Here is a 72089-nt window from a genome sequence, read left to right on the forward strand (position 1 = left end):
TTTTTCTACAAGTAAGTGCAATCAAAATTCATAAAAATTCTTTGCAAAACAACATCTCCGAACTTGTTTTCATTTTTTTTTTGTTTTTAGGCTATTCGCCCAAATCACCAATCCCAATCAGATTCGAAGCTGTTAAACATTCAGATATGAAGATAAGTATTTTGTTTTATTCATCTTCTCAGTATTTTTTTAAATTAAGTTCTTACAGAAACTATCAGTTCTAGTTTGCAAACACAAGAGCTTCGTCATCCAAAGGGCACGGATGGGAATGGAACCCCAAAAGTATACATTTTCTGATGTGTGAAAAGCTTACCAAGAACACAATCGTTCCAAAGTCATGCATGAGGACTAAACTCAAATTTGTTTTGAAAAGGAATTGAATTATCTGAGAAGTTTTCAAAACTGAGAAAGTTGCTACGTAGACGAAGAGAATTTGTGTATTGGACCTGTTCTCCTTCTCCAGAAAGTTAATCGATCCCTCCAAGAAAACCCTTTTTTCCGGACAGCCCAGCAAGTGAACTCCCCTTTTAAGATCTAGATGATGTTGTCCAGAGAATGTATTTAGGTGATAGTTTTACTTATATTATTAGGCTCGAGGCTTCTCAAGACACAAATAAAGTATACAAAAATTAAACTTAAACACCAATTTCGTCATGATTATGACAAATATTCAATTGATAATTTATTGATCAGTGTAAGTAGATAATTCTGATTTACTTTTAAAATCCCTGTACGCCTAGAAACAACCCGAAATCTGAACTATGTGACTTAAATCCGAATCCGTCTACTACGTTACAATCATTTCGTGTAATTTTTGTGCATCTAAAGCGTGCAAAAGCTTGAACATCTTAATGATGTAATATTGGGTACCATTTGCGACTCAAGTCATGTGCACGTTTTTGATGTAATATCACAATACTTTTTTTGCTGCATAGCCTTTGGCTATTTAGCCAAAATAGCTTAATCGGGAATTTGATACATGGTAACACCTCCTATATATACACACCTTGCTCAGAACAGCTTTAAATTGATTTAAATTGTACGATTTCATGAATAAAGGCGAAATAAAATATTTATAACCCTTTCTTGAAGGATCTAAGCTGACCTGGTAGTCCGCATCGAAGCAACTTTTAAAATGTCCCCTTTAATGAAGATTCTTATAAATTAAATGAAACTATATTATGACCGATTTTTTTGACGTTCTCTTGAGTAAACTACAAATATTGAATATTGTTTTGATATGTATTACAAACCTAGTACCCATTCTTATAAATCAGTACATCTGGCACCACTGACCATCAACAAAGTTTACAAAAATAAACGCGGGAAACAATTTGTTTACAATTTTCGTAATCGATCCTCGGTCTAAAGCCTAGTCCACACTCGTCAACTTGAACTGCGATTCCGGTTGCTGAGACTTGTTTATGTTTACATCTTGGTTGCTGAATGTCTCCCATACTTGTCGGGAGATTTATGACGAGCATCTTATCAAATGTAAACAAAAACAAGTCTCAGCAACCAAAATCACAGTCCAAGTTGCCTAGTGTCCACTTCTTGTTTGCTCTTTACCATTAGATTAACAGCAGGTGAGTATAACTTAGAATTCGATTACCTTGGTGATGAACTAATCTGTTGATACATTATAGTAATTGTATTAGTTGAGTGCATCGCTGGCTGAAAGAGAACTCTTAGTGGCTCTGACGACATTCGAAAAGTTTCCACATTCAATATCCTGGAATCACACGGCAACGTCTATGGGCCCGAACAAGAAATTCCTGAAGTAGCTTGTTGAAATTTATTCAAAATTAGTCATTTAACACGTTTGTCGTCACGGCACCCATATTCGGGTGACAGGTGTATTTCCTGGGGGGGGGGGGCCGTCACATCAAAAGGCTGTGACGCTCTCTTATTTGAGTTTACCGCTCAGCCCACACGTTTCAAATTTGGGAGTTCTTCCTCTTTGCGATCTCTCTCTGAAAATTTCTTTGGGCCCGGCTAGTAAAACTACCAAAATGAGCGTGGCGACGAACGTGTTAGATACATTGCCGTATTCCGCACATTGTAACGTCTAAATGTATATAGTGCATATGACTTCCTAAGAATATGAAATTTAATTTTGATCTGTAGTATGTTTTTCAGGAAAAAGAAAAACTATTTAAATTTTTGTTTAGTTACATTTAGTATCACTTAGCTCAAAATAAGGTTATAAAATACCAATCACTACGGTTTCAGTGAAACCTCACAAAAGATTTTAATTTCAAATTAAAACTCTTGTGAAATTTTACCTTTTATGAATTTATCCATCACTATAGATGCTGACCTGAAGGTTTGAAAATCGCCTTAATTTATACAACCAAATTTTAGTTGATATTCATAACACATTGGAATAATTTTTCCTGGAGTTATGTTTAAAAAAAAAAGACAATATTCATATACCGCATATTTTTTACCCTGAGTGTTTACAGTACAACTTTCTTTGGTTTTGTTGGAGAAAATTATTCGATGGTTTATATTTCTTTTGCTATCATGCCTTTTTAGCTAAATTCGGTATAATTTCTCAGAGTAATGGTAGTGCAATGCAAAAATGTTATGCTCGTTTATTATATACAGACATGCTAAATTTTGGTTTCACTTAATGTATTTTAATACCCCGTTAAGCCATTCTTTATCAATGAAATTTTGAAAGCATGACGATGCCACATTTTGGCATAAAATAAACCTTAAAGTGGCATCATTATGCCCTCAAAACTCAATTTTAAACATTGGCTAATCCTCATCCGCATTAGATTTCATTACCCTAATCAGCACTAGGAGTGTCAATTTGACACCACAAGCTCAAATCGTTATAACTTTTGGCGTGTTAAACCGATTTCAACAAAACTTACATCAAAAGAAACCTTGTAATGTCAGTAAAATATGTTTAGAACATTATATACAGCTAAAGTTACAAGTTTTCTCGTTATTCAGCATGAAAGAAAAAAAATCCGAAAAAACACGCCTCACGAAAACTGCTGTAGTTCATATGTTACACGTCCAAAAAAATATTTGCCTTATGCATATGAAAGCTGAAGTTAATGCCTACATCATGAAGACAAGATTTTTTTTTTTAAATTTTTTTTTTATGAAATGGTCAGAAAAAGTTCAAAAAAGTGGTCTAAAAAACCTACTTTTCATTCGATTGCTAATAAATACTGTTTGAGCGATGGTAGAGTGTTTTAAAAAATATGACAACAAACTTTATTGAAATTTAAACATTTTGCTGTCTTTAGATTTTCGATGCAACAAAAATTGAATTTACTGGATTTTTTCAAAGTTGGCTACTTTGCGCGATTTTTTCACTTAATGAAATTTCATCTGTTTTTGTGGCCCTCCGTCAGGTTGTACCCGGATTTTCAGTGTTTTCTCGCCGTTTGACGCTATCAAAACTATATCCATTAAAAATGGAATTTAATCTACATTCTAGTGAGGTGCAACAAATCACGCTGTGAGATTTCACAAAATTATGAAAATTATAAACGTAAAATCATTCCTGAATTTCTAGAACTACAAGCAGCGCGTCCAGCAAAACGTGTTTGTTTGCTCTCCGAGTAGGTAAGGTGGGTGGTGATTTGGGCAGAGAGCGAAGCCGACAGACGAAATAATGATGCGTGTCGTATGTTTCTTGGTTGGAAATTTTCTATTGATAGTAGTTCACGTTTGCTTGTCACGACACGCATCATTATTTCGTCTGTCGGCTTCGCTCTCTGAAAACATCACCACCCACCGTACCTACTCGGAGAGCAAACAAACACGTTTTGCTGGACGCGCTGCTTGTGGTTCTAGAAATTCAGGAATGATTTTACGTTTATAATTTTCATATTTTTGTGAAATCTCACAGCGTAAATTGTTGCACCTCACTAGCATGTAGATTAAATTCCCTTTTTAATGGATACAGTTTTGATTGCTTCAAACGGCGAGAAAGCACTGAAAATCCGGGTACAACCTGACGGAGGACCACAAAAACAGATGAAATTTCAATTAGTGAAAAAATTGCGCAAAGTAGCCAACTTTGAAAAATTCTAGTAAATTCAATTTTTGTTGCATCGAAAATCTAAAGACTGAAAAATGTTTGAATTTCAATAAAGTTTGTTGTCATATTTTTTAAAACACTCTACCATCGCTCAAACAGTATTTACTAGCAATCGAATGAAAAGTAGGTTTTTTAGAACACTTTTTTGAACTTTTTGTGACCATTTCATTAAAACAAAAATTTAAAAAATATTTTTGTCTTCATGATGTAGGCATTAACTTCAGTTTTCATATGCATAAGGCAAATATATTTTTGGACGTGTAACATATGAACTACAGCAGTTTTCGTGAGGCATGATTTTTCGGATTTTTTTTTCTTTCATGCTGAATAACGAGAAAACTTGTAACTTTAGCTGTATATAATGTTCTAAACATATTTTACTGACATTACAAGGTTTCTATTGATATAAGTTTTATATGAAGTTCATAATAATTCAAACGACTTAAATAGATTTTACTTTTGTGGTGTCAAAATGACACCCAAAGTCGGAAAAGGGAGTTTTTTTGTCCAGGCTTCCAGGGTTCGTCAATAAAAAAAAGTAAAGATGCAATATTGAAGAACTTTTGAATTCATTTAGGGTCCCCGAAGAAATTTTCGTATTTTGAAGCTTCTGAAAAAAGTTACAAGCCTTCAAACTTGCAATGGTGTCAAAATGACACCCTAATGCGGATGAGGGCTAAACAAGGTATCATTAAGGTTTCAATGAAACCGACATTTGGTGTAATCGAGGTATCCGTATATGAAAAGTGAGACCCAAATTTAGGCATTGTACCACCTTTATTCGGGCTAAATGATACCAAATTTTAGTTTCAATGTATGATAGCAAAATTAGGTATTATTTTGCCATAAAAGTCTTCTTGGCAAATCATCAAAACTATTGGTTTATGTATACAGTGAAATCCCGATTTTGTCACGCACCGATTATGTCTGCCCCCGATTTTTTCTACCCCCGATTTTGTCACCTTTTTTGACCCGATTTTGTCACTATTTTTTATTTAATGCAAAAATACTCAGTTTCAAACCTTTTGCGTGCTTTTGCTTTTGGGATGATTATTAATTGATATCGCGTTAATTGACAACATTGTTATATCACATAAAAACATCGATAGCGACTATGAATGACACAAAGAAAAGATGTCAGATTTTCTACAAGTGTTTTTATTCACATTTGAACAATAAAAACGTTGGCAAATACAATCAAAATAATAAATATAACGACACAATGGACCCTTGAAGCTAAAGGGTTAAAATTGCGAAATAGCTTATTTAAAAAAAACACGCTTTCAAGGGGCTATGTTATTCCAATTTCCATATATTTTTAGAAAATTTTATTTTTCATTCGAACGCAAAAGTAGGTATGTTAATGTTATAAAATGATGTATTTCAGCAGGTGGATGTCGGATGTAGAAATATGGCTTTAGTAGAAGATCGAGTATACGGTTCCTCTTTCAAGATACTAATGAACGAGAATTTATTTTCTTATTTGAAATAGGGTATTCAAGTAATTTTTCCGTTTACTCTCGCTCTCTTGATCTATGAAAGCTTAGTTCATCTTACTCATTTTTAGGTTAAACACAACAGTAAATGAAACGCTAAAAATCTGAAATCTGAAAAATGAAAAATTGGTTGACATTAAAAACCTTAAATCGACCTTTTTTTTTTCTCTTATACCCCTTTGGCTTTGAGGGCCTCAATTGAGCTTTCTTCAAATCGATTTTCCTGATACGCCACAAGAAGATGACGTCATTTATCGAGAACTCTAAAACATCAGCTCAATCAACTTGTTATCCGTACAGCTTTATTCGGAATAAGCAGAAGGAATGCTTCCCCAGTTGTCAGTTTTGATTTTTTTATTGGAAGTTGTTTTGAACAATACATTTTTCAAACTTATTTTAACACCTAGATTTTTTTACATCATAGGGATTTTAATCACTGAGGATCTTTCATTCTTCTTGATTCCAAACAGAGTGTTTTAAGAAACATATCATGATCATTTTGTGATATTTCGATGAAAAAGAGACTTAACGCTTTAATTATCAACTAATAGAACGCAAAAAATACCCTACACTTTTTTTTAATGACGCAGTAATGATGTTTCTGATTAATTTGAACAGAATTATTAAAAAAAGGGTGCTTTTTGAAAATTTCCCGATTTTGTCACTGTCCCCAATTTGTCACGCTAAAATGCATCATGGGGGTGACAAAATCGGAGTTTCACTGTATTATATATAAATTTGTAAACCTGTTCAATGAAAAACTTTCTTACACGGAGAAAAATATATAGATTTATCAGTTATTTTACGCGTCCACATGAACATAAATATGGTTGTTTGGCTCTGACCCTAAAATACGATCAAGCCAACAACCAGATGATACTTTGCCACGAATGGATAAATGGTTGATTTAGCGATCGCATCGATTCATTCGTATGGCTGTTTCTACTTTAAATGCTGCTCCCCGTGAACATGGGACATCTAGATTCAAAATATTAATTACATTAATTTGAACAGATAAAATGCATTGTTTTTCTTTATTGTTTTTAATGAAACGCAGTTTTATTTATTTTTTATTCAATTATCAGTGGCATGAATTTTTATGTTAACCTCTGGATTGTTTGTATTTTTTCTGCTGGGGTAGCCGTCACCATGGCCCTGAAACGAAATGCTGTTAATTTTTTTCGGAGGGAGTTGAACAGTCGACTCGAGCAGACTTTGATGCTTAAATCGATAGCAAACAGTAACCAAAATGAGTTATCAATGCCAAAATGCCAGAGAACAGACAACGAGCCCCGAACAAAAATGTGTTGAAAACGTGTGTGACAATATTATAGCGCCAGCACTAAATTTTACTTCGGAAGTCCGGACTTCCGATCCCGAACTTATTTCCGAACTTTTGACAGTTGTGTTTAAAAAAATAACAGTGTATTATATGCAACGTTGCCACACATAAATTTGTATCCACCAGAGTATCTCTACATACATTAAGCGGGCCACAGACTACACAACATTGGTACAAATGCGATGAAATTAGATGAAATTTTGTGGCTGTGAACACGATTTGCATCGTGTATGGCACTGCTTGTATGAGCGCCCAAACGGTTTGAGTAACATCGGTTGGGATCGAAATATTTTGTACAAACCACCACCCTCTGCCGGGGTGGAAATGTTTTTTTTTTGTTGCTTTTGCTGTTTTCACCAGCAATCGTTTGTGTTCGCGTGAAATATACTCTTACGGGCAAGAATGAGATGTATAAACGATTCAAATGAATTTGTGGCAACGTTGATTTGAAAATTTCTTGGCGCACGCTTAAATAAAAGGACTCTATGTGTTTTGGTCGGAAGTCAGCCATGATGCCATTTCACCAACGACGTTTATAAATTTTTTTATCTAAACGCACAATACCAACCTAAGTTTCAAACCAAATTCGTAAGTGGACTAACATCCATAAGATGTCGCTACCAGTACACCTATTTTTTCATTTTTCCGACACGCTTAGAAATTGATACGCATCGCTAATCTCAAAGGAGACCAGTGCAATAGAACAGAAAATGTCATCATAAATGTTATAATTGTAAATTATAGGTCGATATTCGGGTTGATGTTACCTGAGATCGATACATGAGGACTTGTAACTCATGATTAATAATAACTTTATTCATTTCTACTGATTACTTATCCTGAGTTACAAGTCTTCATGTATCGGTCTCAGGTAACATCAGCCAGAATATCGACCCATAATTTACAATTATAAAATTTATGCTCACATTTTCTGTTCTAGAAAACTGTTTACTGATGGTGAAATCCCTGCCCATACTTTCAAACTTGGAATTCAACTTTCAATTCAATATGGAGCATATGCTGGGGCATTAAGGCAGCGATTGAAGTGTAATTGAAATATGATAGACATTTTTTTAAATCATGATGTTTTTATAATTTATTATACAAAAAATTGTGTTACTATCATATATTGTTTTGGCCTCTTTTGAGATAAGCGATGAGTATTAATTTCTAAGCGTGTCGAAAAAATGAAAAAAAATTAGTTGCACTGGTAGCGACATCTTATGTATGTTAGTCCACTTACGAATTTTTTTTGAAACTTAGGTGTATATTCTCACACACGTTTTGAGCTCCAGCCCGAACTCTGTTCTCTGTGGTAAAATTAAGTTCTGTGTTATAATTTAATTGAAAAAGTTGTGTTCACAATTTGTTTTAATGACAGCATTTTTAAAATAAAGTGAGAAATTACAAATAAAGTGCGCTTAGATGATGAGTGTAACTGATAAATTCCGATAAACTGATAAACATCATGATTTCAATGAAACTCTTATTTTTTAGCTTAGATGTTGAACATAACTGATAAATTCCGATAAACTGATAAACGCCCGTGATTTGTCAGAGAGCGAAGCCGACAGACGAAATCATGATGCGTGTCGTGACAAGCAAACGTGAACTACTATCAATAGAAAATTTCCAACCAAGAAACGTACGACACGCATCATTATTTCGTCTGTCGGCTTCGCTCTCTGCCCAAATCACCACCCACCGTACCTACTCGGAGAGCAAACAAACACATTTCGCTGGACGCGCTGCTTGTAGTTCTAGAAATTCAGGAATGATTTTACGTTTATAATTTCCATATTTTTGTGAAATCTCACAGCGTGATTTTTTGCACCTCACTAGAATGTAGATTAAATTCCATTTTTAATGGATATAGTTTTGATTGCGTCAAACGGCGAGAAAACACTGAAAATCCGGGTACAACCTGACGGAGGACCACAAAAACAGATGAAATTTCAATTAGTGAAAAAATTGCGCAAAGTAGCCAACTTTGAAAAATTCTAGTAAATTCAATTTTTGTTGCATCGAAAATCTAAAGACAGCAAAATGTTTGAATTTCAATAAAGTTTGTTGTCATATTTTTTAAAACACTCTACCATCGCTCAAACAGTATTTACTAGCAATCGAATGAAAAGTAGGTTTTTTAGACCACTTTTTTGAACTTTTTCTGACCATTTCATAAAAAAAAAATTAAAAAAAAAAATCTTGTCTTCATGATGTAGGCATTAACTTCAGCTTTCATATGCATAAGGCAAATATTTTTTTGGACGTGTAATATATGAACTACAGCAGTTTTCGTGAGGCGTGTTTTTTCGGATTTTTTTCTTTCATGCTGAATAACGAGAAAACTTGTAACTTTAGCTGTATATAATGTTCTAAACATATTTTACTGACATTACAAGGTTTCTTTTGATGTAAGTTTTGTTGAAATCGGTTTAACACGCCAAAAGTTATAACGATTTGAGCTTGGAGTGTCAAATTGACACTCCTAGTGCTGATTAGGGTAATGAAATCTAATGCGGATGAGGGTTAAGAAAACCCGTTTTTGAAAGAAATCGGTCGAAGGAGAACACTTTAAACACAAACGACGTTTGTGCACTTCCGAAAACCTTTCTGACATAGACCAATTCTTCAGTGTTCGACACTGCACAATGTTATACTGACGATCTTCACAAATGACACAACATTCTGGAGGCTGCGATTTAAAATATGTTGTTGGCGAATTTTTGGCGACAAAAGACTGAAGAACCAACGACTGATCTTGAAGGAAGTTCTGGCTGAAGTTGCAGTTTTATACGAGTAGCACTACGAGCACACCGCACCGAGCGAGCTACCTAAAGTGCGATGGCCGTGCACAAACCGCTTAATGATTGATCCGAATCCGATTTCTCTCGCACTGTCCGCACTGTGGCTTTACTGGCCACAGATCCGACTCGAAGGACCGAAAAATGTTCCGGATCATCCTAATAATTTTAAAGTTTCTTCAGTGGACTGTATACAATAATCGGAACGACTGGCGAATAATTCAAGGACAGCACTTAACTGCTAAGTCCACTATGGGTGCAATTAAGGCTCCCCAACTAAAGTCACCAACTAAACCTCTTTTGATCACACTAGAAGTGCTGATGCTGATTGATCATAAAGAGTAAAAATATTTATTTATCATAGTATAACTTTTCCTCATAGACTACTAGGACCTTGCGGCACCGTTATTGATAATTTTCAAAGTGAGAGCATGCATTCTGTGCAATGAAAATATGCTGCTAATCCCAAGCACCATTTTGTTGGCCTTTCTTAGTCGATAGTCTTTTTTTCAATCCCTGAGTAGCAACTATTGAACTTGCTGAACTTGAACACATAGAACTTGTTCTACTGAGCCACTTCTGCGATTGTGAGCTTCGATTTGCACACATTGAAACTTCATTAACACTTATAATGATTATTTTGAATTGACTAAAATTAATAAGGCACATTTCGGATTCAACATTTTAAAGTCGAGATGAGTAGTCAAACAATCTAACCTAAGATTAGCTAAGCTACAAGATTTAGGGCAGGCATGTCAAACTGGGGGTTTGCGGGCCGCATGCGGCCCGCGGCCTTGGTCAATGCGGCCCGCGAAGCCCTGTCTTAAATTGTCACAAAAAAATACCTCTGATTTTTATGTAAAATATTACTGCAAAAAACTAAAGTTGAATGTAAGGTTTTAAACTTAATGCAAAGGTTTTTTGATGCTGAAATTTGTTTCTCTGAACCACAGTTTGCTGTGATTCCCGCTTCCGTGGAGGATTGTGTGTAAACATTCATATCGTAAACAACATAAATATCTTCCAAGTATTTTGGTTCTATTATTTTTGTTTCACCGAAGGAACAACAGGCATATTGTGATATTTTTTTTAAATTGAAGATGTACGTAAGCGTGAATATAAACATTATTCATTTTCTGAGATTAAATTTGTGATTAAAATTGTAAAATGAAAAAAATTATTAATTTACCCGCAGTTTAAAAAAAATGAAAAAAATTATTGTGGTTTTGAAAAATATCTTCAGCTACTGTTCATAAAATTATCTTTTTCTATAATCTTACCAATAAACTGCTCTTCGCACATATTTTTTTGACTTCTATTCGGATTCAGAGGTCGATTTTAAATTTGAAACTTGACGTCGATAAATAAAGTTCGAGTTTTTGTAAACAATTGCTATCACAATATGAGGCCCTCAGAGCCAAAGGGGTATAAGTGCACAAAAGCTACTTTCGAGATAGCACGCTTCAAAGTTTCTTTGTTGTGCGGTTTTCCATATACTTTTTGGGAAGTTGTAGTGTTTTTCCGTTCAAAGAAGTATAAAGATAAAATTTAAAAAAATCTGAAATAAGTACTGAATAAGGATTTTAATACAATTAATGGTGCAAATCTGTTTGCGATAATAAGGACACCGATAGCAATTTCAAATTTGCTCATTTTCAATGTATTAGGTATTCACCAAGAGGCATTATGCGCAAAGCAATTAAAGTTTCAAAGTGTGCTAAATGACGCTGGCTTTTCTGCCTCAAAATATTTAAAAGATTTTGCTTTGCTACGAGAGGGAATAATACAGTGAGCGAAATAAGAATAGCACCACTATGTTTTTTGCTTGTTCAAATATGAATAATTGAAAATTACGAAAATTTTCTTCCACAGTTTGTTCTGAATTGTTTAACGGATAAATCAAGCATAAGTTTACCTTTTTTTAACGTAGCAATTGGCGTTGAGGACCAAAAATGTGAAAAAGGGTGCGAAATAAGAATAGAACCACTTGAGCTTTTCAACAAAAATAAGCTTATTTTTAAAAATTTACTGTGTAAAAATAAATAATAACGCTTCTATGAATTATTTGAATAAATAACTGCATTTTAAGGAGTTTTCCAGAATTCCAAAGGTTTTCATAGGTTTTAATTAGGGGGTTTTAAGAGATGCTCCTCTAGCGTTAAGGAATTTGATATTTGAGCTGTAATTGTTTACCAAACTACTTATTTTCTTCATTACACATTCATAAGTATGATGCAAAATGATGAAACATAGATTTGAGGCTGAGTTTGAATCCAAAAAGCAGGTTGGAATTCAAAAATACTAATGTTTTTTAATAGTCAAACACTATTTCTCTTGATTTAAGTTATATATGGCAGCACTATCTTGCCATTTAACCAAATTCATGCCCATTTTCGAATATCCGGGATTAATTAGGAAGTACTGGATGATTTTGATCAAGAAATAAATCAATGTACCGTGTGAACGCTTTGGAAATTCTAAGATCACTAAATCCAAAAAAAATTGAATTGCATCAAGGTTACTAAAAGTGAATGTTTTGGACCGATTATCAGAATAAAGTTATACTTTGCAATGGGGCTTGATGGACCAGACGGCTAGCAGTATTATTGGTATGATTTGCAATTGAATCGGAAGTTGAGATGAACAGGAATATTGGCGGTTGTACATTTTTGGAGTGGTAATGTTTTTGCAAATCCGGAAAAGCTTTCTGCAGCGTGAACTTCCACAAAACTGTGATGAGAAAATACCTCAAAATGATGAATAGGGGCCTAAATAAACCTGGAAAATCAATATTTAGACTAGATTTGGTTTTAACTGCAAGATAGTGCTGCCATCTACGACTTGAAACTGGAATAAAGTGTGGTTTACTGAACAAAATCAAAGTTTTTGATTTCCAACCTATTTTTTCTGATTCAAAATAATCCAGAATGTTTGTTTCATCATTTCACGTCATTTTTATGAAGAAAATAAGTAGTTTGGTAAAGAATTACAGCTCAAATATCAAATTCCTTAACGCCAGAGAAACATCTCTTAAAACCCCCCAATTAAAACCTATGAAAACCTTTGGAATTCTGAAAAACTCCTTAAAATGCAGTTATTTATTCAAATAATTCGTAAACGCATTATTATTCACTTTTACACAGTAAATTTTTAAAAATAAGCTTGTTTTTGTTGAAAAGCTCAAGTGGTTCTATTCTTATTTCGCACCCTTTTTCCAAATTTTTGGTCCTCAACGCCAATTGCTACGTCCAAAAAAAGTAAACTTATGCTTGATTTATCCGTTAAGCAATTCAGAACAAACTGTGGAAGAAAATTTTCGTAATTTTCAATCATTCATATTTTAACAAGCAAAACACATAGTGGTGCTATTCTTATTTCGCTCACTGTATTATTTTTGGAAATGAAAGATGAACCTGTTGAACATTTTCAAGCAGACGACTGGGTTCAGGATTTGACATTTGCCGTTGATCTCACTGGCCACCTGTAAGATTTGAACTTAAAACTTTAAGGAAAGGAAAAAAAAATCATAAGTGCTTGTGATGATGTAGAAAACTTTCAAGCGAAGTTACTGTTATGGATAAACCGAATTTCCAAAGAAAACCTTGTGCACTTCTCTACGTGTCAAGAACTGAAAAGATCAAATGAGGCTGCATCATTTGGTAAATACGTACTTCACCTAGAATCGTTACTAGATGCATTCAAAAGCCGTTTTCTTGACTTTAATTCATACGAGCAAGAATTTTCGTTGTTTGTATCTCCATTTTCGTTTGCTTCTGAAAATGCTGCTGATAATTTGCAACTAGAGTTGATAGAGCTGCAGTGCAATTCTTTATTAAAAGCAAAATACATTGAAGTGGCTGTACCGAATTTTTACAGCTATTTACCTGAACGCTGCGTTGAGTTACGGAAATTTGTTGCCAGAATTCTTGCTATGTTTGCAAGTACCTATCTATGTGAGGAGTTTTTTCCATTATGAAAGCAATAAAAACTTCTCATCGTTCAAGATTATCTGATACAAATTTATCATCAATAATGAATGTGTCAGTGGCAAATTAACTTCAACCTGATATTAATAAACAAGTATCTCAGAAAAGATATCAAGCATCAAGACAATAGATATAATGCATTATAATATAAGATGTAAAACATTAAATGCATTAATAAAAATTTAACGCAAAATTTCATTCCAAGTTTACTTTTAACTATATTCCATTGTATTGTATCTAATCTCCGCGAAACTAATATGTTATGTTTTCTAACTGATTTTGGCTGCGGCCCTCTACGTCTAGAAATTTTTTAAAGCGGCCCGCACACCTAAACGAGTTTGACATGCCTGATTTAGGGCGTGTTAAAATTTTATTTTTTCAAGCGCTACTAATGTTAAAACTGTTTTCGATAACGTGGAAGATTTCTTTCCATTTAAAGAATGATGGTGTTAAAACTCACACGAGAAATTGCTCCACCATAAGTGGATACTAAATACCGATAAATTGCAATTTTTTTTGACGTTATGCGTTTCTCTGAGAGTATCTGGATGTTTAATCTTTTTGTATAACATAAACTGGTAATAAATTTCACAACACTTTTTCCTTCGAGTAGCACAAAATGCAAAAGAAAATGCAAAGGTGTTTTCTTTTATGTCAATATTTGCCGAACAAGAATAATAACTTCAAAACATTGGTTTCACGCTGTGATTTATTGCGGAGTATCCCAACTTTATACGTTGAGGCTCAAGGTAAAAAGATAAAAGAGCGATAGTTGAGGCTTTGTCTATCTGACTGTCCTTTTCTTTTACCGATTCTTTCGCCCCATCCTGCTGGATCGACTTCGCCATAAGCTTCCACTTTTGAAAAGTTACCGATTGGAAAAGTTAAAAAATTCTTTTCCCTTGCCTTCTTTCGGTCGGCCTGCTACATACAGTTATCCGGGCGGCCAATTTTAGTTTCTTTCCATTCTGTCAACTTCGTTGAAAATGATACGCACAACAACTTGGAGGTCTTTTCGTATTCTTGCTGGGTAATATACCCCTACTCTACCTCTACTTAACTTAGCCTAGCTAGCCGATGATGGAAAGAATTAGGGATTGGGCAAAAATCATGCTGTTTTCCCGCCCAGTAGCATAAACGACATTAGCGAGTCAAGCATGAATTTATACACGTACTCAGAAACATACTGCTAGACTATTAGCTTGAGGTCTTGATTTTAGAGTTTGTAACTGGGATATGGCAATTAGAGTGTTTTTTTTTTAATTTTAGAAAACCCAATCAGGCAGCGTGGCGATGAGTATTTTCAAAGATAAATATTAGCTATCACATCCTCAACAAGGTATTTATTTCAGTTTATGTTATTTTCTATTTATTCTACATTCTTGTCGAAAATGTTTAATTTAGTTTAATGTTCCATCTTTTATCCTGAGCATGCAGTCAAATTACAAAATTCATTTATTTTCAATAGGTTTCAAATTTTCATTTTTGATAACAGCTACCATTTGGTTTCAAATTTCTTGTAAACCTACAATAGCGAGTTCCCAGAGCGAATTTGAGCTTGAAATCGCCGTTAATTTTTTTTTATTATTTAAACTTTTGTTTTGATAACTGATTGATATCCAGATAGAACTTTGTGGAAAGTATTAAACTTCTTAATATCACGAATAGTTCACATAAATCATTATATGATGATAGTAAAATCGAAACAAAAAATAGACTATGTATTGGAACTTATTGAACACACTGTATGTTGTTATTTGCACATTTCCATAAACCCTGTTGGATTCTGAATTCTGACCTATGAATCAGACTTCTGGTTCCAAATAAATCAGAAATTTTTACATCTAGATGACTTTAAAAATATGTTTTCTAAGCATAAAAACAATAAAAACTACTTGCTAGTCCATCGTACACTCTCGCGAATGAGTTCGTTTGCTTTTCGCTTATGAAAAGTTTTCTAACGAAGGTAAAGGAAAAGTCTTGGTGGAAACATCTAATGATTGTTTAGAGTCAAAGATAACAGAGTCGTCACAAAAAGCCGTGGACACAAAGGACAGATAACATATAGGTGGTCCGAAGGCTTCCTGTTGCTACCACCTATGATCCGATTCTTCCACCCGGGCCGAGTGTGTTGGTCCTGGGCTAAAGGCCAAAACGAAAGGTGAATGAGGCGGCCAGTAACTGTTATCATATTTTACGACCAACAAGACGTTGGTTGTATGACCTATCAGGTAACAATTGAACCTCCTAGCTGGATGTCGCTTCCTAAGGGTCATAAAAGAAGATCGAACAAGCTCGAAATCACACCTTTGCTGCGTCCAACTTCTATAATGTCTCAATAAACACACTGTCGGCCAGAATAAAACCAAGTCGAAAATTGTTAATTTTGCCGTTGATATTTGTTTCCATCCGTTTCCAACCCCGGCCTATCCATCCTAATTTTAACTTTATACCTGGCGAATCCCCTTGTGAGGCTACATCACACTGAGCGGAGAGCCATAGAGCCAAAAGAAGTAACATCAAAGTGAACATCATAATTTCAAGGTCTCTTGAATGGGTAGCGTTTACAGTGTTAATGTGTTTATTTGCTTTGATGCTACTTCTCTTAGCATGGAAAATTATAGGTTGTTGCCATCCAATCCAATTTTGTATACATACGTAGATGTTCAAAGTGAGTTTACCACTTCACCACGGCACGGTGGTGGCAAAACAAATTCATTAAACACGCCTTGTTTGACTAAATTTCTTTCTATTTACGTATGCTTTATACGTATGGTATAGTTGAGATGTGGAAAAAAATTGAGTGACTAGGGTATCAATAGGACAAAAAAACACTCCTGTCGCGAAATTAGAGTATAACAAAACAGAATCTGAAATCAAAAATTTTGAATCTTAATTCAGAATCAGAATAAGAAATAAATCAGAATCAGAATTCAGAATCAGAATCAGAATTCAGCATCAGGATTCAGAATCAGAATTCAGAATCAGAATTCAGAATAAGAATTCAGAATCAGAATTCAGAATCAGAATTCAGAATCAGAATTCAGAATCAGAATTCAGAATCAGAATTCAGAATCAGAATTCAGAATCAGAATTCAGAATCAGAATTCAGAATCAGAATTCAGAATCAGAATTCAGAATCAGAATTCAGAATCAGAATTCAGAATCAGAATTCAGAATCAGAATTCCGAGATGTGATTTTCGGCTTTCAGTCTTTTTAAATAGTGAAAACGACTATTTATTTATTGTTCCAACGTTTCAATCCATATAGGATCGTCATCAGGGACTGCAAAATTTATTGTGTGTAAACTAAATTATCAAAAAATTCTTCACGAGATTATCTGGTTCTTACCTAAAATGTGTCGTATTTCTTGTCAGGTTTGATTCGGCTGATCGGATAAAGCTGTCATTTGTTCTGTTACAATAATTTGTGTGATTAATTTTTGATTTTAGTGTTATGTAGTGCTATCTGACTTACTGTGTGAAAATTCGTACTTCCTCCTATATTTAGATTAAATTTTCACTGCTTTCGATTTTTCACAGTCACCACTTTTCACTGTTTGTTTTACTTTGATCTGGTTCAGCTAGTGTGTGCTATTGTTTACAGGTTGTTGTTGGATTCCTGTTTCTGTGTTGGTGTTTTCATGTTTTGAGTTTATTTTTCTTTTTGTGTGTTGAAGTGTTTTAAAAATGATTGCGTATGTTGAGTGTATGTTTTCGGTGTCTTTTTTTAGGTTTATTGCGTGCTTTGTTGTTTTTGTATGGCAGCTCTCCAGGATCAGCAATTTGTTCTCGTTGTCACATCTGTCGATGATATCCGCTTTGTTGATGTCGAACAGATGATCCATAGCTATTTCGTGCTCCAATAATGCTGTTTGTTGACAAAGTTGTTGTATTGCGTAGTCCTGTTTTGTGTATCCGATGTTCCATAGGCGTTTGAGTTCGTTAGTTTGAGTCCTGTGTTGTGAGATTCGTTGCTTTAATTTTCTCGTAGTACATCCTATGTAGCATGCTTCGCAGTTTTCTGCTTCCTGTGTTTCATCTGTTTTCCAATGTCCTTTGCATGTTATTTTGTATATTACGTTGGTTAGTTCATCGTGCGGCGTTTTGTCTTTTATGATCGGAAAAAGACACCCAATTGTTTTTACTTGCTTACTTGCAGTTCGTATATCAGTATATTCCAAGCGCAATGTTTTGGTTATGTTGGCGGTAAGACCATCTATATTTGTGAGCGAACGTGTAATTTTATTATCTTCCGCTACCATAGCTGTTTGGGTGTTGTCCTTTTCATTGAGACGGTTTATGATCCCATTGATCAATCCAATCGGATAATCGTTCAACCTCAGGTTTGTTCGAATGATTTGGTTGATTTCGTTCTTGGTTGCTCGGGATGAAAAGAGTGAAACACGTTTAGCAAAATTGGTTGCAACGTTCAGCTTCTGATGAAATGGATGGAAGGAACAGAAGTTCAAAAATCTACCAGACGCGATCGGTTTCATATACCAGTCGGTGGTGAACCCACCAGAGGAGAGGAATTTTCCTCTGTATCGCCATGAGGAAGCGGTCATCCGTGTTAAAACAGATGAGTCCATCTCCTGGGCGGAAGCTCGGAAGAGGGTTAGCATGCCAAACGCTAAACCCACCTATGCGTCGATCACCGACGCGGACAGTGCTCAAAAAGACAAACTCATTGAGACGTTGATAGCTAATGTTCAAAACCTAACAAAAAATATTGAAGTGCTGATGAAGGAAAATGAAAGATTTTCTAAAATTGAAAGTGAATTTTCTATGTATAAGGAAAGAGTAAAGAATTATCTTCGAGAGCATAACATTTCACCAGCAATGACACCGACGAAAAACCGCAGTCGAGCAACCACTCCTGCCAGCCAATCCGGTAGAACAACACCAGTCTCTAACCAACAAGATCAGTTCCATAAAACACTTCAACAACAGCTACAAAAACATCAAAGTCAAGAACAGCAACCGCAATTAGGTTTCCAAGTGCAAAAAACCGTTCCAAGAAAATCGACAAATTCGCAATCCACATTACCACCCCCGATGTCTACAAGACAAGCAAGTAAAGCAAGCCAACAACAAACCAAAACTTCGGAAAAGACAGGAAAACGAGGACCACAATCGCCACTTAATAACAAAAAGAAAAACAAAAACGCAAAACAAGAAGCTGAAGAGGAAGAGGAAGAAGAAGTTGAAATTTCCGAAAGTTCCGACGATGCAATGGAACATATTGAGCAGCAAAGTGAAAACGACGATAGAAACAAACAAAGTAAAGATAAATTTTTTCGGAAGTAAAGTGCTAGCAGAAAAAGTTACAACCAGATTCACTCCAACCATCCAGCAGACTACTATTGAAACATCTATCAGATACTTACCATCACAACAACCACACTACCAGTTTAAGGAGCTTCCAGACCATCTGTGGCACGGGATCTCCGAAAGTGTAGTACGGATCCCGGGTAATATATGGGATGGCAGGGGAACCCTCCGGAACGCAATCTTCATACCCGTCGAAGGTGAACCTCCTCCCACAGCCCAGATGAGTGCAACATTGTCCCAAAGCCTACGCCCCCCGTCGGCTGCCTGGCATGATCCTGGGACGCCAGATGTTCGTCGGGAGCGTGCCGTACGGGGGCACCCGGGACATTTGCGGGTAAGTTCCTTAACAAATTCCCACAGATAAGTCTCAAACTCGATCCACCTTCACAGATCATTGAACCACAACGCGTCGCAATTTGACCCCGGTGAAGGTACGAGCAGAGGACCTATTCGAACCGACCAAACATTCAATCCACCCACACAAACCACCGCCTCATCTCGATCTGCAACGCCTCGAGGTCGACCACTGGTTCTCCAATGGAACATCCGAGGATTCTGGAGAAACGAAGCAGAGTTGACGAGGATGATATCGAACAACTTACCGATAAGTATAATGTTTCAGGAAACCCTTACTGACTCATATAACTCTTTCTACCGTGGTTGAATTAAAAGGAATCTTTCGATTGCTTTGATTCAGCATCATCATACCCATCCCCAAACTCGATGACCCCTCAAGCTTCAGACCAATATCAGTGACTTCTTGTATGGCTAAAATATTCGAACGCATGGTTAATTATAGATTGCAATACTATTTGGAACAAAACAACATCTTTAACCAAAATCAACATGCTTTTCGAAGCGGAAAAAGCACCACCAGTTACTTTAGTAATCTGAAAGATATCCTGACAGGACATCGCCACGAAAATAAACATTCGGAACTGGTATCTCTTGATTTATCCAAAGCATTCGATCGAACATGGCGTCCTGGAATATTGCAAGCTTTAGAGAAAGCTAAAGTTGGAAACAGAACTTATAAAATAATTAGTACTTTTTTAAAAGAAAGAACATTTCGTGTGGGAGTTAGTGGAGCACTTTCCTCTGCTAGGCCACAAGAAACAGGTGTACCACAAGGATCAGTCATTTCACCCACTTTGTTTATACTTGTGGTAAATGGAGTGTTTGAATCCATCCCTAGAGGAATAACAGTTTTGATATATGCGGACGATATCTTATTGATCTTTGGTAGTAAATTCACAGCCATTTGTCAAAAAAACTTGCAAAAAGGTGTGAATGCAGTTATCAGGTGGGCTGATAAAAATGGATTCACCATAAACGCCAAAAAAAGCACACTCCTCCACACATGCTCTGGTACAAAAGGCAGACACCGTTTTTTCAACATAAAAAACTTGAAGCAAATGGAAACGAAATAGAACGAAAAAGAAACATTCGTATTTTGGGTGTCACGATCAATCAAAAAGGTAATGCTAATAACCATATACAAAACCTTAAAAAAGATTGCGAAATCAGAGTTCGGTTTCTTAAAACTATCAGTAGCCTTGGAAGCAGGGATACTCTTCTTCAAATTGGATTTGCTACCATAATGTCCAAACTGTTCTACGGGTGGGAAATCTTCGAGCCACAAGAAATTTTCAAGGTACAAACAACGTATCATAATATGTTAAGAACAGCGTCAGGCGCTTTCTATACGACACCAGTTAATGCTCTTTACGTTGAAAATGGTGTGCTGCCTTTTGAGGCACTTGTTGCCGAAAGCTGGGCCAGAAAAGCCATCTGGATTGAAGAAAGGGTTAACCACAGCGAAAATTATCTACTTAATAGAGCAAACATATTGTCAGATAGATATGCCAATTTTCGAGTACCGTAAACTGGGGAAACTTTGATCACTTTTTTCATTCATTTTAGAATATTTTGGAAGGGGTTGCTTTTTCGTAATACCTAAAAGCTTTAAAACCCTTACTGAGGTGAGGAGCTTTAATCATGATCATGGATTGCAGAAAATTCGAACGACATTTGTGGTCACAATTAAATGTTTGTTACAAAACCAGATTTCGAGTTTCGGGGTAGCTTTGATCACTGGGGTTTTTACGTATCTCAACATCTTCAAATTTATTGTTTTGATGTCATCAAGCACAGAAGGCTCAAAACATCGATAACAGTAATTTTTTGTTTGGACTCAATTGAAATTTTCTACGTTTTCTTTCAAAAACAAATATACTCGAAAGATGGACAATGTTGCTGCATACATTTAGGGGCAAAAATTATAAACATTTTTCAATATTTTTTGGCCTCGAAAACAAATGAAATTTTACCTTCATGCAATTCCCTAAGTCCTCCTATTGTTCCCACGTTCTTTTTTTTTTCTTCAAACTTTACCATTTGATAGAGTTTTTAGCCATTTTTCCAATACAGGGTTTTTCATGGAAAATGACCGTTTTTTTCAATATCCAAAAATTATTATCAAATGACCATAAAAATAACACTTAAACTTAACCTTAACCAAGAAAAATAGTTGAACTTTCACATTAAACAACCCATTTGCTCCTAAATGCTTAAATTTGATCAGGAGAGATGTTTGTTTGTGAGCCTTCAAAAAACCAGATATTTTAAGATTTTAAAATTATATTTTAAGTAATTTAAAAAATCTTCTAATAAAAACCAAATTTAGCTTATTTGTAACTCAATTTACAGGCTTTCAAACGTAGTAAACAGTTTTCAGAAATTTCAACTTTATACTTAGTAAATGATGATTATCTGCAAAAATTTCATGTTGATCAAAGTTACCCCGCTGATTAAAGTTCCCCCAGTTTACGGTACCTCGTGTATTGAAATTAACGTCAGAAAATCTAAATAATTGGTTCGAAAATAATTTGAAAATAGACTGGTCCATTAAAAGACACTTCAAAACTGGCAGCAACAAAAGAGTAGCCATCTCGTTATACTCTAACCTGAAAAACACCTCCTACTGTAATAGAAAAGAAATATTTACAGATGGTTTACTGTCTAACGGAAAAATAGGCTATGGAATATACAGTCCTACCGAAGAAAATGTCGCAAGCGGCTTACCATCAACTTTTTCGATATTTTCAGCTGAAGCAACTGCTATTCAGCAAGCAATGCATCTGGCAAACGTTCTTACTGTTATATACACAGACTCGGCTAGTGTACTGGCAAGTCTGGAAACAGGTTTAAAACATCCAATTATTCGAAAGATATTGAAACATAAAAACAGAGATAATGTTACGATGGTTTGGGTACCGAGTCACGTGGGTATTGTTGGAAATGAGAAGGCAGACAGATTAGCAAATTTGGGAAGAGACGCAAAAATTCACAATATCAATACACCCAAAGCGGACGCGCTTAAATGGGTCAGACATAAACTATGGAAAACACACGATCGGAACTGGCAGCTTGAACGGGACATGAAACTGAGGGAAATCAAAGCAACGACAGGAAAATGGAGTGATCGAGTTATAAGGAAAGAGCAGAAAATTCTCACTAGGCTGAGGAGCGGACACACTACAATCACACATCAATACATCCTGGAAAGAAAAGAAACACCAATATGCTCCACGTGTGGTGTTATAATAACCGTGAAGCATTTACTCATAGACTGCAGAAAATACTCGCTACAGAGAGAGGATTTACTACCATCAGAGGAACTAGCAACTATACTTAAAAACGAAAAACAAAGTGAAGACAAACTAGTGACATACCTAAAAAGATGTGCATTGTACGATGAAATCTAAGATAAGTATCATGTAATTTTTTAACACGCAGAGGGTGAAAGCTAAAGGTTAATCCCTCTTAAAATAAACAGTATACAAAAAAAAAAAAGAATTCAGAATCAGAATTCAGAATCAGAATTCAGAATCAGAATTCAGAATCAGAATTCAGAATCAGAATTCAGAATCAGAATTCAGAATCAGAATTCAGAATCAGAATTCAGAATCAGAATTCAGAATCAGAATTCAGAATCAGAATTCAGAATCAGAATTCAGAATCAGAATTCAGAATCAGAATTCAGAATCAGAATTCAGAATCAGAATTCAGAATCAGAATTCAGAATCAGAATTCAGAATCAGAATTCAGAATCAGAATTCAGAATCAGAATTCAGAATCAGAATTCAGAATCAGAATTCAGAATCAGAATTCAGAATCAGAATTCAGAATCAGAATTCAGAATCAGAATTCAGAATTCAGAATCAGAATTCAGAATCAGAATTCAGAATCAGAATTCAGAATCAAAATTCAGAATCAGAATTCAGAATCAGAATTCAGAATCAGAATTAAGAATCAGAATTCAGAATCAGAATTCAGAATCAGAATTCAGAATCAGAATTCAGAATCAGAATTCAGAATCAGAATTCAGAATCAGAATTCAGAATCAGAATTCAGAATCAGAATTCAGAATCAGAATTCAGAATCAGAATTCAGAATAAGAATTCGGAATCAGAATTCAGAATCAGAATTCTGAATCAGAATTCAGAATCAGAATTCAGAATCAGAATTCAGAATCAGAATTCAGAATCAGAATTCAGAATCAGAATTCAGAATCAGAATTCAGAATCAGAATTCAGAATCAGAATTCAGAATCAGAATTCAGAATCAGAATTCAGATTCAGAATTAAGAATCAGAATTCAGAATCAGAGTTCAGAATCAGAATTCAGAATCAGAATTCAGGATCAGAATTCAGAATCAGAATTCAGAATCAGAATTCAGAATCAGAATTCAGAATCAGAATTCAGAATCAGAATTCAGAATCAGAATTCAGAATCAGAATTCTGAATCAGAATCAGAATTCAGAATCAGAATTCAGAATCAGAATCAGAATTCAGAATCATAATTCAGAATCAGAATTCAGAATCAGAATTCAGAATCAGAATTCGGAATCAGAATTCAGAATCAGAATTCAGAATCAGAATTCAGAATCAGAATTCAGACATCAAATTTATCAATTTCTACTTCTGGTTTATCTCTGGAACATCCAGGCGATACTTTTTAGTTAAATGCTCGTTAAAGATCTCGTTTGGATGCCCTATTGGAAATTTTTCAAAATATTTCCCCGTTAGTGGTCCAAATATTTTGCGCACGATTTGACCACCGTATTTTGTTTATTTTACCGATGGGCAGCTTTTTTACCTTGTATAAATAAAGTCAGTCTTGTTTTTAAGTCAGCTGGACGAATTGGACAGAAAAAAAATGGATCGGTTTTTTTTTATTTCTCCTATTGAAATATTCAGATTGCGCTGAATAAATCTCTCACAGTCCTTAACTTCATGGAATTCATCATTTTCACTTTTATTGAAATTTTTGCTCACTGTCTGATTCTCTAATAACGTATTTTTTTTCACCTGGAGGCAATCTAGAGGCAACCTAGGTTCGCTCTAACTGCTGTCATCGTGCTCATTTATTGCTCGAGAGGCAACCTAGGTTCGCTCGAAAAAGGGACGGAGTCGCCCTGAGAAAAAAGTCAGTTTTGCGAGAAGTTCACCAATACTCTCAACGTTGGTGTCAAAACATTAAACAGCTGTTTTTGGCTGAAAACAAAACAGTTGAAATAATGAACGGGCAAATGATTATTGCCGCGATTTTGAACCTCTCAGCCAAGCAAAATCGTACTATCTGCAGTCCAGTGCAATCCGGACACGAAAAACGGCAATCCGGATATGAAGAACCGAATGAAGAAATCCAGAAGGGAGAACAAAATGACAGCTGCATGTAAACATTGCGCTCGTTCTCACGCACACCTACGTATGGAATAACTCGAAACCCGAAACTCGCTTTTTTATTCTGACGGTTCCAGAGCCAAATCCGGAATCAAAAAAAAAAAAAAATACGCCTTAGAAGATTTCCCGATCAGGAGAGCATATCAAAATAAGAACTTAAACATATCTCAACGAGATATTTATATCTTTTTCAGTTAGAACGTTGTTCTCATAATTTTCGACTCTTAGTTGCTTGAATCTTGGTTATATCTTATTTTGATTGGCATTCTTGAATAGGATCGAACTCACTTTCAACGATAAAGAATTTGTTTCAAATTGTTATAATATATTATAACCGTATCTTATTTTGATATGCATATAAGTTTCCATGAAACACGGACATCGAAGTCAACGGTCCAAACCGTACCTTAATGAGTTTCGCTCAGCAGATTCATAAAATGGAATTAAATTGTTGGGATACCAAAAATGGAACATTGATAAGTTATAATTTTGATAGGTTTCGTTCTGCCTAATATCAAACTATGCTATCTGAACCAGATATAATCTTGATAGGAGCATATCAAAAACTGATATAATTAAGCTATGATCGCATAGATTTTTTGATATAATTTGAGATATTTTAACATCCTACGAGTACTGAATTATAACTCATTTAGGTAGAAAAAAAAATTAGTATCAAAATATCTCATCTTGATATAATTTTGTTTTTCCCTCCTGATCGGGTTACCACAGGAATTTTGGTCGAATAGTTGATTTTCAGCTAGGTTTAGGTTTTTTATATGTATATGAGCTTCTGTATTGGACGCCACCTCAAAAGTTACTTGACAGATTGTCTCTAAATTCTGCACATGAACACGATCATAATACATCTCTAGGTAGCTTCACTGAAATTTGTATCAATTTCAAAAGTTATTTACAAATCAAAGTGTTGCATTTCATTCGAGTACACTCCTTAGAAACATTATCATCATATACATCATCACATCACATTATTTAGGCCCAAGGAAAGCCACCCAACGTTCCAGTGAGGGATGTGTTAGCTGTGATGGACTTGGACTATATGTTTGAAATTTACTTTTTCTAAAATTGACCTTCGTCTATAATTTTTTTTAATTTCATATTTCCCTATCTATCTTCTTTTTTCTTCTAAAAAAGTGAACTAGATTTAAGCAAACAATTGTAATCAAACAAAACGAGTTTGGCTCCTTAAAGCCTAAAGGTATGAGCCGTTTCAAATAAAGAATTTACAAATGAAATATCACATCATTTGTCCAGCACGAACCAACTACTATGAAGTGGTAGATACTGATAGAGTTTCATCTACCACCACACATTTGAAGGCCAAGCGTTTTTCACCCCTGTTGACACGAATGCCAAAGCGTTGGTAAAGTGTCACAAATAAACAAAAAAAAAAAAGTTTTTCACCCCAAGTTTCCGCTTGTGGGGCGACCACGCTTGGCCTTCTAATGTGTGGTGGTCTACTACGTCATAGTAAATAGTTGATCCGTGCTGGACATAAATTTGATATGTGATGATAATGCTTCTAAATAAACTTTCCATCCGTCTAAATATGAAAATTTCATATTCTTACAATGTACTTACTAAAAAGAACTTCACTTTCCATCGATATGGCCGATAAATCAAAACAAAGAATCAGAATTCATAATTCATAATTCATAATTCATAATTCATAATTCATAATTCATAATTCATAATTCATAATTCATAATTCATAATTCGTAATTCATAATTCATAATTCATAATTCATAATTCATAATTCATAATTCATAATTCATAATTCATAATTCATAATTCATAATTCATAATTCATAATTCAGAATTCAGAATTCAGGATCAGAACGCAAAGAAATTCTCTCTTTATTCGTCACTTCATTTGTTTTCCTGATTTTTTGACTCAATTTAAAAAAAATATAGGAAGCTTGGTGACTTTTTGAAACTGTCCATTTTCACTATCAATTGGCACCGTTATGATTGGGCCGTTTTAATACGTTTCTATGTACAAATGTGCACACTGTGCCCCGCAAGCTGTCACCCGCCTCGATAAAAGTGTGGAAAATAGAAACAGCAAGAAAAAACGGAGAGGAAATATTATGAGCAAGCATATCGAAGTCAGCAGACACTTCAAACGAAGAGAAGCATGCAGCCAGTCAGTGGCTGAACAGCGCTGCACATAAGGTGTAAATAAGGTAAATAGCTACGCCCTCGCTATAGGCGGGCTTTAGACTCGCCAACGAATGGTAGAGCCAATAAGGTGCGAAGAACTCAGCACGCAAACGCAAAAAATGAAAGTTTCGTTTTAATTTTGTATTGGCCTTTTCGTTTGCTTTCGAGCCTGCTGTCAATGTGACTTTATTGCAATTGAGGGTTAATTTGGATGAATTAACTTTTCTTTTCTTTTTCGGTTGGCAGAAAATGTTAATCAAAGATGTACGACATTTTTCTTATGTATTGGTTATGGAAAATATCAATTACAAAGATTGTTTTATTGTTGATTTCTTTTTGATATCACCTAGCCTTAATTTCTGCTCGAATTGTTTGAAGTCGTCGATATCTGTTTGATATTTTATAATTTAAATTTCAAGCCATTAACTCATGATTTTTCAAACAATAAATTAGAAAAAAGTGGAAATGTTTGAAACATGACGTTAACATAGTAATTTAGCTTCCATTTGACGAATGCCGAAAAGTAAACGGTTACGACACGGTGTCTTTTTAGAACGGTTTCAAAAAAAAAATTTTAAAAATATCGAAATCTCTGAAAATGTGCCCCATTATTAGGGAGAATTTTCTTTATCCAACGCACTTTTCACTAAAAAAAATCGATCGGGGGTGCACAAATACAAAAATTATTAAAAACTATTAAAAAACTTCCATTGTTGAGCTTAGATGTATTAAGATTCTTTTTCAAAATAAAGGATTTCTCCAAACATTTTAATGGAAAAAAATTTTAATCAGAAAAATTAGCAATAAGGTGTAAATTTCGAAGGAACACTAGCTAACTTAGAAATTATCAAAAAAAAATTTATAAATGTGTATTCTCAATTATCATTTTTTTTTTTTTTTTTTTTTAATTTATTCATTCGGTTTGCAGCTAAGAAGTTTTTCAACTGTTGAAGCCACCACACTGGTGAAACATTTTGTGTGCAAGTATTACTAACTATCTCTTTTTTTTTGTATATAATCCAACTATTTAGCTCTTCAATTATTATAATTCAAATGGTACACAGCATCAGAGTTTATGAGTAAATAAAAAGGGAATCAAAAAAGTAAACCAGAGAATATTTTGAATTAACAATTGTTATCTGGCAAATCATGAATGTCACTAATTTTTAATGCGTTTGAGTTTTCATCTTTTTTTATGAAGACAGCACCATTCGAGAACCAAACAAACTTATAGTTGTTATCATTCCTGAATTTCCTCGCTATTCCCAGCAGCCGTTGATTCAAACTCGTTAATCGGTGGTTAAAATAGATTCGTTGGTCGATGTTCATTCCTATATCGATGCAGCTTAGCGGTTTTGCACGCCCCATCCTCATGATTTTATCCTTCAGCGAAACGTTTATGAAGCGAACCAGAATCGGAGGTACACCTCTTGCATTTGATGAATTTAGACGTGTGATGCCAATGATTTCGTGGGAACTGCAGGATAACCCCAACGCACTCAAGATGTTGCCGAACAGGGTATCAAGATTTTCGTTCACTAGCTGCACAACATTAGAGATTAATAAGTGACTCTCTATGGAACATTGTTTCATTTTGTTTAGCTCATAGTTCAACTCCTCAATATGCTGTTGAGCTTGAACTTGGTCATTCTTAAGTTCGGTTATCTCTAATTTCATTGATGAAACCATCGATTTCTGATCATCAAGTGAAATTTTAACGTGCTCGAACTCATCGGAAATGAATTGTTGAGAGGACTTCACTTCTTCAACTTCATGTTGTAGCTTTTCGATTGACTTCTCAATATTTTGCGCGATGTTATCAATCCGTAAATTAGTTGATTTGCTGGCATTCATGATATCCTCTTTTATCATGCGATGTAATTCCAGAAGAGTAATCTCTGAACCACCCTGAGCTGCATCCAGCTCATGATGATCATCACTGTTCATCTCACTAGCGGTTGCTTCAACTCTTTGTTTTTTTAAAGTAGTTTCTTGCTGCTTGTCCGGCGAGAGCGTATCGTCAGTGGAATTGTTTGTTTGCAGCTTGTTTTTGTTGCGTTTTGTCATTCCGTAACGGTGAGAGTCTTGCGACCCCGAAATAATGGCCGAAACAATGGAAAGGAAATTCACAAATTGTTCACAACAGAAAAAGGCTTTGAAATCAACGTATTTCAGTCCAATTGGTTGTATTTCAATCGTTCGGGGTAAGTCAGAAGTTTCTTTAAAGCCTTGCACAAGTTTGAGCGACGTATGCGAGATGAAACACTTCTATTTGCGATAGCGAAAGCAGCGCGTAAAGAAAACGGTACCGATACTTGCACACTTGTTGACTGTATTTTTTCCATCGAAAACAGAATACAGTTTTAGTTGAGGGAAGTTCAAATTTTATCAATCAATATTATTTTGTTTCTTCCTCAAAATTAATCGACTTAATAAAAACATTTTTTACAGTGTAACCAATTATTGCTACAGATAATTCTAGAAATTTTTCATTGATTATTTTAAAGTGTTCTTCGAAATTTACACTTTAAAATAATATGTGGTTAACTTTTTTTATCGCAATGTTTGAAGTTGTTATTTATTTTAAAGGGATCTTTATACAGTGAATCCCCGATGCCAGCAGATCGTGGCCTAGAGGATAGCTTCCTTGCCTTCTAAGCCAACGATCATGAGATCGAATCCCGGTCCTGACATAACCTGGCACACATAGTATGATGAAGGTTAGCGGTTTTAGCGTTAGTGAAATGCTAGCCGTGTATACCTTGGAATTGTACGCCTCAATGATGCAGCACATGCATGTGGATGGATCTTTTCAAGGGAACTTAGATTGCACTTGGAGATCCTACCTAGTTATGTGTGTGCTCGTAGTGCTATCGGTAAACAACTGCAACTTCAACCAAGATTATTAACCTTCCCATGCCGTTCGCAAAATATCCGTTTCGGGGAAATTTGAGTTGTAGTTTGATTTCGTTCTCCTGACTGTAAATGTTGACCGATTTTTAAGATATTATATTCATTGTGTAGGTAATTTGTTCTTATTACTCAAAATTTTAAAATAAAGTCGATATGTATTACCAAGTTATCAGAAACTGGTTCAGAAAGTAAAAAGTCCGAAAAATCAATTTTATTTTTAAAATGCTCATAACTTTTGACGCTTTTCTGTATTTAAGTTTTTCATTGATGTTTGAAATCGTCAAGAATCCATCTTTTTGACAGTGTATAGATATGTTGGGGTCCAATGAAAGTTTTGACCGCTATCTCAGATCTTCCGGTAGAAAAAAAATCTAACTTAAAAAAACGATATCCAATTTTTGCTTTGCTTAGCTGTATTTCATTTCCCAATGAACCGATTTTCAAAACTCAAATTTCAATTTTTTGACGTTAAATTGATCATTATTTTCATAGAACATACTTGGTCAGTCAAAATTCCAAGTTCTTCAGTATATTGGTATGAAGATAAGAGATTTTAAATGTGCGCTTCGGGTCATATTGACCCGAACGGCATGGGAAGGTTAAAAAAGAGTGTGTTGAGGCCAATCCCTCAAAACTCGCTGGTTCGGTTAAGCCGCGGAAGTTCCCACACGATTGGGGATTCGAACATTAATTTATTACACTCAACGGCACTATGCTGTGAACACGGGAAGCCAAATTTATTTAATTTTCAGCCAAACGCTCAACGATAGACAAACAATAGACAGTGGACTGTATTATATTACAACCAAGCGGCACGGGTCTTTTATTGCTTCTAACTCACTAGCTGCAGTGCAGCCTGTAGTAGCCAATCGAGGCCTATCGACTCTCGCCTATTCCTTTGCCTACACCTATTGTACATATGCTAGTGCACACACGCACCGCTATCTGTTGGTCAAACGCGTGTGGCAGAAATCAATTCATTGATGCTGTTGGTCGGTTGGATTGCAGATTAGGTTTTGATGATTCTAGACTCGCGCTTTAACTGTTTGGCGTTAACATACCGCCCGCCTTGAGTTCACTCAACAGAAAATACTTAAACTATGTACAGAAAAACAATCTTCCGAATTCTTAGATTCACCACAAACTTCTTGGATCTCGCCTTCTGAAGGGTGCTGCGTATACGTGTACTGGGAACGACTGACAACTGCTTCTGCTGACAATGGAAATGGCTCCCAGGCATTAACGGAGAATGAACATCGTAAAAAGCCTTGGTGTGCCCATTCCGGGAGTTGAAGATGCTTCGGTTGATCCAGACGTCGAGTAGTCGAACAAGGATCCGTGATGAGTGGTCCAGATGGGGTCCTGTTGAAGAATAAAACACACAAATATTCCATACTATTTACGGTTGGGGAAAACGTAACTTTTATGTCGCCCCCTGGCATCGACGGCTGATAAACCGCTCTTAGCCACTTGCGCCCCTTTTGGGGGCATACTTATCTGTAGATGAAATGGTAGTCTCAACAGACAGGCTCTCGCATTTGGGCTGGGATGGTGCATCTGGTGGGAAAAGAATACTTTGGAATCCGAAACGGTAACAGTGATGTACATCATAACTTTGAACTTGGCCCCCTGGCAGCTGTGACTACTTTAGCCACTGTACGCCAATGGATGCCCCTCTGGGGGCTTGCTTAGCAGTATTTGTTAACTAAACGGTGGTCGACATCGTGGGTGGACCGTCTGGCACGGTATGTAGATCTTGAAGAAGGAAAAACTCTGTAGGCTACGTAAACAAATCGAGAGGATATAACGTAACTTATCGGTTGGCCCCCTGGCAATCACGACTGATTCGCCGCCAGTGCCAATAGTGCCCCTTGTAGGGGCTTAAAATACATATTTCAACTCAGCTAAAAAACTCGAACGAACGGTTCTACGACGGAGCAAGATGGCGATAGTAAATGAGATTAGCTTGGCCCTTTTATGTAGACAATCCTGGACATCAGGTTAAAGAATGGTGCGATGTACAAAACCTGGCGAATGACAAACACTGTAGATTCCGAAAATAACTAGGTAGGGTTGAACATAACTCAACAGTTGGCCCCCTGGCGAATACGGCCAAACAAGCCGATAGTGCCACAGTGCCCCTCATGGGGGCGAAAAATACAAAAATAATAACAGCTATCCAGGATTGGATTTAACGATGATTTTCTACTGATGCTCCGCTGGATTTCCATATTGTGTCAAATTGACTGCAGCGGGATGTAACTTTCGCGGGACATGTCTGCTCGTGGTGGTGATGCGTAGTGTACCAGCTGCTTCGTTGCGCCTCTCAGATGTGTTTTCGGATCTATGGATTTCGCATGCTATTACATCCTTGCGGAATGTGATCCATCGATAATTCGATAATTTGTAGAATCTTTCCATTTTGTCTTTGAACTTCAATCCACAGAGATGGAGTTCGGTTTTCCATGATTCGTTCCAAGAAAACTTTTGTATCCAAAACACTTGGAGAAACATTTTAACTTGGACAACTTTTGATCCAACAAAGCTGTGAAGGCCAAACAAGCAGGTTTCAACAAACGAGACAAGCCAGAACACAAAGAAGACAGATCTCCCATATGATAGATCGAAACTAAACGAATCCTGTGCAGGTAGTTCTGAGAAAACTTCAGACGATATGGTGCTGTATGGAATATCTAGCGGTTCTGGTAGTTTCCCTGCGACAATCCATCCTAGTCGAGTATTCTGTAGGACTGGGCCGGCATTCGTGATCCTTATCTGTTCTGCTATCAATAAATCGTAGAAGGTGGCAACTCCGATCACCATATCAACTGAGCTTGATTCGTTGAACGTTGGATCTGCTAAGCTCATGGATGGTGGAAGTTTCCAGGTACTGACATCCAAGCTTGTCTGGGGCAAGTTCATTGTTACTTCAGGGAGCACAAAGAATTTCATTCTAGCAGTTTCAAACGACGACGTACGTGACAATATACGAGCAAAAACTGATTCTTTTGAAACATTAGTGGAACCTCCTACACCGGTTATGGGAAGACTTTCCTGAATACGTTCGAACTCTAGCTTCCGAGATAATTTCTCAGTCATCAAACAGATATGAGATCCATTATCGAGTAATGCACGTGCTAAAACAGTGTTTCCGCTACTATCGGCTAGCATAACAATGGCTGTAGATAGGATGGCAGTGGGGGTGTTCTGTTGTGTACTTAGTAGAGTAGTGTGGTGACTAACAGTCGGCGTGTTTGTGGGAGGTGGCTGTTGTGTTGATTGGGAATTGTTTTGTGAAGGTTGAGCATTATTCGTTCGAGACTGGTCGTGTTGAACATAATGTTCGCTTCTTGACTGACTATTCGCGCGTTGAGGTCTTCGTGGGGCTTGAGGGTAGGTATTCATGTTCCACTGACTGTTTTGATTCGGAGAATATGGATGTAACATATAGTGATGACGCTGTCCACACTTTGAACAGGAACTACACGAGCATTCTGCGACGAAATGTCCTGAGTCCAGGCAATTGAGGCAAAGTTTCAATCTCCGTACCAAATCTTTCCGGTCGATCACTCTCATCCTATAGAATCTTGAGCATTGTTCAATCAAATGCGGTTCATTTATGCAGATAGGGCAAAACCCTTCCGAAGCGGTCGTGCTGTGACTTATGAGAGCTCTTGAATTCATTATTTCATCATTTACACTTCGACAGGCAGTTGATTGCAGAATTGAACACTGATTTTCCAGAAATGCAACCATAGCTTCGTAGGAAGGTACGTTTTTAGAAGCATGGTGTGTTTCCCAAAGACGGTGTGTTGTTGAGTCCAACTTCTGCGAGAGCATGAATGCCAACAATGTACTCCAACTGTTCGTATGTTGGCCTAATTTTTCTAACTGCTGAAGGTTTATCTTGAATGTTGATAGCAGGGCATTCAAAGATTCAAAAGATTCTGTGCGCATGACAGGCGCTGCAAAAAGGGCTTGCAAGTGCTCCTGGGCTATCAGCTTGTGATTTTCATATTTTGCCTCTAAAATGCTCCAAGCTAAACTGTAGTTGATCGCTGATACCTGGATCTGGTTTATTTGAAGTAGTGCATCTTCTTTCAATGAGGTTCGTAGATAGTTGAATTTATCCATATCGTTCAGCAGCTTGTTGTCGTGTATCAGCGATCTAAAATTGTCTCGAAAATTGATCCAATCCGATAGCTTCCCGGAGAAAATTGGGAGCGTCAGCTCAGGATACTTCGTGTGACACGTCAAAACTGATTCGGAAACATTAGATTGGTGGCCACTCGATCGAACAGGGGTCGGATCCATTTTAGATAACAGCTGCTGTTTCAACGAAAAGTACTGGTTAACAAACTCTTTGAATGCGTGCTTGTGTTCCTTTCTTCGGGCTTCCTGTTTTCCATCATCTACAGAATCGTTGTCGGCTTCGATTTCATCCAAAAGCATTTCCATCTGAATGTGTAAATCAGAGAATCTGTCATAAGCTTCGTCCAACTTGGCCAGCCGTGGGTGAAGTGCTCCTTGATCTCGGTTGTCATCGTAGCCAACAAGGAAATCTTCTATGCTTTCTAGCAAACTCCATAACATGCGCTTTTGTTTAGAAAGACGTCGGAGATCATTTGCCATACTTTATCACTTTTCACTTTGAACCAACACTGATAAGATAACACTCCCGAGACCTCAAACGGCGATTTGTTGACAATTAGTAAAATTTGACGCAAAAATTATTCAAATTTTTGATTAATTGACCAGTTTTTTTTTTCAAATTTAGTGGCTCCACTCTTAATCACAATTAAATAAGTAAGCCAAAGACTATGCCAATAACAATGCTGCGTAAGAGTACGCCAGCAATCAATCAAACAAATAGAACTTTCCAGCCACCTCAACCACTCATAAATCTCATTCATTCACACACTATCTACTAGTACTTATCTGGTTTTGATGGGATGTCCTCGGGTCGTTGGCGAATCCTTCCAAATACGGCTCAATCACTTGCAGCTCAGCTCTCAAATTTTACGTTGCACTTTTCAGGAAACTCTTGTTGAAATTCACAATTTTCAATAGTAGAACAGTCCGAACGTTCACAATATCACAATTTGTGAGTCAAAGTCAAACAATTTCCAACACTTTTGTTTTTTTTTTTACAACGGGCTCCTCACAAACCAAACCGTTTCTCCCAGGGTGATTTTATTTAATTTTTACGGCGAACAACAGAGTCTTCACTTCTAGGCTTCAACAAATCCTGCCTTTTCAACCGCTCGCTAATCAGGCTACCTCAGCGCACTTTTAATCTTCAGCCAACACAAGCTCGCGAACCAAAGTGGTTCAACCTAAGCCACACTATTTCTGTCCTTACATCAAGCCTTTTTCACACGGGCCGCCCGCCAAGGTTCCCCCAGCACACAATATCAAAAGCAGTGAATCAACTCAAGCCAAAACGGTGATCATACGGGATAAACCCAAGCCATCCGGAAACAATAAGGACCCGCGCAAAATTGGGCAAACCCAACCCAAGCAGACAAACACAAAGCGTCACTTGACAAGCTATGAACGCACAATAGATTCACAAATTGAACGCGCACAAACTTCGCGGATTGATCCGGTCGCTAAGGACCAAATGTTGAGGCCAATCCCTCAAAACTCGCTGGTTCGGTTAAGCCGCGGAAGTTCCCACACGATTGGGGATTCGAACATTAATTTATTACACTCAACGGCACTATGCTGTGAACACGGGAAGCCAAATTTATTTAATTTTCAGCCAAACGCTCAACGATAGACAAACAATAGACAGTGGACTGTATTATATTACAACCAAGCGGCACGGGTCTTTTATTGCTTCTAACTCACTAGCTGCAGTGCAGCCTGTAGTAGCCAATCGAGGCCTATCGACTCTCGCCTATTCCTTTGCCTACACCTATTGTACATATGCTAGTGCACACACGCACCGCTATCTGTTGGTCAAACGCGTGTGGCAGAAATCAATTCATTGATGCTGTTGGTCGGTTGGATTGCAGATTAGGTTTTGATGATTCTAGACTCGCGCTTTAACTGTTTGGCGTTAACAGAGTGCTTTACCCAATTTTGTCACTGTCCCAAATTTATCACCCTAAAATGGATCATGGGTGTGACAAAATCAGGGATTCACTTGAAAATGAAAAATTTGAAGTTTTAAAGATCATTATTAGTGAAAATAAAAAAAAACTTGATCATGTAATTTGTGGGCAAATTTTCAATTATTAAGTTGTTCTAGATTTAGCGTCTTTTGCGAGAATAGTACTACATTGGATAGGGGAGGATGTTGATTTTTTCTTTTTATTTGTTTAAAAAAATTACACCGTGGTGTATGGTAGCAAAAATCAATACAGTCACTTCCAAATTGAACGCACTTATAGGGATGTCCAGCGCAAGGAGTATGTTACGGAATCATAAGCACATAAAACTGGAAAAAGACACCATCGCTAACTAATATTTTAAAATATCAAGAAGCATGCAACCAACTAGCCATATGTATTAATTCCTCCTTCGAAGAATATGATAGGAAAACAGAGAAAAACATTCAATCTAACCCCGGAAGCTTCTTCAAGCATGTAAGTTCTTAATTGAAAAGTAATAAATTTCCATCGCGTAAGCACTTGGACAGCGCTAACGGTGATAATTCCCATTTTTTGTTTCGATTATAGTCGTTTTACCATCTTTATGGCATTCGCGACTTTATCAACGTTACAGTTGGCGGACTTATCTTATCCGGTACAACTGTGTTCGATGTTTACTCTTGGGCTCGAACTCGCGGACATCGGCTCAGGAGACAAACGACTTGCCAATTGAGCTATATCACAAGCCCTAACTTTTGAGGAAATACGCAAATCAATTTTCTCCCTGGAGAGAGAGGAGGGACGACGACTCTTTTAGAGGGACGACGAGAAGGAGGAGAAAGGCTTTCATACATATTTTTGGCATAATTCGAGAACTAATGAAGCAAATAAAGTTAAGTCATTATTTCAGAATAAAAATCAATCTTCATTGCCATTACTGTTCGTACTTTATGAAGTAGCTTTCTTTTAAAGAGATTGTTTTAGATGTTTACATTCCGATTGAAAAAGATATCTAATAAAAAAAATTCAAATTGTTTTTTACACACATTTTTTTCAGTTTTACAAAGTGTAGCAAAGCACATTTTATAATATTCTACGATTCAATTATCCACTTATCCTAATCTCTTGTGTTTGACTTTACACTTTAGCTCAAACTGGAAATCGGTTTGAGAAATAATTGTTTTATCAATTGAGATAAATAATTAATGTTTCCATAAATTTTTAATATAAATAAATGTCAATGTAATTCATAAGAAACTGGAATTTATTATGAACTTTATTCTATGAATAGGTTGCTTACAGCAAGGTTGCCGAAATCACAGTAAAATCTATTATTTTACAAAATTTTAAGGAAACTTTTATCACAGCATCTGTGTCCCAGAATACGATTTTTTAAAATATTTACAGATTTCAAATATTTTTTTCATTTCGAATGGATTTTCATGATTATAATTTTTTGGTCAATATAAAATTAAGGTTTCTTACTTTGAATTAGATAAGTATGAAAAGATTTTCAACGTAAACTGATTTTTCCCAACTAAAATATAAAAGAAAAAGTATGAATAGATTTTCAACGTAAACTGATTTTCCCAACTAAAATTATAAAAATGACCCAATTGATCATGAATTTCCAATAAAATTAAAGGAATTAAGGGAATAAGGATTTTAAAAACTAAGAGTTTTTTCTCAAAAACATTGATTTCGAGCAATGTACAGTTTTTTTTGCCAAATCTGTAATTTAAGGCATCTTCTTTTTTTTTTTTCTTTGTCGTTACCTTCAATAGTTCTTCGGGGCAGTATTATCCTAAACACGTACATTCAAAAAAATAATCACATGTTCTAGCGAATTTAATTTTTGAGATTAAAAAAAACTAAAATTTGAGTTTAGAGAATTGATTCTTTCAGAATAGAATAGAGTGTATCAAAGTGAAAATTGGCCTTTTTAAAGCAAGAAATAAATTTGAACGGATATTTTGAGAACAGCTTTGGAACGCTAAGTTTCTTTTTTTCACGTAAAAACATTAATTTTTGAACTTAAAAATCTTCAAAGATGAAATTTATTTGAAGTTTTTACATTTACACAAGTATTAGAAAAACAGCTTTAGAGTTATTAGGATTTACTCTAAAATATTCTAAAAATCATCATTAGAAAGCAGAAACCTAGATCGATTCGCTGAACTGAAAAAAAGTTTGTTAGGATATAATCCAAAGCCATACCGCTTGATCAATTGTTCCGAGTTGCGTCGAATTGAGCCAATTAGTTCCACTCAAGATCATTTACCCTATATTATAAACTATCAGAACATAGATTGTACTATGTGTAAATAGTAGCTTAAAAGTGTGTTTTACGGCAACAGGCACTAAAGAACCTAACATTGTAGTATGTAAGTTAATATTAAGATTATATCTCCTAGGTTTAATAATATATATGCAGCCAACAATGTTTGGCGAAATAAATAAATAAATAAATAAATAAATAAATAAAATAGAGTCAGAACCTTAAAGGCTTGAATCGTTTCTCATCCTGCCAGATGGCCTCATTTGGACAACTCTAATGGGGTCACTCAACAACGCTTAATTTTATGTTGAAATCTGACATCAGTTGTTTAATTTGTGGAATTACACACATAAACTTTCAAGACCGAAAGATGATACGCGTTGCTAAAAAAAGATATCAAGGATATAAGAGATGTCAGTACATAAGACTGATGAGTGATATCATGTAAAAATTGGAAGGGAAAAATGTAGGAAACTTTATTTTGCTGATAGGATTAATGAATGTTAACATGCTTGAACAAGTATTACCAACGATAGCCGATATTGTTGAGAGTTCGAAGGTGTCGTCACTCGATTTATCAACTTCTGATGTTCTAAAGCGCGTTATTCTCAAGTTTTGCGTTTACGATTCTTGCTATAATGGTATTCCTTATCTGTTTATCTAAGGTTCAACACTTTCTCTGAAAACTCCACAGAAGCATTTAATCACAGTAATGTTTGGAAAATCACTCAAGAAAAGCAATCATGATTCGTTTCAAGCTAGAATACTTTTACCTCCGAGTGCTGTGATACGCACGTGGTAAAGGTATCCGTTGGATGTTTGTCGAACATCAACACTAACTAGATACATAAAAATATACCATGCCCCATCGGGGGCTACCGTTGCTATTCGTCACGAGGCAAATCAACGGTGATCGACATACTTGATGATACATTTTGAACGTCGCTTTCACAATCATTCACTAACGTCTGTACTTCAATCATTGTTGATAATGATAGACGATCATTAATGTCTCGGATGGAAAATCTGAAGAAATGCCAGGACCACATGTTGAAAAAAGCCGTAGCACATGCTGGACAGTTCATTGCGATTACTTAGTAATGATTTTGTTCTTCTACGCAAAGCGAAAAACTAAAATCATACTGTAACCTTTACACATCTCTCAGACCTGATACATATCAGTTGTGATCTTAGAAGGTTGAAAACCATCGAGGAAGGCAATCACCATCGAGACGTTCGTTGCTGATAGTCTGCGTCCTTCTGTACCACATCATGTTTTGCGGGAATGTATCAAATACAGCAGCGTCGTTGTCATGCATGATTGTTTATATGATTTGGTTGAAGAGAAAAAAATGACTGCTTCGATTTTTTGGCTCTGAATGCAGTAAAGCATGGCTGATGGAAAATGATTGATTTTAGGAAAATTGAATCACAGTAAGCCGAAATATCCAATAGCGTCACCAAATAACAAATAAAACACAGATCTGTGAGATTTTCTATTTTCTTCGTAGTTTCTAAACATATTCACTCTTTACTAGGTGCATTTCAACACTGTGCATGAAATCCAAGGAAATCTTCAAATGAGTTAAACTATTAAGAAATTTCAGGACGTTCGCGACGTTTTCCAAGAAAATAGGTCCTGATCCATATCTCCATGCTATCGGCCACTCATACTAAGCCGGGATGAAACCGTCGGAGTCAAATTATTCATAAATATTTGTGCCACATTAACAATGTCGCAAAAGCATTCAGTTATTATGAAAAAATGGTTTTGAATCTTTTCAACAAATTCAAAATATACATTCAATCAGTTCTATTACAAAATTAGTCCTTTTTTGGTTGAATTTTTTTGTATGAAATCTAAACGTGGATTTAATTCCTCCAGTTAGATTTTAAAATTTAAAGCAATCGATATTGATGAAATCATAAACAGGGCACAAGTTAAAGCTTCATGTTTTAAATCATATGCGAAAAGTCGTCACATGACACTCAAACATCGTTAGAAATCAAAGTAAAATTTAGCTTTAAGGTTCGTAATTTTGTGACGTATAAAATAATTATATTTTTTGAACATGTCTTCTTGATTTTTTCTCAAAGTCAACTTGAAGAAAATTCTTAACGTTAACCAATAAAAAAGGAAAATCAGTTGAGGAATGTATTTAAAATGAGCGCCGTCATTCTTAACACTAGAAAGACCGCACCAGTCAAAATGACTGGTAAGACACTTTGTTTGTTGAATATCTTTTAAATACTTCGCTATAAAAATTCGCAAAAAATAAGGCTTTCCATGAATTTTGGATCTCTATAAAACTTTGTATTTTTTATTTCACTCGTTCTTTTAAAAGGCGAGAAAAATTTCGCCATGGACACTTGGACCGTGACCAGTCAAAATGACTGGTGAAATTCACAACCCTATAATTCAAACAAGTTAATTTTTTTTCGCTTGCTTTTGGTTTAATTTGCAATCTACATTCAAGACAAGAAATGCTGTGCTGTGCTGTGCCGCTGTGTGGTGCTTCTCCCAATTTTTGGTCTGTTTTGTTGCTCAACTATAATCAAACTTTATGTCAAAAGTTGGCAAAATTTCATCAAGATTTGTAAAAGTTATGTTAGATTTAATACATGTCCATTCGAGTAATTGAGTAGTTCTAGGTGATAAATATGTTTTATGCTAAACTAGTATGAGTAAAATAACTATGAATTGTGTGTGAACTCATTTATTCAAATTTGAAGACATAAGCTATGAAACTGAATCATTCAAATAATATTTCAACATGGGTGCACGGAATATTTTTTATATGAAGGTTATCCACCATGGGTGCACGGATTCACCGCAGTTTCTGCCTAAGTATGTGTTCACATGCATTCTTAGATTATTAGGTTTGACAAATTTCCAATGCAAGTTTACTTATAGGTATTCCGGCACCCGTGTATATACCTGGCCAGCTGGCAACTGATTGAACATTCTCATTTTACAGTCAGTTATAAGAGGAAACACATCTTACCTGTCGGCAACTTATGGGGTTCAAACCCAAAAGTTTTCTTGCCGATACCGGGAATCGAACCCAGTACGTCTGGCATACCAAGACCAGACTCGCGCCAGCTTATCTGCTAGACCACATCGGCGCAAAGATATTTCAACATGGGTGCACGGAATAGCTGCAAATTCGCCGTTGAAAATTATATAGAGTGAAATAGTTTTCAACTTGCTTCAGAACACAAAATATTTTTGAGTCAGATATGATAGGTATTTGAAATGCAATATTGGCCAATTGAATAATATTTAGGAAAAACAAATCAACGTAGAGTCAGGCTTCGGACTCTTTTCAGAGCCCAACAAGAGCGGTGTAAAAATCAGCACCGCTCTTTAAAATTTGTGGTGAGCGGAGCAAGAGTGGTCGATTGGAGCGGAGTGACGATACACACATGGAGCGTTTTTCGTCACTCACAAAACACTCAAAATTGAAATGAGCGCTCTATAAGAACGTCTCCTTAAGAGTACTCCTAAGGTGTACACAATGTGCGTCCAAGTAATTTATTAATGGTGCTGTTCGCTTTGGTTCGTATCCAGCTGTCTTTTTTTGGAAGATGAATCAGAAAGATAACATCAAGCCGGAATAGATGAAAACAATATATTCTAATACACTTTTGTTAAATATAAGTCTCAATCAAACAACAAACCAAATGCTTAGAACCGATCCGAAAGTTCTTTAGCGGGTGAAACTAAACTGCTCTTCCACGGTGGTTAAGGGAGCATAAGTCATCTGCATTATAGTGGTGCTGATTGAACATTGAAAGTAAATTTTACAATCCGCCAGCTAGTGTTTAGGGTGTTATCAACAAATTTTTTTTTGGATTTAGATTGTTTTGAATTCGTCAAATAAAATCAATACCTACTAGCCTATACTAGCAAATAATGCCCCTAAATGTTTGCCAGAAACAAGTCGTTGTCATGGACTTCTATGTACTAACAATTGTTACGGGCTACAATTTTGACCAATATATGCGTTTTGGAAAACGCTTAATTGTTTCGGTAAATGATGTTATTTTTTAACAAAATTTAAAATAATAACATACCGTCAACTGGGGCAACATGCAACACTTTTCAACTAAAATGGCTTCTAAATAACCCTCGTCCACAGATAATCTTAACCTTTATGCATCAAAAGTTTTTTGATGCCATAAAAACCATTACGTATAAAAAACACCAATTGCAGTAAACTTAGGATCTGTTGAAACTAATTTTTGAATTTTTCGTGAACATTTCGTGAACAAGGATGCTGCATATATTTAGGGGTAAAAAATACTTAAAAAAAATCTACTAGCTGTGATCATAAAATTTAATGTTTGGATGAATGAATTTTAAATGCCGACAAACGCGTGATGCAAAACAATCATATTCCAGCACATGGAAACGAGATTTACAGGTTGTCTCTCCGATTTGCATTTTGTTGCATGTTACCCCAGACTGGTAATTGAATTATAAATATATTTATTTAAAAAATTTTGGAGATTGCTCGAAAAATATTTTTATACCGACAGTTACAGAAAAATTTAACCAGAAAAAAGTTGGTAGGTGATATCATTAAGTCATACCGTCATACTGGGGAAAGCATTTTACGGCACGGATTTTTTAAATTTTTTTTTAAAATTATTTTTTAGATTTTTTAAAATTTTGAATGAAAATGAAAAACTTTCAAATACTAACTTAAGATGTGAGAAATTATTTCATCATCATTTTGTAGTCATTGAAAGATAACTTGATTGCATGATATACAATTAAAAATAAAACAGGGCTGTAGTAATCAAATGTTGCATCTAACTCCGCTGTTACATGATGCCCCGTTTGACGGTTCTTGTACTCAAAGAGGAAGTATTTAATGACTAAAATATACGCAAAGCTAGATATTTTGTCTTCTAACACCCGAATAAACGTAAAATTAGTGGGAAAAGAAAACGTAGAGTGACTATTGATTGTGGGAGGACCGTAGTTCAAGATTTTTTGCCAAAAATTGACTTTGTGGGAATTTGTCGGTTTTCCGGAACATAGTTTAATATGCATTATGAATATTCAAATGGTTAACATGTGATTTTCAGCGAGTTGTGAAATTCTTAAATATTCCATATGAATCCCTCAGAGGTCTAAAAAAAATGGCAGTGCCAGATGTTTTATGCAATTTCTAAGTCAAGTGACATCAAACAGTCATCAAAATGTACGAACAAGTTTTTTTTTTTGATAATGAAATTTTCCCCATTCATCTATTGTCATAATGATGTAGATATATTGTATGGAGTAGCTGTAAACGATTACTTTACATTACATATATTTCATTAAACCATTGGAATTTGAACCTCGGAACCAAGCGCTTGCACGCTTTGCTTTCAAAGCGCTGCCTAAAGAATTCCATTAATGAACGTCTTTTTTTGCTATGCAGATGATGGGAAGGACGGTTTCCTAAAAACACACTTAATTTCCCTAAGAGCACGCTCTAAGAGCTACACTGACGGAGCACACATCACTCATGTAAGTGAGTGTCGAACATTTATTTTTCGGGAAGCATGAGCAGAGTGTGTGCGATTTCCCGGTAAGCGCGTCCTCTCAGAAATCGACAGAGCATGCAAAAAATTGAGAGTTGAGTCACCGAACTTAGAATAAAACGGTTAACTTCGGCGACACTCCAAGAACGCAAATATATTTTCATTCGGTTTGTCCTGCCGAGATTCCTAGAAGCAACAAATACGAATGCGTACATGCGAAATCGTACACTCGTACGGTGTGGTCGCATTTTGTCCCCGTGTCCCGTGTGTGCTTTCAATCGTAGTTGTCGACTTCTCAGGCAGGCGAACACGCGTCTCGTAGGGAAACACACAAACACGATTCGGATTGTGTTCGTGTGTTTCTCTGGAGGGCGTGTCTTAGCTTAATTCGTGGCACTCACCCAAGGCACGCGTATGGTGTGTTCCTCTCTAACGATGTGATGATGCAAAATCGCCAGAGAGATCGTTACGATCCCTCTGGCGATTTGAGTTACCTCTCTGCCGATTCAAATTTACCGGGTTAGCGCTCACACCCGGTAAATTTGAATCGGCAGAGAGGTAACTCAAATCGCCAGAGGGATCGTAACGATCTCTCTGGCGATTTTGCATCATCACATCGTAAGAGAGGAACACACCATACGCGTGCTCGGATGAGTGCCAAGAATTAAGCTAAGACACGCCCTCCAGAGAAACACACGAACACAATCCGAATCGTGTTTGTATGTTTTCCTCCGAGACGCGTGTTCGCTTGCCTGAGAAGTCGACAGCTACGATTGAAAGCACACACGGGACACGGGGACAAAATGCGACCACACCGTACGAGTGTACGATTCAAACTGATTTCGCATGTACGCATTCGTATTTGTTGCCTCTAGGTATCTCGGCAGGACAAACCAAATGAAAATATTTGCGTTCTTGGAGTGTCTTTTTTTTTTTTTTTTTTCTTTTTTATGGGAGTTTAACACGGAGTGTCATTCTTCCCTATTTTCGCTTAAATTTCGGGCAGGAGGTTTGTACTTGCAAGGAAACTTATTAGCTTTTTCTCTTCGTCGGGGCAATTGGCAAGTATTTGCCTTAAGCTGCTAGCTAATTGATGCTCTGCTCTGTGCTCTTCGTATATATCTTGGAGTGTCGCCGAAGTTAACCGTTTTATTCTAAGTTCGGTGACTCAACTCTCAATTTTTTGCATGCTCTGTCGATTTCTGAGAGGACGCGCTTACTGGGCAAGAGCGTGGGTTCCACTCCTCTTTCCCAGTAAGCGCGTCCTCTCAGAAATCGACAGAGCATGCAAAAAATTGAGAGTTGAGTCACCGAACTTAGAATAAAACGGTTAACTTCGGCGACACTCCAAGAACGCAAATATTTTCATTCGGTTTGTCCTGCCGAGATACCTAGAGGCAACAAATACGAATGCGTACATGCGAAATCAGTTTGAATCGTACACTCGTACGATGTGGTCGCATTTTGTCCCCGTGTCCCGTTTGTGCTTTCAATCGTAGCAGTCGACTTCTCAGGCAGGCGAACACGCGTCTCGGAGGGAAACACACAAACACGATTCGGATTATTTTCGTGTGTTTCTCTGGAGGGCGTGTCTTAGCTTAATTCGTGGCACTCACCCAAGGCACGCGTATGGTGTGTTCCTCTCTAACGATGTGATGATGCAAAATCGCCAGAGAGATCGTTACGATCCCTCTGGCGATTTGAGTTACCTCTCTGCCGATTCAAATTTACCGGGTTGTGAAGCTTTGCTCTTGCACTTTTGAGTGACACCTCAGGAGTCGTCCGAAGCCAACGTAGAGTTTAGCAATGTTGATTCATTATTTTTATTTTCACTGTTTTCCGTCGCATAATATAACTTGATGCACATAATTCCTTAAATTAACTCGGTCCATGGTAATCGTTCTCCAATTTCTTGTATGTTGATTCAATAACCATCTTATCAGATAAATAAACGATTGCAAATACCTGTTATTTTTTAAATAATAAATAAATAAATTTAATATTTCAAGATATCATTGAAATATTTCTTTTCCAGGAATGAAAAGAAGACGGAACTAAAAATAAAAATCGTTATTTAACCCTCATCCGCATTAGATTTCATTACCCTAATCAGCACTAGGAGTGTCAATTTGACACTCCAAGCTAAAATCGTCATAACTCTTTTTATATCTAACCGATTATAATGAAACTTATAACACTAGAAACCTTGTAATGTCAGTAAAATATGTTTAGAACATTATATATAGCTAAAGCTTTTGATTTTCTCGCTATTCAGCATGAAAGAAAAAAATCCGAAAAAACATGCTTCAGGAAAACTGCTGTAATTCATATATTACACGTCCAAAAAAATATTTGCCTTATGCATATGAAAGCTGTAGTTAATGTCTACATCATGAAGCCAAGAAATATTTTTTTAAATTTTTTTAATGAAACTGTCACAAAAAGTTCAAAAAAGTGGTCTGAAAAACCTACTTTTCATTAGATTGCTAGTTAAAACTATTTGAGCGGTGGTAGAGCTTTTGTAAAAATATCATTACAAATTTTATTCCAATTCTGACATTTTTTTGTCTTTAGATTTTTGATGCAACAAAAATTGAATTTACTGGAATTTTGCAAAGTTGACTACTTTGCGCGATTTTTTCACAAGTTGAAATTTCATCTGTTTTTGTGATCCACCGTCAGGTTGTACCTGGATTTTCAGTGCTTTTACTATGCTTGGACCAATAAAAAGTATATTCATTGGAAAGCAAATTTAATCTACATTCTAGTGAGGTGCAACAATTCGCGCTGTGAGATTTCACAAAATTATGAAAATTATAAACGTAAAATAATTCCTGAATTTCTAGAACCACAAACAGCACGTCCAGCAAAACGTGTTTGTTTGCTCTCCGAGTAGGTACGGTGGGTGGTGATTTAGGCAGAGAGCCAAGCCGACAGACGAAATAATGATGCGTGTCGTGGCTAGCAAACGCGAACTATTACCAATAGAAAATTTCCAACCAAAAAACGTACGATACGCATCATTATTTCGGCTCTCGGCTTGGGTCTCTGCCCAAATCACCACCCTCCCTACCTACTTGGAGAGCAAACAAACACGTTCTGCTGGACGAGGTGCTTGTTGTTCTAGACATTCAGGAATGATTTTACGTTTATAATTTTCATATTTTTGTGAAATCCCACAGCGTGAATTGTTGCACCTCACTAGAATGTAGATTGAATTTGCTTTCCAATGAATATACTTTTCATTGGTCCAAGCATAGTGAAAGCACTGAAAATCCGGGTACAACCTGACGGTGGACCACAAAAACAGATGAAATTTCAACTTGTGAAAAAATCACGCAAAGTGGCCAACTTTGCAAAATTCCAGTAAATTCAATTTTTGTTGCTTCAAAAATCTAAAGACAAAAAAATGTCAGAATTGGAATAAAATTTGTAATGATATTTTTACAAAAGCTCTACCACCGCTCAAACAGTTTTAACTAGCAATCTAATGAAAAGTAGGTTTTTCAGACCACTTTTTTGAACTTTTTGTGACAGTTTCATTAAAAAAATTTAAAAAAAATATTTCTTGGCTTCATGATGTAGACATTAACTACAGCTTTCATATGCATAAGGCAAATATTTTTTTGGACGTGTAATATATGAATTACAGCAGTTTTGCTGAGGCATGTTTTTCGGATTTTTTTTTCTTTCATGCTGAATAACGAGAAAACTAGAAGCTTTAGCTATATATAATGTTCTAAACATTTTTTACTGACATTACAAGGTTTCTACTGATATAAGTTTTATATGCAATTCATAATAATTCAAACGAATTAAATTGATTTTACTTTTGGAGTGTAAAATGACACTCTAAGTCGGAAAAGGGAGTTTTTTTGTCCAGACTTCCAGGGTTTGCCATAAATAAAGTAAAGATGCAATATTAAAGAACTTATTAAAGAATCATTTAGGGAACCCGAAGAAATTTTTGTTTTTGAAGCTTCTGCAAAAAGTTACAAGCCTTCAAACTTGTAATAGTGTCAAAATGACACTCTAATGCGGATGAGGATTAAATTATTATGTCTCAACATGAAAAACATGGTTTAGACTTTGGTTTAGTTAAGATTTGTCAAAATGCTTTTTAAAAATTTGCAAAAAGTCCAATATTTTATGAAAATGCGGTGAATCCGGGGTCCCATAGTGAACAACCATGTATATAAAGCTTAGTTCTTTTAGAAATGGGACACTTTCTTTTGCTAATAGCTCGTTTACTAGTAATCGTACATTCAAAATTTTGACAGAATTTTGTTGCCTGTAAAAAGTGCTATCCGACCTATTTTTTTCAAAATTTAAAATTTACGCGTTTTTGAGATATTTACGATGCAAGAGAAAAAGGAAAAAATAATTTTGCACAATTTCATTCAAAATCCATCATTATCAAACTGATAGCCGACAAAACCGTTGATTATTCAAAGAACTACTGTATGTGAGTGGTGGAAAAGTATGGAAATACTGTGAAAAATGTCCACAAAGTTCAAATCAACCATTGGAGTGAAGCATTTGATCGGCAACTTCGGCTAAGGGTCATCAGGGAAGTCAAGTCTCATACCAGCATTTTTAATTTTCAATAAGCGAAAAACTAAGGATAGATCGCTGAAATTTCCAAAAAAAAAAATTTCTCCGATAAGCTGAAAGTGATACCTCTTAATGAGTCATTAAAACCTAACCTCAAACAAAAATTTTTTGCTAGTTCCACAGCTTGTAAGCTGTATATCTGGTCTCGAGGCTATGGGATAGATGATTTCTGATGAACGAAAAAACTTATGAATACCCTATTTTAAACAAATTCCAGCGTTTGAATCCTATACCACGTCTGCTCATGGCAAGGTCCCGAGTATATTAAAGTATGTATTTGCTGGTTATTTTGTATAAAATATAATGATTTGCCAAAATGCTGCTCCTGTGAAAAAAAACAACAATTTTTAAAACGAAAACTATGATTTTCACTCTTTTCAAAAGAGTAATCTTTTATGTACTCTTCGCAACCTACGATCTATACTAACCGATTATACTTTAAGTATGTTCTCCTCATGATTTTACTTCGTTATTGCCAGATTTTGCCAGCAGAAATCCCATTAAAAACGCTCAAAAAGTGGCTCAAAAATAATCAAATTTGTTAATTTCGAAACAGCTGTATCCACTAAAGCGGCCTCAGTTTCTTTTAAAAGAGAAGTATTGGTCCGAAAAGTATCAGAAATTGAAGGAAGGGGATGTAGCCACCTAAAATACAGATTAGTCGAAGCATTAGTTTGAAAAACTGATCATTATCATGACTGAAAAAAGTGTGCGCTGGCCGAAGGGAGGTACCAAGAATAAAGTAGAGTTTAATCTTACAAAAAACGATAAATAATTTTTTTAAAATTTTTTCATGAATTATGATAAGATTACCTTTATTTCCTTCATAGAAAGTATTTAGATCAAACGAAAGGTTTTTGAGATACACGCATTCGTAACTGTCCCATTTCTAAAAGAACTAAGCTTTAACACAAATTACATTTGAAACTTTAAAAGCCTTTATTATTTACCTTTAGTATGCAAAAAAGTGATTTTTGGATGAATGGCGGTGAATCCGTGCACACATGGTGAATTGCTCTACTTATAGAAAAAACTATGCTTTAAAACCTACAACATCAGGTATAATTTAGAGGCAACATTTTGAAAAACTTCAGAGGGATGGGTGCTAGAAAATATCTACTACGACAAAATTGAAGTGAAACCGTGCACCCATATTCAATACCCATAACCATTTAACATGATTTTGTAATAAGATTGATAATGTGTTTTAATTTTTTGAAAATTATTTGAAATAATCATTTTATGAAATACACGCATTCGTCATCTATACCAAAATGAGGTGATTCCGTGCAATGGTGAAAAAAAAATTCTATTTTATAACAAAAATATTATAGAACGAGTAACAAAATAATATGAATGAAAAAAGTTCCAAATAATATGTAAAAAAAATTTCCCCTGTACCAGTCATTTTGACTGGTCACGGTCCAAATAGGTAGGGGAGAGTGGGGATACTTGATCCCCTTTTCTTATTTTCACCATATCTTTTTGGAAAAAAATAGCAACTCGTCGTCTTTTACATTTTTTGACAGCTTCTAATTTCAAGTTTCTATGCTTAAAAAATCAGAACGATATTTGAACCCGTAGATGAACTAGAAGTATTTTCGTGGGAATAAAAAAAATGCAATTTTTCTGAAGTTAGGGGAAACTTGATCCCCTATTGAAGGAGACTTGATTTTGTTTTATTCAGGAAGCCCTAATCTTGTATAAAAATCACACAAAACCCCGAGATAGAATGTTAATTGACTAATTTGGTCATTTTTGTTCTCATTCTACAATTTATAGCTGACAGAAGAATAAAATTCTATAACTTTGTCTCAACGCCAATAACATTGCATACTTAAAGGCGTTATTTTTTTTATAATTAAGAGAAAATTAATTATTCTAGCTCTTTTTTCAGACAATTGTTGGATAAATATTAGTTTTTTGATAAATATTAGTAATCTCGTAATCAGCAATGATAACGATCATTTCAGAAGAAGAATATGCCTTTTTTAACTCTAGGGATCAATTGTACCCATAATCAACATTTTAGAAAACTTTTTCTGAAAAAAGTTGAGAGTTTTCCATTGTTTTGAAAGCATGGCATTATGAAGCTGGGGGGGAGCTGCGATTGCTTCGCCTCCCATACAGAATTAACCGTTGCCGAGCAAAGATTCAACCGATTAGTTTGAGCTTTCTCCCACATGCCCTAGACTTACATTTTCAAAACCACCTTTGAATGTTTCTTCTCCAAAAGCGCCCTAGCTTTAACTATCCACCTATCATTTCCTATCTTTTAATTTCATTCTACTAGAGTTCATCTCGCCGAAATGCCATTAAAATATTATAACATAGTTATGGCGGCGATAAAAATCTGAAAACATTATGAAGTTACTATTACGCTCGAACGAGTGGTATATTGGAACAAATATTTTTTTCATAATTTTTCCATGTAAGGAACATTTTAAAGTGATGAAAATAGATCTTCAAGTTACATGTTGTGAAATTTTTCAAACAAAGTTCAATTACTCAAACAATTATTTTGTTAAAAAAATTTAAACTGCAAGCATTGTTATTTTGTTCATTCTGGCACATTTTTCTAGAACATCTGATCTTTGTAAGACTTTTCAGTTTCGAGATATAGCTAAGGAATCAAATATCCCCAGGGATCAAGTATCCTCATTCTCTCCTGTTTTCAATTTGCCGGTCCTTCTAGGACGAGGATAACGTATCAGGTGTGCAAGTTGAAACAAATAACAAACTTTTTTTTATTAAACTTTTCAAGACTCCTATGCGTTGATTTAAACGTATTGGATAGGACGCTTAAAGCATGGATCACCATGAATCTGGACTCAATGTTTATTGTACTATTACGCTCCTAGTTGTTGGATCTGGAATGTTTTGACAGTACTTTGTTCGGAAATGTTTCCTCCATCAGTGCTGAAAATTTCATTACGATTCGTTTTGTTTCAAAAAAGTTACACGTGATTGAAGCCGCGAGACGAAAATAAATTTTGGACACTCACGTTAAAAACCGACGTGGTCGGGTTAAAAAAATCGCGAAATCGTTAAAAATGCTCAAATCAACCGTGTGCAGCGTTCTCAAACGTTTCCGTGAGATGTATACTATCGATCGGCAGGTTCATACCAAGCATTATAGTGGACTTAAGAATCAGAAACTGCATTTGAAGGTGTTGAGAACGATCAAGGCAAACACAGGGTAGTCGGACTACGACATCGCCAAGAAATTCAACGTCGACCGGTACACCGTCAGAAGGATTAGTCTCCGCGAAGGAATACGATCCTATCGGGCCGGTAAGCAACCAAACCGGACAATGAAGCAGAATTTAGTAGCCAAAAGACGTGCCCGGAAGTTATACAACAAGATTCCAACGAAGTACGACGGATGCATCCTCATGGATGACGAAACGTACGCGAAGATGGATTTTGGGCAGCTTCCTGGCCAAAAATTTTATAAAGCAGCTGCAGTAATGCACTGCACTGATCGGGGTGATGTCCCCGCCAAGTTCAAATTCGTTTTTGCCGATAAGTTGACAAGAAAGTGTTTGATCTGGCAAGGTATTTGCAGCTGCGGACGAAAAACCCCGGTTTTTGTGAAAAACAAGACCATGGACTCCGAAATGTACAAGGAGGAGTGCCTTAAAAAATGTTTTTTTTTTTCGTACAATAGATCTCACAAAAGACCAGTAAAGTTTTCGCCAGATTTGGCATGCTGCCACTACAGCTAGGAGGTACTACAGTGGTATTCGGCCAACGGGTGGATTTCGTTGAAAAAGACATCAACCCACGTAACTGCCCTCAATTCCGCCCTATCGAAAAATTTTGAGCAATTTTCAAGCAGAAGATGAAGAAGAATGGTAGGACGACTCGGGAAGCAACAGAGATGAAGAGATTGTGGAACAAAATGGCCGCTGAGGTCAGTGAATAGGGTGTCCAAACTTTGATGAGTGGTTCTAGACGAAAAGTTCGAAATTTTATCAAAAAAACATCGAAATACTTTTTTTCTTATTTTTTCTTTAAAGTGCAATAAAAACCCTACATTTTGATTATAAAACTTTTTTTTCTTTTACATAGCTCCGAGATAGACCCGTTTTGACGCGTCCAGATTTGTAGTGATCCATGCTTTAGGAGACTAGAAATTTGATTAGGAAACTGGAGAGCTGAGGAATCAAGATAGGAACATGTAATGCTAGCAGCTCTATCACTTTCAAAGGTGATGTACATGCTAAAAACATAAGAGAGAGAGAGAGAGAGAGAGAGAGAGAGAGAGAGAGAGAGAGAGAGAGAGTGAGAGTTTTTTTTTTTAAGTTTTAATAGTAACCTTTTATTAGCGTTATGGTATTTGCATTTGATTTTGTTTTCCTCTTCCACGCTCACCAGTCTGTTGGGCGAGAGATGGAAAAGATTCCGATCATCATCACACACATACGCTCCCAAATTACTGCAGCCATTGTACTTGAGAACATGCTTCTCTTTCCAACTAGCCCTTTTTTGAAAACCCCTTTTCTAACTTATACCGTATTTGTTTATGCCGAGTGGTGCACTAGTGTTGCACTGGTGCACCACTAGGTGCTGTCAAACTGTTTGTTTATTCGGACGGTGTTGCACTGGTTTTGACCTGGTGGACCTGGTTGCCAGTGTTGCGAGAGAGCGTGTGAGTGGGTGAGGTATCAATACACTGGCGACGATTTGTGTTTGTTTTTGTCGGGTACGGTGGAACACTGATCGAGGGGAGAAAACAAATACAAATACGGTATTACTTGCATTGCGGATTGGAGAGTTCGGAATGAATGTGTAAGCATACTTCATTCAAGTGATGCAAATGCGTCGAATAGAGAATGCGTTAAATTTTTTTAAGTGGCCTTTGGTGGGGTTTCTATTATTTTCTAGTGAGAAATGAAAAAGCTTTTCGCGTGTTATGATATGGATGAAATTAAAGCCGTATATCACTCGCACACATAAGATACTTAAACCCAAACTTTTCAGCAATTTCCATCTAATGCGTCTGAACTTACTGTCGTCGAAGCAACATAGCAATAACAAGCCATGCTCGTTTTTAACTTGAATGTTTTGTATGCGCTTGTTTTTGGTTGATTCAAAGGTTTTGGAATTGTTTCGCTTTTAGCTTCAAGAATGATAATATTTGATAAAAATAAAAAAAATAATATGACTTAAATAGTATTTAAATTTTTCGAATCAGTAAAAAGACAACGATGTCTAATAATGAGATCCACAAAAATATGTCTACAAAAAACATAAAAAGTGCTTCAATTTAAAAAAAAAATCCTTTTTATCTTCTCACGGAGCAGCGAATATTAATAATAAGTTTTGCGTATGTTTGAAGATGGATTTGATTTGAAGTAAAAAATGTGTTGTGTTGTACATTTTCCAATATCTGTAACAATGTTCTGCTACATTAAAACTGTGATAAAACAAGATGCATTCCATGTGATTAAACTTACATATGTCAATCTTTAAACATTTTAAAAAATATTTCAGTTGTATATAGGCTTGACAGTACGAGCAATTAATTCGTTCTCCACGAATGAGATACCCTAAACGATTCATTACGACCAATACAGGATCGGCCTGTTGGGAGCTAGATATCTAGTATATGATAATTGGTAGACCAGCAAAAACAAGAATTATCAAATGTTTTGTGATTAATCAAATGTTGGTCCAACAGAAAGATTTGGATGTAGAAAAGCTGTGACGAGATTTCCAACAGAAAGAAAGTGAACATGGATGGATCTTACGACGGGAACCAATCTAGATGGTTTGGGATGCCGCACAAAGAAATGGTTTTGTCAAAATATAAGTCAATTAAGACGAAAAGTCCAACCACGCTAGATAAAATTGTTTAAAATTTCCGTGATGTTCAAGAAAAGAGGTGCGCAAAACTTATGTGATTGTATGAATACGGTCTGTAGCAGAAACTAAAGAAAACTTACTGAACAAATGGCATAGATTGAAGACGAGCGGGAAATTGAAGCAAGTGAGAAAATACCATATTCGACTATTTGTGATTGGAAGATTCAGATGGTGACAAACAAATAATATGAAGAAGATGGGACAGAGGCCAATCCAAGGCCATCCTTAACCTCTGTCGATAACCATTGGATAGTATCAGTTGATTGATCAATTCGAAATTGAACATCCTTGGGCATCCTGACATCCTTGTCAGATGACAGCTCCAAGGAATCTATTTATAGACTGTAGTTTTTAAGCTCACAATCGGAACTTTCAATCCATAGAGTTGTCATGCAGGATTTGTTTAAATTAGTAAAGGGGATTAAAAATTGATTGCTATTTTTCTTTTTCTTCGAATGATATACAGCATGGTTCGTGAAAATTGAGCGATTTCCGGAACATTCCCAAGCAACCAAAAGTACCATAAAACAGGTACAAAAACGGTTACTCAGCCCCATCATTGATATGAAGTACGTTCTATGCAGCTCAAAATTTAAGTTCTTATTGATACTTTTAAGTTCCAAAAACAAGTCTTAATGATCTTCTATTCAGCTTCCAGCGGCCTCTTAATTCAGCTTCAAAAAAATCGAAAAATGAGTAAAAAATCTCTCTCTATCTCAACTGAACCCTTGGCTTCGGTTCATATCACCTTCTCTTGATTATTTACTGTGTTCTGTACCGGTGCCGCCATGATGCCACGCGCCGGTTTCCAAACTCGACAAATTGCTCAATTGCTTCTTTCCTACATTTCCTACATATATCCCATCAGAATGGTCACTCAATTACTAAATCACTAATTGAAAAAAACTTGCCCGGCTTGATGATCGAACCCCGACCTTCGTGGTGAGAATCGAACATGCCACCACAAGACCACGCCTAGATGTTGTTCTAACTGAAACTAAAACTCGAAGTGGTGATTTGATTTCGAAAGCACATCAATGCACTTTTTGTGACTTACCAAATCCCGTTTTGAGCACTTTTGTACCTTTTATGTGACTTACCAAATCCCGGATTGAGCACTTTTGTCCCCTTTATGTGACTTAAGTCCCGTATAGAGTACGTATAGATCACTTTTGCATCTTTCAAGTTCGTTAATGAGTACATATAGTTCACTCATGGGAATTGGGCAAAACAAGTCACATACAACGTACATATTAATCACTGTTGCAACTTTCAAGTTTATTAATGAGTACATAAAGTTCACTAAAGGGAATTAGGCAGTTGATTCTCTTTGTCAGCCAATATGTAACATTCAATGCCTTCATACAAGTAAATATGTGACTTTTGGTTGCTTGGGTTGCTTCTTGTTTTCTTTCTTTTTTTGGTGTGGAGGGGAGATGTGTAGCCGATAGTTACCTCCTGTTCAGTCGACATAGAGCGAGCCATAAGTTACACAGATCGCAACGATTCTTATGGAGGGGTGCTGTTGGGGATCAATAAGTGCCACTCTTTTTATAGAATCCACCTCCCTTTATCAAGAGGAATTGAAGCTGTTGCATGTCATACAACTAGAAGAGGTAAGGACTTATGCGTTGTCAGTTTGTACTGGCCTCATAGAGTTGCAGTGGATCAAAGGCACCTAGAGGACCTGTGCTCAGTACTTCCTGAGCCAAGGTTGATCCTGCGTGACTTCAATTTACATGGAACTGTCTGGGGAGAACAAATTGACGATAGTCGTTTTACTCTTATTTGTGACATTTGTGACAGTTTCAATTTGACAATTTTGAACACGGGTGAAAAAACACGAGCACCTAATCCTCCTGCAAGACCAAGCGCAATTGACCTCTCACTCTGCTCAAATTCACTATCATTGGATTTCCAGTGGAAGGTAATCCCTAATCCCAATGGTAGTGACTACTTACCAATAAAATTGGAAACGATGCAATCTCTCGAGCTCAACACGTGAAAGATCTTGGTGTGATCCTCGACGCGCGGTTGGATTTTTAGAATCACACCAACTATATCGTTGACAAAGCCTCCAGAAGCCTGGGTCTTCTTTTCCGCATGACGAAGGACTTTAAGGACATCTACTGCCTGAAGAGTCTTTACTGCAGTCTGGTTCGATCGATCCTCGAATATGCTTCTGCGGTTTGGTGCCTATATTATCAAAACGTTTTTTGAGGTCTGCCCTACGACACTTAAACTGGCAAGACCCTTTTCGACTTCCCAACTACGAAAGCCGCTGCCGCATTATCGACATCGACACGCTGCATGCCCGCAGGACCGCCACTCCTGCGTCTTTCGTCGCTGATCTGCTTTCATCAAAAATCGACTCCCCCGAATTTTTGGAAGTTCTTCCACTTAGCGTCCGACCTCGTGGTTTGAGGAATCGGGATCTTCAGCTCTTCGTTCCTGTTAGACTTAACAACTACGGGGCCAACTCTGACATAACTGGCGTCATCAAGACTTTTAACGCGCTCAGAGCATTTTAATTTTGACGTTTCGAAGGTTGTATTCCGAAGAAGAATTCTTAGTGTTCTAAGTTCAGTGTAGATTTGTATTTGTAGTTAGTCTCTTAATTTAAATATCATGTGGATCAATATATGATCTGTTGATTTAATAATCATAAATAATAAATATTTAGGCTATGATCATTTACAATCCGGGCCAGTTATAAACGCGTGTTTTTTTTTAAAACTATTCGTATGATCGAAAAACGTGAGCATTCTAGAGAGTCTCCTCATACTTATTATTTATTCGAGCCAAAAAAAATCAGAATTAATCAACAGTTCATGCGTTTTCAAGTCGACAGTAAAAGATTTCCGAAGTGATTGTGCAAAAATATTTTTATCATTTCCTGGGTTGCCAGGTGCCCAGATTTGTCTGTGAAATACAGACTATTGACCCATCGTCCAGATATTGGTTGGACACAGATTTTGCCCAGATTTTAGCTCAGAGTGCCCAGTTTTCACAGTCTTTCAAAATTAAGTGATAAAATCAATATTAATATATTGGATATGATCCGTATATGTCAGATTATATCAGAGATCTCGCTTGTATGATCTGGTATCTCACCAATCATAAATTAAAACTTTTTTTTTTTAATAAGATCGGCATTGTCCGTGGTAGTAAACAGTATTTGTTATAAAGTTCTCAACTCAAAAATTACTAGAATACAAAACCACACAATAAACACGAACACGAATTTTTAGTTCAAATATAATAAGCTAAATAGACTAGTTTTTATGAAAGTAATTTCCTTAATTTGTTACTGGAATCCTTATTCAAATCTAGTTTACCATTTTTCAGATTTTCGGATGTATTTTCGAAATTTTCTATGTAGTACATAAAACTTTCAATATAAAAGATCTTGTAAATAGTTAAGTTAAAAGTAATAACACATATTTCTCTGGTTTTTTAATTCGTGCATTGTTTGATCAATATATCCTAGAAAAAAAGTCACCAAAACCAAACCCCCCCCCCCCCCCCCCCCATGAGACCGTTCTTCCTACGGCCCTGGTTACGGATAATTTGAGCTCTGTTGAAGTAATCCATTCGATAAAACTGGGAAAGCACTCACCGTAGGTACTTCTTCGAGAAGATACGGAATAATTTGAGTAATTTATCAAAACGTCGCTTTACCATCACCTTTGCTTGTTTGGGTTCCCTCGCATTGCTCGATAGTGGGCAATGAGATGGCAGACTCTCTAGCAAAGGTGGGGACGATGGAAAGCGACACATATCAAAGTGATTGTCAACTGGCAGCGCAAATGGGACGAGGAAGAGTTGGGTCGGTGGATCCACTCGATTATCCCAAAGGTAAGCCTTAAACCCTGGTATCATTATTCCTTAGATGCGGTACTCTATCGTTTTGATATTGCTGGCAGCAATTCGTGTGATTGCAGCCAAGGTTACCATGACATCGAGCATATTGTTTGGTCGTGTGAGGTCCATCTTGTCGCTAGAACGAATTTCATAGACTCCCTTCGGGTCCGAGGAAAACCACCCTATGTTCCAGTGAGAGATTTGCTGGCTGTGATAGACTTGGACTACATGTTCGAAATATATCTTTTCCTAAAAGCTATTGATCTTCGTCTATAATTCTTTTTATTTTCATATCAGCACCAACACGTGAAAAGGGTCTATGTTCATTTATGACGTTTCGAGAAAAACGCGTTTGAAAATTTTGCAATATTTTTTAAATCTCTAATTAAAATTCAGGAGGAATCTTCCAAGTCATTATGATCAAAACGGTGCGTAGGATCATTCTAAATATGTTCTTATCGATACGACGGTTTTGTCATGTAAAAATAGTTCGCAATTGTTTATAGACCCTAGCTAGAGTATGAAATTCGTCTAAATGTTTTATACACCCTTCGCTCTGTACTGTATGTCTCATATGTGTGAGTGAGGTGGAGATAAAATTTCCCCTATATTTTGACAAAGGCTTATGGTTCTCGCTATAAGAGTGAGTGAATAGCTTTCCGCATTCTTCCCCTTTCAATGTTTTGCTTCTAGACCGTTTGCTTTGGTGTGGAGTAAAGGGTGTATAAAACAATCTGTGTGAGGATAATTGCATTTTATGGCCATAAATTTTTTAGATCCTTTACTCAAACTGCATTAAAAATCTTACGAAAACTGAAAAACTAAAAACGGTTTTTGTGTTAAGTAGAGCTTATATTGGGCTATCTGAATCCACTGAAAACCGGTTTTGTTTACTTTGTCTTTTATACCCTTTTCACATGTTGGTGCTGTGGAGGGAGGTTGGCAACATTGCCAAGTTCAAGTGGTTGTTTCGATACGGTGTCGTATTTTTACTTTTTTTCTGGTGTAATGTATCGAATTAATGTTCTTTGGCTGGTTGTTCGGTAGTGTAGTGATTAGTTTTCGTTGGAGCAAGTGAAATTTCAAAAGAAATTGTGAGCTTTAGTCTGTTCCTGTGTGATTTTGTGATGTTGGGCTTGAAGAAAATGTAGCTGCAATTATGGCGACGCTAAGAAGATCTGTTTTGAAGACGTGTGAAAAGCCCCGACTGTTTGTAACGGGAGTAACGGGCGTTACTTCTGCAAAGTTAGTGAATACTATTCAATGCAATATTGTATGCAAAATGTGATCCCCCTGGTAACAGGTACTGAAATGATTTTTTGAAGATGGAAACGTGTCTAGGAGTCGGCACCGTGGGTTATAAAGCTAAGTACATATTTCATTAATTCACTAACTATGTTCATTTCAAATGATAATTGGTGTGTGTGTGTGTGTGTGTGTGTGTGTGTGTGTGTGTGTGTGTGTGTGTGTGTGTGTGTGTGTGTGTGTGTGTGTGTGTGTGTGTGTGTGTGTGTGTGTGTGTGTGTGTGTGTGTGTGTGTGTGTGTGTGTGTGTGTGTGTGTGTGTGTGTGTGTGTGTGTGTGTGTGTGTGTGTGTGTGTGTGTGTGTGTGTGTGTGTGAGTGTGTGTGAGTGTGTGTGTGTGTGTGTGTGTGTGTGTGTGTGTGTGTGTGTGTGTGTGTGTGTGTGTGTGTGTGTGTGTGTGTGTGTGTGTGTGTGTGTGTGTGTGTGTGTGTGTGTGTGTGTGTGTGTGTGTGTGTGTGTGTGTGTGTGTATGTGTGTGTGTGTGTGTGTGTGTGTGTGTGTGTGTGTGTGTGTGTGTGTGTGTGTGTGTGTGTGTGTGTGTGTGTGTGTGTGTGTGTGTGTGTGTGTGTGTGTGTGTGTGTGCGTGTGTGTGTGTGTGTGTGTGTGTGTGTGTGTGTGTGTGTGTGTGTGTGTGTGTGTTTTTTTTTTTTGGTTACCCAGGTGGTAAATTCGAAGAAGAAATTTTACGAATTGTTCCCAATGCACGTCGAGTGCCGTGTCTACATGGGAACAATGGGTCAACTCGTTATATACTCATCCGTATATACATATGCCCTAAACTCCATCTGGGGCGTCAGACTAATTCCCAAACCGGTACCTGCCCTAAGGCAATACTTCGGTAAGGGGGTGTCTAATTCACGCATAGCGCTACTTTCGCAACACTCGCCAAGAAGTTCATATTTTAATTAAATATCATCCTGACCGCCCATCATCATCTTCACGTTGTGGTCCCATCGGCTACGCTGATTGTTTTGCGTAGTTCATTTCATAGCTTCGGGCTCTTTAAGCTTAGTAAAGCTAACCTACGTTATCCTGCGTCAATTGCAATTTGCGTCAGTCTCCAACTCCTTTGCAAAGCAGCCATTATCCGGGCGAGCCCATCACTGACTGCCTGCCATGTGTTAATGTCATCACACATCTTCTGCAACATGTTGTCCGCTGTCGTTTCTGGTCCGCAGGCGGCGAATATGTTGGCACGTTCCTCTTCAAATCTTGGACAATAGAATACCACGTGTTCGGGTGTCTCGTCCACGTCACCGATTCCTTCAATCATTCCACAAGTTATCACTTAAATCTCTTCAATCAATTAAAAATTCTGTATCTATGTTGTTTCGAGTTAGTTTTGAAAGGCCGCGTTTTTTCCTCAAAATATTTATTATTTAAAAATAATAAAATATTCTGTTGATTGGTATACAGTAGCTCGAGTTTTAAAATGAAAAAAAAATCGGATCTACTCAAAAGTAGCAAATATTTAAACATTTAAAAATTTTTGTACATGCAATGAAGCTCAAAAGAGGCAAGGAGAAGAAAGAATTGAAGAATTTTCAAAATGGTTTTGATCACGAAAAACAGTTCGAGAAATTTGTGTCGGCATTTTAGGGAAAATACATTTAATTCAAAATATTTCTTCTCTTTAACTATCGAAGCCTTTTGAAAATTCTTGGATTAAACAGGGATCACTGTTAGGGAAAAAAGCTAGTTTGACAGGGATAAAATGTGGATGGTAATAATTTTCCTTCAATACTTAATTCAATATACATATATTTATTACACCTTTATCAAATGCCTCATGGAAATAGGAGTTTCCTTAGGAAATGTCTAGGAGTATAGGAGGTGTAGGAAAAACATGATCGCACCATTTACCAAAATGGATCCTGATCTTTACCTTTTTCTTACTAACACAACCCCTTCCTTGGATACTTGAATATAGATTCGCAGACGTACAGACGGTTTCCATAGCTGGTGACACTAACTTATTTCTGATTCTGACTATTTCAAAATTATTTTTGGATTATGCAGGATCAAGAAATTGCTAGTTGAACCTAAAGAGTATCAAACTAACATTCCTTCCTTATTCCCCATTGACTACTAGGACGTGGCCGGCGCCGTTATTGATCTTTTTTCAAAGGGAGAGCATGAGTTTTGTGCATTGTGAATGAATGCTAATCCCAAGCACCATTCTGTTGGCCCTTGCACAAAATTGATGGCCTCGATCAATCACGGAGTAGCAACCAGTGGCGAGGTAGAACTTGTTCTGCTTAGCCACGCCAGCGATCATGGAATTGGAAATGCGTAAGTTGAACAAAGCCTATTAAAATATGTTATCTGAAGTCTGTTTTGATTGTTGGTTTGTGTATAAACATAACTTCACAGCATTTCGAATTCAATGATTTAAGGTGGATATGAGTAGTCAAAAAAGCTAAGCTAAGCTAAGCTATACCCTTTTCACATGTTGGTGCTGATATTTCCATATCTATCTTCTATCTTTTCTTCAAAAAGTGACTAGATATAAGCACACAATTGTAAACAACAAAACGAGTTTGGCTGATGTTACAAAAAAAAGTCCAGAGCTTGAATTTTAAACCAATTTTGGAGTGCTGATTTTGACAAGGTTCTATTTTATAAAAATGTGCATTGGAAAGATGATTCAGTTTTCCATATGGCACCTTCAAGCAAACGTAAGGAATAAGTCGTTTGATGGAATATTATCGCATAACTACCCCCAGCTTGATTCTGTGCCGAGGTGTCAGGCTTACTGGGTTCGATTACCGGTATTGTCAAGAAACATTTTGGGTTTGAATCACACAAGTGGACAACAGATACAATGTACCTACTTCCTCGAAAATCTTAATATATAAGTATGTTCTATCAGTTGCCAGCTGGCCAGGTATATACACGAATGCCGGAATACCTGTAAGTAAACTGGTTCTTCCAAAATATACTTACAACAACAACAACACACGCAGTATATTCACTCCATAACAGTTCATACGAAGCCATGGGGTTCGGGTATAGTGAAAGCTTTATTGGAGATTGGTCGAACAATTAATTTAAATAATGCATGTAAGCACATACTTAGGCAGAAACTACGGTGAATCCGTGAACTCATGGTAGATAACTGACACACATAAATAGCTACCCCTATCTCAATTTTCAGATCAAATGGTGTCCAGACTCTAGGTTTACGGAGTTCTGATTACTGCAAAATAAATTGAGAGTAAACATGTATTTCTAACTGTCTTGTGTGAAGAACAAAACGGTATAGGCATTTCATGTTGTTGCAAATTTGCAACAATTAAATTTTGGAGTATGTGAAAAAAATATTTTTTTCATTATTTTTTTCTTCATGTACTCATCATTGTGCACTATAGAGATTTTTTTCAATAAAAAATAAAAAAAATCATGAAATTTTAATTTTTTCACTTGAAGTTTTTAAGATTGGTAACCCCGATTTTTGTGATAAACAAGACCATGGACTCCACGATGTACAAGGAGAAGTGCCTAAAAAAACGTATCCTTCCGTACATTAGATCTCACAAAGGATCGTTCAAGTTTTCGCCAGATTTGGAAAGCTGTCACTACAGCAAAGAGGTACTATGGTGGTATCAGGACAACGGAGTGGATTTTGTCGAAAAGGACATCAACCCACCCAACTGCCCTCAATTTCTATCGAAAAATATTGGACAATTGTCAAGCAGAAGATGGAGAAGAATGGTACGACGACTCGGGATGTAACAACGATGAACAGATGGTGGAACAAAATGGCCGCTGAGGTCAGCGAACAGGGTGTCCAAACTATGATTAGTGGTATCGGAATAATCTTTTTATTTATTTTTTCTTTAAAGTGCAATGAAAAACCTACATTTTTAATACAAAAAATTACTATTTTCGTTTACATAGCTCCGAGATAAACCCTTTTTAATGCGTCCAGATTTATGATGATCCATGCATTATTCTTTTTGAGCTTTTTAAAACATCTTAAACCAAAGTTTTCTGTCTCGAAAATTTTGGTTTTTTCTATCCACAGGCGCGAATCATAATATTTTTCACAAAACAATCAGCAATTTTTATAAACTTGATTCTGCTAGGGACCTTGCCACGAGCAGAAATGTAGCAGGATTCTATCGCCGTAATTTAGTAAAGAAATTTTTTTTCGCATTGGCTCGGCACTGGTTTTTCAACTTACGAGCTCTGGAACCAGCAAAAATTTGCTGTTTGAGGTTTATTTTACATGATTGATTGCTGGGCAACACTTCTAGCCTCTCATAGACAAATCAGCTGGACATTTCAGCGATCTACACTTAGTTTTTCGTCAATTCTATTTAAAATGCTTACACAAGCCTTGACTTCCCTTATGATCCGTTGTTTCCGATCATGTACTCCACTCCAATACTTACTTAATTAAACTTTGTAGGCATTCTTAACTGTGTTTTTATATTTTTTTTTCACCACTCAAACATAGTTGTTTTCGGTACACACAACGATTTCATAATGATTGATTTTGAAAGAAACTGAGCACAATTATTTTTTTCTTGGAATTTAAAATATCTCTGAAATGCGATAGTATTCAATTTTGAAAATCGGCAGAACAAAACAGTTTACAAGCAATCCAGCGATTTCGAAATTTTGCATGTCCAATTATAAGAAAGCAAAAGAAAGTGTTGTATTTATAAATGAATTAAGCTTTAAAATTATACAAAGCGGTAATTCAAATAAAATTAATTCAAACAATCACGTGTCATTTTTCTTCAAACTGTGTTCGAAAGTGGAATGAATTGATTAACTTTTACTTTGAATTATCGCCTTTATATATTTTTTTCTCGTCTTTTGGAGTGCCAACTAAAATTCATTATTCATTAACCAGGTTTACTTTTCTTTCTTCGCAGTGAACTTCAAAGCGTTTATTCCAAACAAAAAAAAAAGATCCATGTTCCATGAAATCGAGCTATGTAGGAGGTAATGCTGACAATTTACCCTAGAGTTTTGCAGAAATTTCATTGATAAACTAGAGGTTTCTATTTTTAAAGCTTCCATTGTTCTTTTCCTTAAAAATTCCGAATTCAAAAACTTCTTATTGAGACAGTCATGTTGTCTGAAGTAGGTACATCTACTTTTGTAAATCAATCTTTATTGATTCCTTCGTGGTGTGTCCTTTTTGTTCTCCCCGTGAGGTCAAATGCAACTAAAGGACAATTCCGATCCGTAGACACTATTGTTAGAAAAACTGGCGCCTGTGTTTCTTCAAGGTGTTGCGAGCGGAGCAATAAATATAAGTTTTTTTTCTCTACCCTGCTGAACACGGATTTGATGACTCGAAAGAAAGAGGAAGCTTAAGAAAATCAGAATACGAAGAATGCGAAACTTTAAAGGTGTTTTTGAAAACTTCTGGTATGTCTTTGATTGACCGAAACGAATGATTTCTTTGGGTTTAAAGATTTTTACCGCTTTCTTCAATGGACACTATTCTTCACGATCATTGAGAGTGTTTCATAGTTTGTGTTTGAAAGAGGGTGCACAAACATATACGCCCCGAAGTATCACAAGGTTGGAGCGATTTTTTCATGTTATTAAAAAATATGGACACATTGAAGCTGCTTCCCTGGTCAATCTTAATTGAATCATTAGTATCAATTATTCCATTAAAGATTAATAACGAAAACTGAAGTCGTTCCTTAGAAATATTTACTACACCATTTTACAGTTCTGATTTCTTATAAAGTACCTTTCCAATATTAATAAGAAAATAAACTCAATACTAGACCCGCTCTAATATTTTTTAAACACAACTTTTAACCGTAACTTTTTTGTTTTTTTTTTGGAAACGTAAGCTTTGAATTGATAAAATTTTTAACCGTTCATTTTTCGATCACTTAATAACGATCGGAATTTATGAGTAATTTATAATCTATATATATAAAAATGAATTTCTGTCTGTCTGTCTGTCTGTCTGTCTGTCTGTCTGTCTGTCTGTCTGTCTGTCTGTCTGTCTGTCTGTCTGTTCCCTATAGACTCAGAAACTACTGAACCGATTTGCGTGAAACTTGGCAGGTGGGGGTATTGGAGGCCGGGGAAGGTTCTTATTATGGTTTGAGACCCCTCCCCCTAACAGGAAGGGGGGGAGGGGCCTCCCAAACAATAGACTATTTTTTGCATAACTCGAGAACCAATCAAGCAAATGGTATAAAATTTGGCATGGGGTGGTATTTAGGGACGGGGAATATTTCTATGAATATTAGGTACCCCTCCCCCCTCACAGTGGGTTGATAGGAAGGGGGAAGGGGGGCTACCTTACAATTTTTCATATAACTCGAAAACTAATCAAGATATTGGAACCAAATTTGGCATGGTAAGGTATTTTGATACGAAAAATATTTCAATGATTATTTGAGACCCCTCCCTCTTTCCAGTAGAAAGGGGGAGGGGGCCTCTTTCATATTTTTATACATAACTCAAAAACTAATAAAGCAAATGGAACCAAATTTGGCATGGATGGTATTTGGATTCGAAAAATATTTCTATGATTATCTGGGACCCCTCCCTTTTTCCAATAGGGAGATATAAGGGGGGGGCCTTTTTAATAATTTTTACATAACTCAATAACTTATTAAGCAAATGGAACCAAATTTGGGCATGGACGGGTACTTGGGAACGTGACATATTCTTATGATTGTTTGAGACCCCTTCCTTTTTTCCAGCCGGGAGGGAAGAAAGAGGGAGGGAAGTTTCATACAGTTATTACTGCATTTGGCATGGAACAATATTTGGGTACGAGAAATGCTTCTATGAATATTTGGTATCCCTCACTTTTTCAAAGAGGTGAATGAAAAGGGGGAGTAGAGGTCTCCCTTACAATTTTCAGTATAACTGGAGAGTTGATCGATCAAATTGAACCATATTTGGCATGTGAGGATATTTGGATACGAGAAATGTTTCTATTATAAATTGAGGCCCCATCTTTTTAAGCGGAAAGATATAAAGAGGTAAAGGGGGGCTTCCATACAATTATTTTGCATAGCTCAAGAATTAATCGAGCAAATGAAACCAAATTTGGCACCAAAAAGTATTTGATTACGAAAAATACTTTTTCTATGTGAAACAATTCCTTACTTGCAGTAGAATAATAGAATTGGGAATATAGGAGGGGAAGAGGATTTAACTTTTTTAACATTTAACTTTTTTTTTATTTACAAAATCCGAGAAATGGACAAAACTTAACATGGAAAATAATTTTGGTATGATTCTATGATTATCTGACACACTTTCAGTTAGTAGGTACAAAGGAGGAGGGAGGTGAGCTCAATACAATTTTGTTAGCATGAGTTCTCAACGAATAAGTTCTAACGAAGCCAACAAATGGACACAAATATGACATGGAAAAGTACTTGGTTACGAGATATGTTTCTACGATACCCTTACGCTTTATAGTGTAGAGAGGGGAAGAAAGAAGGAGGCTCCATATACATTTTGTTGTAAAGCTTTAAAACTTATCAACCAATGGAAGGAACTATATTTGATATAAGAGGATTTTTGGGAACGAAAAAAATTGGTATTATTATTAAAGATCACGACCTCCATTCAGCAGGAGGTGAAGGAAAGGACAGGGGAGGGAGCTCTCTTATCAGTTTTTTTTGCATAAATCCAGAACATATCAAACTAAAACAACCATATTTTATAAGTTAGATAGTTCACGATTAATTTGAGACCCTCCAGACAGATAAAAATTATCAGATCTTTAACACAAATTAATAGAGCAAGATTGAGAATATTAGTTTCAGTTATCTTTGTGTTGCAATTCAAAACTCCAGCTGCAGCTCTCATTTTATTGCGGTTGTTTATGAAGTATGTTATAATTTGATTTAAAATAATGCTAATAAAACCAATAAAATTTTCAATAATTTTTGAAAATATAATTTGATTTTGAAAGGTGTAGCAAAGCACACCGGGTCAGCTAGTTTATATATATAAAAATGAATTTCTGTCTGTCTGTCTGTCTGTCTTTCTGTCTGTTCCCTATAGACTCAAAAACTACTGAACCGATTTACGTGAAACTTGGCAGGTGGGGGTATTGGAGGCCGGAGAAGGTTCCTATAATGGTTTGGGACCCCTCCCCCTAACAGGAAGGGGGGGAGGGGCCTCTCAAACAAAAGACAATTTTTTGCATAACTCGAGAATCCATCAAGCAAATGGTATCAAATTTGGCATTGGGTGGTATTTGGGAGAGAGGAATATTTTTCTGAATATAAGGTACCCCTCCCTCCTCTCAGAGGGGTAATAGGAAGGGGGGCTACCTTACAATTTTTCATATAACTCGAAAACTAATCAAGATATTGGAACCAAATTTGGCAAGGGAAGGTATTTGGATACGAAAAATAGTTCAATAATTATTTGAGACCCATCCCTCTTTCCAGTAGAAAGGGGGAGGGGGCCTTTTTCATATATTTTTGAAAAAACTCAAAAACTAATAAAGCAAATGGAACCAAATTTGGCATGGGAGGGTATTTGGATACGAAAAGTATTTCTATGATTATTTGAGACCCCTCCCTCTTTCCAGTAGGGAGAAATAAAAGGGGGGGGGGCTCTTTTATAATTTTTACATAATTCAAAAACTAATTAAGCAAATGGAATAAAATTTGGCATGGGTGGGTATTTGGGAACGTGACATGTTCTAATGAGGAAGGAAAGAGGAAGGGGAGTTGCATACAATTTTTATTGCATAACTCAAGAACTACAATAGCAAATGGAACCAAATTTGGCATGGAATGATATTTGAGTACGAGAAATGCTTCTATGAATATTTGGTATCCCTCACTCCTTCAAAGAGGTGGATGAAAGGGAGGAGGAGAAGTCTCCCTTACAATTTTCAGTATTACTGGAGAGTTGATCGAGCATTTTGAACCATTTTTGGCATGTGAGGGTTTTTGGATACGAGAAACGTTTCTATGATAAATTGAAGCCCTGCCTTTTTTCAGCGGAAAGATTTAAAGAGGAGAAAGGGGGTTTCCATACAATTTTTTTGCATAACTAGAGAATTAATCGAGCAAATGAAACCAAATTTGGCATCAAAAAGTATTTGAGTACGAAAAAAACATTTCTGTTTGAAACAATTCCTTTCTTGCTGTGATATGATAGAATTTGGAATATAGGAAGGGAAGAGGAGGCTTTTATTTAACCTTTATTTTCTACAAAATCCGAGAAATGGACAAAACTTAACATGGAAAATCATTTTGGTATGATTCTATGATTATATGACACACCACCCTCCTTTCATAAGTAGATACATAGGAGGAGAGAGGTGAGCCCAATAAAATTTTGTAAGCATAAGTCCTTAATTTATGCTAACGAAGCCAATAGATGGAAACAAATATGACATGGAAAGGTACTTGGTTACGAGATAAGTTTCTATGATTGACCCTTACGCTTTACTGTGTAGAGAGGGGAAGAGAGGAGGAGGCTCCATATACATTTTATTGTAAAGCTTAAAAACTTTTAGCATTAATCCAGAACATATCAAGCGAAAACAACCATATTCTTAAAAAGTTAGATTGTTTGCGTACGAAGAATTTGAAACTCTCCAGACAGATTAAAATTATCAGATCTTTAACACAAATTTAAAGATGAAGATTCAGAAAATTTGTTTAAGTTATCTTGGTGTTTTATTTCGAAACTCCAGCTGCAGCTCTCAGCGGTTTCTTATGAATTATTTTAAATTTTGATTTAAAACAATGCCAATAACACAAGAAAAATTTGAATAATTTTTGAAAATATCATTTGATTTTGAAAGGAGTAGCAAAGCACACCGGGTCAGCTAGTAATTTATAATTGAAAATTATAAAGGTTGTTAAATTAAAAAAAACTCGTTCGTGTATCAAATTCAAGAACTGGAATTCTCATGTTTTCCTATATATCTCATCTATATTCAGAGTCACATGAGATTTTTTTTCAAGTTAAATTCTTTGAAAAAAAAATCACATGAGACTCTAAATATGGATATTTGTTAACCAAGGTTCTCAAAATGAATTTTATTCTTTATTTGAAATGCACGACTTAGTAAAAATCATTCGAACAACAATCATTGAGAGATTTGAATGAGATTTCAAGGAAACACATCTTACCTGTCGGCCGTTTATGGGATCCTAGCTCAAAAGTTGTCTTGCCTATACCAGGAATCGAACCCAGTACGCCTGCCAAACTAAAACTAGACGTGCGCCGTCCTACACGATGTACAACTTCAGTGCTTATTTTGATATATTTGAAAAAAAAAAAAAATTATTAGGGATGGATCATCCCACAGGATGAAAATCCTATACAAAAAAATATTTGATATTTCTTTAAACTTTGAAACTTAATGTTTCCAAATTGAGTAGTAAACTAAGAAAGACACAGCACCAAAAACTATTCTGTAATATTGTGAACCGAATAGCTTTCACCTAATCATTTTGCATATCAAAACCCGAGCAGAGATTTATGGCAAAACTATAGCAAATTTTGCTGTCACGCCCTGAGAGCCGAACTTGCTCTCATTTTGCTTGACATAAGGTGGTACACAGCAAAAATGAGAGCACAAATTTTCATACTTGGTGATCAAAGTGATGCCAAATTTTGCTTTTTTTGAGACCACAACTACATCTTACTTTTTGAAAGCTTGTACAGCACAATGAGGGCAATATAAGGCATCCAAAAAAATAGTATGATAGCAAAATTTAGCATAAACCTGCTTTCAAAATTTTGGAAAACGACAGCAAAATGAGACATAATTAAGGCTTCCATAAAACGCAAAATTTAGCATTACTGTGCTATCTGTTTATGATTTTTGTTTGTTTCATTTTTGCTGTCTATCACCTTAAGTCAACCAAAATTAAAGCACAACTAGCTGTCAAGGCGTGATAGCAAAATATCTTCTCAGTTTGCTGTAAAAATTTGCTTGCGTAATTTTAGTTGCCTTTAGTTATGCAATATGTAAATACTTACTATGGAAATCTTATGTGGGTTGAATGGGTTTGTTGACCAAGTTGCGTCGACAGATTCCGTAAATGTTTTCGCTGTCGCTAATAAATGCGCAAAAGACGGTTTCAATCGACCGAAAATTGCTCCAACACCAGACCCTCTCAAAACAGATATGAGAATCGGTGAATTTTCGGATGCGATATAGAGCATCGACGATTTCTTCTGGTAAAGATGTTTTAAATAATGTTTGTTCCTCGTGGCCTAGTTTTATCCGACACAGAAACCTAAAAAAATAATAGAAAATCAATGAAGTATTTTTTTTAAGTGAAAAACCACACTGGCTTAGATGCAATTCATTTTAATCAATATAGTCTTTTCCTAACCTAAATTAAATAAAATTGACAAAAAACCTGTTTTTATTTGATTTTTTCAAATAAAAAATTGTGCAATCCAAAAAAGTTGATTTCACAAAATTCTTATTACAATCTTTTTCTCTCCGGTAAAAATCGCTATTCATCAAAATCAATACTTTCCAGATATAAAAAAGTTAGAGAAATCATACTGCCTCTATTCATAAAACAGTCCTATATAAATTTTATTCATATTTCATTTTACCTGACTAATTATCATTTCTCACATTATACTTCAATATGAAACAAACAACAAAGAAAATTGGAAATAAAACAAATGATTCGTGACTGTCGCATATGAAATATGTCTGAATAAAATTTCCATATGTGAAACCGCACTGAATTACTCAGTTGATTTTTAAGATTTCATTGATTTCTAAAGATTTAACTCAGTTAATGTAAAATTATTTAAGCCAGTCTTGAAAGACAAGCTACCAAGACGACTAACCACGAAAAAAAAAACAGAATTCACAATCTATATATATAAAAATGAATTTCTGTCTGTCTGTCTGTCTGTCTGTCTGTCTGTCTGTCTGTCTGTTCTCTATAGACTCGGAAACTACAGAACCGATTTGCGTGAAACTTGGTAGGGGGGGGGGGGTATTGGAGGCAGGGGAAGGTTCCTATTATGGTTTGAGACCCTCCCTTTCTCATGAAGGGGGGGGAGGGGCCTCCCAAGCAAAAGTAAATTTTTCGCATAAATCGAGAACGCATCAAGTAAATGGTATCAAATTTGGCATTGGGTGGTATTTGAGAACAAGGAATATTTCTATGAATATTAGGTACCCCTCCCTCCTCTCAATGGGGTGATAGGAAGGGGGGAGGGGGGCTACCTTACAATGTATCATTCAACTCGAAAACTAATCAAGATATTGGATCCAAATTTGGTATGGGAAGGTATTTGGATACGAAAAAAATTCAATGGTTATTCGAGACCCCTCCCTCATTCCAGTAGAAAGGGGGAGGGGGTCTCTTTCATAATTTTTTGCATAACTCAAAAACTAATAAAGCAAATGGAAACAAATTTAGCATGTAAGGGTATTTGGATACGAAAAAGATTTCTATGATGATATGGGAGATATTAAGGGGGGAGGGGCCTCTTTTATAATTTTTTACATAACTCAAAAACTAATTAAGCTAATGGAACCAAATTTGGCATGGGCGGGTATTTGGGAACGTGACATGTTTTAATGATTGTTTGAGAACCCTTCCTTCTTCCAGAGGGGAGTAAGGAAAGAGGAAGGGCAGTTTCATACAATTTTTACTGCATAACTCGAGAACTACAACCGCAA

The 72089-nt window shown here is 36.1% G+C and overlaps 2 protein-coding genes across 2 annotated transcripts; both read right to left on the reverse strand.

Moving 5' to 3' along the window:
- Positions 1-28089: 28089 nt before the first annotated feature.
- Positions 28090-29031, reverse strand: LOC129737703 (uncharacterized). Its single transcript, XM_055728863.1, has one exon. It carries the CDS (start codon positions 29029-29031, stop codon positions 28090-28092), a length of 942 nt encoding a protein of 313 aa, XP_055584838.1.
- Positions 29032-31116: 2085 nt separating this feature from the next.
- On the reverse strand, positions 31117-34509 carry LOC129737704 (uncharacterized). The gene is made up of 2 exons (XM_055728864.1): positions 32542-34509; positions 31117-31239 (listed from the first exon to the last, which is right to left on the reverse strand). The coding sequence occupies exons 1-2, from the start codon at positions 34507-34509 to the stop codon at positions 31117-31119; spliced, it is 2091 nt and encodes a 696-aa protein (XP_055584839.1).
- Positions 34510-72089: the final 37580 nt, after the last annotated feature.

The sequence above is a fragment of the Uranotaenia lowii genome, chromosome 1 (genome assembly GCF_029784155.1).
Source record: "Uranotaenia lowii strain MFRU-FL chromosome 1, ASM2978415v1, whole genome shotgun sequence".
Classification (NCBI taxonomy): domain Eukaryota; kingdom Metazoa; phylum Arthropoda; class Insecta; order Diptera; family Culicidae; genus Uranotaenia; species Uranotaenia lowii.

Coding starts and splice junctions, on each gene's coding strand:
- LOC129737704 (XM_055728864.1), bottom strand. CDS start 34,509: ATGGCAAATGATCTCCGACGTCTTTCTAAACAAAAGCGCATGTTATGG. Junction 31,240..32,541: donor ACAGCACCATATCGTCTGAA/GTTTTCTCAGAA, acceptor ATTCTTCAACAG/GACCCCATCTGGACCACTCA.
- LOC129737703 (XM_055728863.1), bottom strand. CDS start 29,031: ATGACAAAACGCAACAAAAACAAGCTGCAAACAAACAATTCCACTGAC.